Genomic DNA, 56945 nt, shown 5'->3' with positions numbered 1-56945 from the left:
AAAACAATCTCTCCAGAATGCTTCAGGGAAATTTCCTCCAATTCTGCACAAACCTTCAATTAAACTCAAGTATGAACTGAATAGATTTTGGTTGTCAAAGGTCAAAGTTCAAGGTTGCTGTGACCTTACAAGACACATTATTGCCTTGCGAATGCATCTCAGCACCGCCATGAGAAATGTCTTCAAACTCAGTACAAACATTCAGTTGGATCAAAAGACAAACTGATTATATGGTGGGGTTGAAAGAACAGCGATCAAGGTCACAGTGACCTCGAAACTTCTGAAGACTCTTAAACACGATAAGTCAAGTTATCACCAGTTGTCACTTGGACTCAAACAAGAACCAATTTTGATTTCAGTTGTCGAAGGTCACAGTGACCTCACATTGTTGTGAATGTATTATGGCAGGTACACATGAAGGGTCTGACACTGCACTGGTTAGCAGTAGCATACAACCACAGGGCAGTACTTCTGGAGATAAAGAGTGAATGAGATGAGAAGTTACTTTTCCTTGTATCACTATCTCCTTATCACTATTATCTAACCTCTTTTTACCAGTGTCTTAATGAAAACTATGAAAATAATAGACCCCTGACGTATCCTTTAAAAGCAACATCAACAGCAGTGATTAAAATATCTGCCTAGTTGCATGTTTGTGTGAAGGCTGTGCTGCTGTTTGTGGTATGTTTATGCTGGCTTAGAGGATTTAAGCTTTGTATTTGTGTGTTTGCGTCTGATTAAAGAGGGAGTTGTAAAAACACACCAGCCGTGTGCGTCGACACACTCATGCATGGAGTCATACGCTCTTCCTTTGCTCACTTTATCATGTTTGCGCACACACACACAATCTTTCAAACACACAGGCTAATCCTCTTTCCCTGTTTTTTACACAAGCTCTATATAAAGCGACTCCAGTGAGTGTAACTGCAGGATTTGTGAGTCTGTGTGTGTGTGTGTGGCCCTAGAGCTACTCAGGCTGCTTCGCCAACTGAACGTCAGCTCTGCAGCATCAGCATGCTGCACTGTCGGTCAGGACATGTGCTGAGTATCTTTAGCATCCTGCGCTCTGGTGTCGCACTTTCTTCAGCTTCCTTAGTCACTCCTCTCTACATCGAGGCCTAATATATGGATTTTCCCTTATTCACCCGACTAAGTCACTGACCCACTTGTACTCCCCCCCCTACTAGCAAAAGCAAAGCAACACGTTTCATCCCTTTATCTCTTCCCCCTCTCCCTCCCTTTTCTCTATATCTGTGTCCACTGTTTGCCGCGCCACGTGCAGGGCAGATGGTGCACTGCTCCTTCATCTGCTGCTGCTATTTTCAGCAACGTCTGAGGCTGTGATGGGGCCAGCTTGTGCGTACGCAGACTGTTTACCAACGCCCCGCCTGATGGGACACATCTCCACTCGCGTTGTGTCTGGGTATCTCGACACCTGGTCGGTAACTAGATAGATGACAGCTTGACTGCTCGGAACAGATGACTGAGTTTCTGGCTCCAGCCTCCATGTTTGCTCCACTGACACATATGGGGACAGTGACTCACACATTTGGTGCCTGAGTGAAAGAACAGACCAGCAGAAACCTGGGCCAACTGCAGGTGGCTGTTATTGTGTCATGGATCATCCCTTAAAACTGTAAACACCACAGATGCTGCTTGTTTTTATCTTTTCTTTTCTACCAAGTCATCGTGTCTGCATATCAGAATACATGTATATCCATATAACTGCTCCAAAAATACTTCTGCAAGCTGCATGGCTTAACCCCATGGTAAAATAATACTGCTTTGATGAATAGAGAGTTCAACATTTTATCAAAGCAGATAAAGCGTTTCATGCGTTCCACTTTAAAGAACATATGTAAGGCGGGCTATAGGGGAATTGTTTCAAATTTGGTAAGAAGGATCAGTTGGACTCAAAGATGAATTGATAAGATTGTGTTGGTCGAAGGTAAAAGACTTTCAATGAAGGTCACTGTGACTGGACACAACACTATTTTGCCCGTACCTCAAAATTCCTCACAACCTATGAGGTAGTTATTTTCGTTGTTCGATTGCTGTTTGGTTACTCCTAAGCAACACAAAAACCTTGTTAGGATTTGGAAAAATTCATATTTGTTGAAATAGTAAAAAAAGAGATAAGAATATTAAAAAGAGACTGGTGTTTAATTTCTGTTTACCTATTATTTTCACATTTGTAATTTTTTTGGCCCTTTTTTACTTTTTTTATGTTAAAGTAAAAAAAAGAGCAACTTGGTTAGCTTTAGTCAGAAAAAAAATGTAATAATAGATGCAGATTAAAGACAATAGACAACTGTACAATGTATCCCATTGCAATCTGTTGCAATCTGTCGACAGGAAATCAGAGTAAGTATAATTCCCTTTTACCTTTTTAAATGGATAGACTTACTAAAGACAGTGAATTAAGAGAGCAATAGAGGAGCTAATGGGATGTTATCTGGCATCTGCTAGTGGTTGGACACCATCTAAAACCCCAAACTGTGGAAGACCTTCAAACGTAGACCATCTTGTGCTATGTTTAAAAAATAAACACAACAAGGGTAGCTATTTCTCCATTTAATGCTAAACTGGCTGACTAAATTTCATGTTGAAAGCACATATACTCAATTAGAATAATGTTCATATTCTCATCTAGACAGAGAAATAAGTACATTTCCCAAAAGTCTTAAACTTTTGGTTGATGGTAGTCATAAGAGTGCCATCAAAAGGAAACTGATTTTGGTTGTTGGTCAAACGCAAGACAAAACAAATTTCAATCTCCGCTGTTAAAATCAGATGGTTTGAGAAACCAACAACCCCCTCCAACCTCTTTTACACCACCTTAACATCATCAAGCTTGTTGTGCTTTTTCTGCCTAACCAGAAACTACAAACATCTTTCTCACAGCTGCATCATGCTGCTTGATGATATTCATAAAAGTTGTTTTTTAGCCCTCAGGCATATATTCTATTCTCAGAGCCCACTAGTCTGTTTATTGATCGTTAGATTTAGTGTTTTGGTTCAGTCGTCCTCTCATCAACCCTGTTTTCTGCTCAACACATCACGGGGTAGACGGACCAAATTAAGAACTATAGGGGTGAAGATAGTGAAGCATTGAGAGATAAAAAATTCCAGACATTTCATTCAGCACTGAATCAATGGGTTTCCATTCATTGTGTTCTTTACTGCTTGTTATGCTGCCCTCAAGTGGCCAAATATATAATCTATTGCAATTTTACAGCATGTTTAAAAGTGACATCATTGCATTTCTGCCCCCTTTTAGTTGGACTTTAGAAAGTCAGGTTATAATGACTAGTGGTTAAAAATTGACCAGTTTGCCAGTTAAATTGAAATCCCAAATCCTGTTGTCTTGCTCACTTTTGAAATCATTGAAATGACAACAGTAGCATTTGACATTACAGTAAGTCAAAGGTCAGTTCATTGCATCTCTGTTGTTCATAAAAAAATCCTTCCAGGGATAAAAGTGAACTCCTTTCCACAGCGGAGGCATATAAGGTTGGCAGGCTGTTTGTGAAGCTATAACTTCTTAGAGCAAGGGATCAAAAAGACTTATTCAGAGAGTATGTTGAGCTTTATAACTGAGAACAGCAAAGAGCATTGAGAACACTGTGATGCTGACATTTGTGGGACACTGGTTAAAAACTGAGAATTTCAGAATTGAAAGCTGAATCTGATTATTTTGAAGAGGTCCTGCTTATTTGTGTGCATCAACCATAATCATCAATGCAAAAGGCTTAGACGGAGAAGGATGATTGCATGGAAACTCTTACTGGTCTATACACAAGCATAAATACAGTTTGATTTCCATTTACACAGTTAAATGACACAGAGCATGAAAACTACAAAGTGTGCAGGGGAGAGAAATAAATCCAAAGCTTGTTCATGACATCTAGCCCTACATATATGAACCCTAATATTCTACTTGGAGAGAACCCTGGCGAGCACAGGCCATATTGTAAAAACCCAGGCTACTTCAGATAATTTCAACAATTTATGACCTTTACTGATTTTATTAAATGATGCTCATGAACGTGATTTATACGTGTCCAGAGGATAGACTTCAGTTTATGGTTTGGTTATAAAACTCAGCTGTAATACAATGTACAATGGTTAGAAAGGGAAAACAGAATATATATATAATGGAGAAGATAACTTCTGGGGGTATAACTAATGCCATCCAAGGTGACTATCTGGTCAGACAGTGTTTCTCTGAGATGTCCAATTACAATTACCTCAGTTTTGTCTGAATTGAGAAGTTAGTAGTTCTGGGTCATCCAGGCCTTAATGTAATTGAGACATTCCTGAGGTTGAACAAAGTGATGAAATTCATCAGGCTTCATAGATATGCAGCTGGGTGTCATCCGCCTAACAATGGAAGTGGACACGGTGCTTTCTGATGAGGCTGCCTAAAGGAAGCATATATAAGGTGAAGAGTATCGGTCCAAGGAGAGAACCTTGCGGAAGTCCATGACAAACTGGTGTTTGCATGGAGGAGTCATTGTTTATCTATTTATCTATCTATCTATGTATCTATCTATGTATGTATCTATTTATCTATCTATGTATCTATCTATCTATCTATCTATCTGTCTATCTGTCCATCTAACGGTCTATCTTACTATATATCCATCCATCCATCCGCATTTATATCCATCTATCTATCTATTTGTCATCCATCCATACATTTGCATATGTACTTATCTTAAAAAATACTGATAATAGTAATAATAGGAAATACACTAAACCATGTCTAAAGTTGTAATTTCCCCCATTTTTCTTTGGTTATTTCGTATCTTTGTTTGATGTACATATACATGAAATAACTCAAGACCAAATAGGTCTCAATATGTGGACAACAATAAAACACAAGTTGCATACGCCACAGTCCATAAGACAAATGTCCCGCTATCTCTCTCTAGATGCAGCCGGGGTCCTACACACGTGCGTTGCTCTTCCCGGCGCCGCCATTGGCTGCGTCGCGTCACCAGCTCCCCCCGTCCCGGTCTATACGTCACCGCGGCTGTAGCGGTGAGCTCCGCAGAGCCGCACAGACACAGAGGAGGAAGCCGCGCAGCGCTGAGACCAGCCCGGACAGCGCAGGACAGGACGGGGCGAGGCGGTGGTCCCACAGTGGCCCTCATCCGTCAGTGCTATGGCGCACTCCGCGGCGCTCCGCGTGAACCAGGCCCTAGGGCGGGACTACCTGAGACCGATGCCCGCGCACCTGGCGCCGCAGACCGGTGTGAGACACTGCGGTAGAGCCTGACGCCGCATCAGCTGCTCTCCTCCAGCAAGCCGAGGAGGAGGAGGAAGGAGGAGGAGGAGGAGGAGGAGGAGGAGGAGGAGGAGGAGGATGAGGAGGAACATCTACTGATGAGAAGTGTTTCTCCAGCAGACAACTCCGACAAGGACCTCAGCATCCTCGTCTCTTAAACCAGGACCATGTCTGCCATGTGTGTGTCGGTGGTGGTGAGTAGCCCGCACCTCATTTCATTCACACTCTGTGGCTCTTCGTCTTTATTCTCATCCAGCAGGTTTTCCCTCTTTTAAAGGGCCAGTGCCTGTTTTTCTCGTCCTCCCCCGTCCCAGACTGAAGTTTTAATCAACTATCTTAAAAAACCTTTCCAAGTCTGACTGTATTATAAACCCCAGACCGGCAGATTTATTTATTCTCCTCATGATTCAACATCGCATCAGTGTAAATCATTCCTATATGTGGGTGAGCAGCACAAAAGAGTCTCCAGTGGAAGGATGGAGAAAGAGAGGGGACTCAGCAGCCTATTGTTTACCCTGTGAACAACTGGGAATGTCAGTCAATGCAGATTCTTATCTGGAGACTGTCACAACAAAGACATGGTTAGATTTCACAAGTAAACAAGCAAGGGAGAGAAAATAATTAAGCTTCATTTAGTTTAGTTAGATCAAAAAGAAATCAAATCCTGTTTTTGTTTTTTTTAAGGGAAAATGAATATTTTATTATTATACCATTAAATATTCCTGCATTGTTTTATATTTTATATATTACGTAATCATCATTTAATGTCAATGAGGGATGGATTTTTTTTCATGCCAGTATAGTCACTATGTTGTGATCTGTGCTGACATAGTGGTGCCAGTAGCTGCTGGAGATCAAAGTCTCACCATCCTCAGTGTGTCAGATGAGGCTCAGAAGCCTGTCCCTTTGTCTTCTCACAAAGCTTGTAGCCAAGTCGAGGTGTGACTTAAGTAAACACAGGGTCAAGTCTGCCTGTTGACGTCCAATCAAGATGCTCAGTGTCGAGCGGGCCTCTCATTCCCTTTCAAGGACTTTTTCATGGAGTTTTAAAGGTTTGAGTTTGTTTTGTTTTTGGCATTGAGAAAAGAAAAATTGGATGTCTTCAAAATGGATTTGAATTTGTTGTCGAACTGTCGCTGCATCAACAAAGCATTTCCTCAGGGTGATAACTATGCAGAGATCTTTGGCAGTTGGGGATTAATTTCACTTACATTTATAACAAGGTTTGTTTACGGCCACACATTTATTTTTACAACTGATCGCCCCCTGTTGTTTAGCTGCAGTATTGGTCATGAACCCGCCAACTGTCACTCACCCCCGATCACTACTGCACAGACTCTGGCTAAAAAGATGCCATCAGTGCATATAAGATAGCGACACCGGTTTCTCGGATATTTATGCTTCATTTCTGGATAGTGGAGACATGTCTTCCATCTTTATACACAGCCTATGCTGCTGACTGAGAACCACAGCGGATGGTTGAGGTTTAGGTGTAGGCTTCTTCTGCAGTTATTCAAAGGGTCAATGACTGATATCGATAGATATCACACTTTTTTGTGGCAAAACTAAAAAAAACTCCTTAAAGAATAGATTGTGATACTTGTGGATCACCTCCCGTCATAGTGCCACATCATATCTGAAATATGTTCATTCAAAGGAAAGTCAGTGAGGGCCATTTAAGTTATCAGATTGCTGCACTATTTAGTGCACAGCAACACAAAAAAAGTAACCAACTTAAACCCCTGGCTATGTTCAATCTGTTTCATCTGCAGTATCTAGGGATGCACCGATCCGATATTTGTATCGGTACCGATATTGAAGACATTTCTAGATCGGGTATCGGTGACAATGGGCCGATCCATATCGGCGGATCTATTCAGTGTAATTCTATGCTGTGCGCTGTGAGTGACGTCATACGCAAGCAACACGCCGTGTTTACAAAATGCAGCAAGCGAAAGGATCAGCTCCCCCGTGTCACTTATGAGTTTAACAGCACACTGGGGGGGGGGTCCGGTGGCGCCTCACGGCGTCGCTGGTGCGGGGGGCTTTTTCTCATTTTCTTGGGACAGCGGGGTGGTGTCCGCCGGAGGGGCCCCCAGCGGGCGACGTAGCTGAGGTGATCCCCAAGAAGGGCCCGACACGCGTCCAGAGTCGCCACCGCAGCCGACCGCCGTACCCGGTCCCCTCCGACGGCCCGCCTTCCGCACCGGCGACGACTCTGGACGCGTGTCGGGCCCTTCTCGGGGATCACCTCAGCTACGTCGCCCGCTGGGGGAACCCTCCGGTCCGGGGGGCCCCCTCCGGTCGCGCGGAGGGGCCCCTCCGGCGGTGCGCCTCGGCTGGCGCCTAGCAGCTGACTCAGAACTGGTGCGGACCAGGGGAATCCGACTGTTTAATAAGTATCGGTTTTGGATCGGTATCGGCCGATACTAAACCTCAGATATCGGTATCGGAGGTGAAAAAAGCGGATCGATGCATCCCTAGCAGTATCTGCTTAACACACTTTGAAGATACATAACCTGCTGTAATTTGAAATACACTCACTTTACAAATACACTGTATGGACATATTTCCAAACCGGGAGCCTAAAGGCTGTGGAGACCAGTGTGTACATGAGCTCAGGTCCTCCTGGTGCGTCCTGCCTCAGTCATTAACCTCTACACAAATAACCATCTCTGCCCATTGTCAGTGATAAATTCAGCGCGACTGAATCCAAACAGAGTCTCTCTCTGTGAGCTGAGATGAGGAAGAGGCAAGGACACACAGCAACAGGTGCTGCTGCGCTAACAGGCATGTGGGTGGTCATGTGTGTGTATTTGTGTAGGGGGAGGGGAAAAGTGCACATAGGAGGGCATGTCGTGATATTTCGTCTGCCAGTGTGTGCATGTCTGTGTCTGTGTGTGTGTTTATGGTGAGCCCTACTTTAATTGGATAGTAATTGCGGCTTAATGTCTTCTGCCACACACACGCATACACAAACATCCCACCCACAACCAAATGTTTGTATACACAAATCCCTTTATGTTACACATGGGTTTCAACACACATGCACTCCCAAACACATGCATGCGCACAGAACCATCTCAAACTCCTGTTAGGCCTCTGTCCCCTTCCTGCTCTGTGGTTCAGTTTGTTGCTAAGCATTGATCACATGTCTTGTCACAGGATGAGTTCATTTTGTTTTGCTGGTGCAGCTTCATGTCATAAGTCTGTCAGACAGATAGCTCTGGATGTTGACAGCTTATATGTGGTGGCAAGCAGCCTGTCTTGCCACGTGCTATGACCTGCTTATTTTAAGATGTGAAAACACTCAAATGTGCTTCTGGTAGTTATCTAAAGTTTCATTTGCCCTCTGTGGGGCAATCGCTACTGATACATTTTTTTGTGCTGATTAACCAATACTAATCTATCAAACTAATTACTTCATTCATTTTGAGATATTTGTATAAACTGTAATTATATAATACAATGATATAATATATAGCAACCGGTTGACAGCAGCAAATAATTAGTAAAGAACACCAATAAAACACAAGGATATTGCAGCTATTTAGAATTGCACCTTATCCAAATCTCAAATATTCTGCGGTTTAGGTCATATGGTTGATAATAAATTCTGGAATCTACATTTCCCCAAATCCAGTAGGTTGCTCTCCATGACAACAGAAATTGAGCTGGATGTTGTGGATCCCTCTTTAAACTGCAGTTCCTGTCATGGACACTAGACACTAGTTTCAACATTTGAAATAATGTGTGTTGCGAGATAAAAAACACATTTTTCTTTACTTTATATTTCTACCTTTGAGAGCCTATTTCTGCTAATGTGTAAGATTTTTTTTAAGTAATACTTTAAGCCTTGATGGCTTGATTGAAAGGTGTGTCAGTCGCCACGTTCGGTAACGGTGGTCGCTGCCTGATCACCCCACCTCAGCTCCATCCGGGGCTCAGCTCAAAATACGGAGAAATTTAAATATTGTAGTTCTAGGACTTAAAAAAGTATGAGTGAAGTCAAATATCATATGTTTTTTGTACGATCTACAAAAATGCTCAAAGTCAGAAAAGGAGGTTCAGGCACTGCTGTTTGTGACCTATAAATGCTGTGTCTCTGGACCGACCTTCTCGCTGCTGCTGGAGGTAGAATTACAGGCTGTTGAGGGGGGTGAGGTGTTTGTTTCATTGTGTGTGTGTTTGCGTGCGTGCATGCTATGGTTGGATAAGCTCCACAACAAGAACCTGCCCTGCAGTGGTGCCACTCTGTTGCCTGTGTGATGAAAACAAGAGCTGTCTGACCAACCAAGAAGAGATCTGAGGACTCCACCCTCAGATCTCTTCCTTTACCCTGTGATCTGTTTCTTTACTCCATCACACACACTCCTAAAATGCAAATTAATATTGTGTCTCCGCTAGGGGTGAAACGATTAGTCGACGTCGTCGACAAAAATCGATGACCAAAATAGTCGGCGACGAATTTACTCGTCGATGATTCGTTGGTGACGTCATAGCGCGTGTTTCTCGTGCCGCGCAGCGGAACTAAACGTCGTTTTACCGGAGGTGCTGATGAAAGTACCTGAGGAGTGAGCCATCTCGCTCCCTTCCTATCTCTGAAAGTCGCGCATGTGCAAGAGCGACGAAACATGGACCAATGTCGGCGTCCGCTGCCGCGCGCAGTCGCACACCTGGAAGTAAAAAGTTCGGGAGAACTTCACTCTTAACATGGCCCGAGAAAAACTACCTGCAGTATTTGTACAGCGGACCTGCTCTCCATGGAAGCAGGACACGCGCATTTGAGGAGGAGGCACGTTTGACATCGTAACGGAGACGATGCGGACTCGCCTCTGTCAGATGTTATATATACACGTATATACCTGCGCGCAGGATTCTAGATACAATTACAAAAATATGGTTTAAACTTTTTCGTAACGAGTTTAAAAGCGAAATGTTATCCTACTTGATTTTTAATTTATTTTTAGTACTAGCACTTGGCCTGTTCTTGGTCACAGTAAAAAGGGAAACTTAAATTTAAATTAATTTTTTTTATTAGCACTTTGCCTGTCCTTGGTTTTAAATGGACAAAAACTAGATTTTTCTTTGGTTTTGTGTAAACAGTACCCTTATATGCAGCAAAGTGTATTAAAAGAAATTTTTTGTAATGAAGTATCTATCTTTATTGTCTTTATTTTCAGTCATCACATGCCTTGAACAACCTCAAGCTAAATTTAAAAGCTGCTTGCTAAATAATAGCTATTGAGAATTTGTGTCATTCATAATCCGATTAGTCGATTAATCGTTTCAATAATCGGTGACTAATCGACTATCAGAATAGTCGTTAGTTGCAGCCCTAGTCTCCGCCCACGTAGAGCAATAATGCATCATGAATTGCCGTCACATTCAAGTAGGTACCCAGAACCTCATATCACTGTCCACACAAACAGGTGGCTTCGTTTCAAACACACAAAGTATCACAGGGGTTATACAGTGGTAAACTCGTTCAAGACAGATTATGTTTCAAACTCTACACCCCTAGATTGCTCTCTCCAAGCCCAATATAACCCACATGACATCAAGTTTATTTTCAATCTAGAAGGCATCATACAAACACTGATCTTCATTTGTAACAAAACACAACACACCTTTCACCATGTGTCTGCCAGGGGGGCACGGTGTTGGTTCTCATCCTTGTTGCTGCTACAATGTTTCAAAGTCACTGGTTCAGGAGCCTGCACAGTGGCTGGTGGAACTCAGGTTGGGCAGTGCGGCAAGATTGAGAGACAATGCTGGCATAATAAAGAGGAAAGCTGGCAGTACTTAGGCCGAAAATGGACTCATGCAGTGCTGATCTGAAGTGTCTCTGCGGTGGCTCCAGACAGTGTCTGTTATCCTAATGGCAAATGCAGGACACATGTGATTGTGTATTTGTTTTTGTTGGTACAACTACTGAAAGACACAAACTCTGACTGTGAACGTCTGTTTTCTTGCTGTTATCTTACCTCAGTCCCTCCCTGACATGCTGAATAGCGGCCGTTGCAGTAATTATCTTCATTGGCTTAAAACCATGCTGCAGACCGAGCCAGGTCATCTGAGATCAGTCTGCGCCCAGACTAGCTCCATCACAAGCTGAGATGAAAATAGCTCTTTTTCGCATGTTTATATTCTATGAGCTATAGCACATGTTAGCTTGGTGTATACAGCTCTTTATTTAGTGGAAAATATTACATCAAACATAACAACATGTATATTATTGGGAAATCATAACATTACATTAATAATGTTAAATCTATGAATCTGTTTAGTAACCAGAAGGATTTTCTTGGTCCACGTAATCTATACGTGACTTTAAACTCCAATGTCATTGAGACTATTGGCAAATAGCCAAAAAGTGTATTTATAAGTTTTTCATTTTCTTATCATCATTAGCATTTAATTTGCATGTAGATCATTAATTTGAACATTCTTTGGTATTAAATTAATAAGTGGAAGCTACTCTGACTTGCTTGGTAACTGATTCCCACTAGAGTAAATGTTTTATTAATGTCACACCAAGTCACTGGTGGAGTCTTGCCCTAAGCACTTAGTAGGATTATGGCAATCTACCACACAGAATATGAGTTGAATAAGATTAATATTAGGTTCATAACATAGGCTACCTAGCATCAACCTCCTGAAGATGCTGTATTTCATTTAGGTATAATTGTTTCCTCTTGTGTTAGTGTGGCTCTATTTTGAGGTGTCTGATTGAATGTAAATGCTAATATATTGGCTAACACTAATAGTACTGTCACAGACAGGTGAATGTGTCAAGCTGGAGAATGAGGGATCATTCTGTAAAACCCAAAGCATTCGTAATGAACGACATTTTTTGTTGACTATTAGCAGCTGGGTAGTATATTTTAATGAGCCTGTTTCTCCAGAAAAAACTATATCCGTGCCATGGGTAAATATACGAAAGGTTTCTTTTTTAATACAGCATACCCTCCCTCCCTGATCCTCACATTAAATTGTGAGCAATACACCTGGATTATGGGGTAGTTCAGGGCATAACATTTTACAAACAAGCAGAAGGAGCCACAGGGGCACAATCCATTGTCCCATAACAAGCAGAATGTTCCCATTTAGTGCTGTGGGCACCTCCCACCAACATTTTCACTTTGAACCTTGATGTGAATGAATGCATTGATAGTGACCGATTATGAATAGCACGTGAAGAACATTGTCTGATGTTTATGGATGAGGTTCTGAGAATGAACACAGAGAGACAAATTGGTGGTGTGGTGAAAGGACAATGGAGTGCAAGAAGAATGGGCAGCCTTATCCTTATTTGTAGAGTTATTCTTCCTTTCAATCTAAATACAGGTTTTGTATGTCATGCTTTCTCCAAAAACCTCAATGATCTTATTTTTTTGTATGCATTGGATTTCATTTAAACCAGGATTTACAAATAATTTAGAGACATTGTAACAAAGCAAACAGGATTTCATATGTGTGGCCACTTTATGCCCAATCCAATCTCGCCTCTCTTAGGAAACTGAATGCACTGGTATGAAGTGGGGATGACCCTGCATGTTTTGTGTTTTGTTCAGTAGAAAAATTATACTACAATTCCAAGTATCAGATTTCTCTGATACTTCTTCTGGGTGTCAAGATTCAAGACGCCTTCTGTGTCAGACTGGCAAACATGGAGCTTAATTCTTTCCTGTGACTTGGCTGAGAGACACAACAGAGTACCTACTCGACCCTGGAGTGCACAGGAGATCAGGAGGGAGTTTTCCTTGGTTTGACTTCACTGTTGCACCTGCAGTACGTAAACATATGAGCTGTGTCTCAATTTAGGGTCTACATCCTTCGTCGCCAAATGGGATCGACAAATGTGTCCTTCCACCGCTGAGCCACGGAGGCTCCACGGAGTGGATCCTTCCCGGCCTAACATATTTGATGATGTATTGCACTTCAGTGACAAATTGTTTTTTAGAGGGGAAATGGCAGCAGCAAGCAATAAGGAGGATGCAGACACTGGATTGAGACACAGCTATTTTGTCCATCTCAATTCAGGGGCTGCATTTGAAGATCATTTGCATCACAGCGGCAGGACAAGACCATCCCATTTCGAAGGCTGACCAAAAACCAAGGGGTATAAAACAAAACAAAAAAAACTCATCATGTCCAACTTCAACTCTCTTGCTATAGGTGATAGCAATACGAGTGAAACATGATTGTGACCCAGATCATAGAAATCCGCCATAAACTAGACCGTCTCATTTCGATTCAGCCTTTGTAGTCTACACATAGAATAACCCCCCCTTCATGGCCTGCATAGACCATGGCTCCTGCAATGGGACACAGCTACAGTTTTATGAATGAAACTGGACCTGCAGCCACATGGCCAGAGAAAACTGCTCTTAGAAAACTTTCCTGGCCAGTCCTCGATTTTTTTCATTGCATTCAGATCATTATAAATGACAATGTTGACAAGTGATGATATTTCCACCTAATTTCAACAATCTTGAAATTCAGAATTTGAGAATTCCAGGAAATAAATGAATAATTTATGTAATTTTTTTGTCTAATTTTGCAAGAGGCTGTTCCACATGTCTCATGATGAAAATATTTGAAATATTGTTTTAATTTTATCTTTTTGCAAAACCACTGTTTGTCCACAGTCGACAAACTAATTTCAAATTTCTCCAAACTAATTGTTAAACAGGAGGAATAAAGAAATAGAGACTTGCCATTATAATGAGTTAACTGCTGTCAGCCTTGTAGCATTATTGGAGACAGTCCTCCACCAGTCAGACCTTGTGATATCGTTTCCCTGACGTGATACACAGAGTGTGTGTGTGTGTGTGTGTGTGTGTGTGTGTGTGTGTGTGTGTGTGTGAAGTTAGGCATGTGTGGCCTATTCCCCTAAACCCAGTGAGATGTTGGCTTCCCAGCATAGGTGAGAGGGGGGCCTGAAAAAAAGTTATAGTAAGCCAACTTTATGTGTCTGTGTTAAATTCTTAGTTGTGGTTGTACAGTGAGTTAGACATTTAACCTTTATGGACAGGGTGAGTCAGACGATTGAGTAAATTAAATTATGTTGGGTTAACTGGGGTTCTGAATGAGGAAATTCTCCCATAAATCACATCAAAGCAGCTTCATACTAAACGACCACATGAGTTGTGTTGAAAATGTGACCTACCAGAACCATTGTAACATGACACACTGCACACCCGGCTGTGAATTTGGTGACTCCACATTGGCCTGGGTGTTTAAGGCTGACTCACTGTTGGTCAGGAAACCCTTTTGGATTTGATGATGTCATGCTGTAGTTTTGTGTGTGTGTGTGTGTTAAAGTGTGACTAGCAGTGTATAAACCCAACCTCAAACATGGCGCTCTTGGTCCCTCTGGCTGTGGTGGTGTCCAGGCAAGAGAAAGATACAGTAACTTAACAGCTACTGCCATTGTCTGGATAATTCACTTTAAAAGACTTACTGACTTTGGTTTTCTCTTGACTCTTTCTCCAGCACCACACTTTAGCTAAAATGACCTGATCCTATATTTTGTATGCTTAAGGTCTTAAAACTTGTAAATGATACTCAGAAGCATTTATGACCCTTAAAGATAGATCCATTCTTAAGATAATTTGCGAAATGTTGTTTTATTTGACCTGTTCTTTATCTTTGAATGAAATATCCTAATAAAAAGACAATGGGAAGTAATGAATGGCCTGCAGGCCAAATTTGACCATCCAACAGAAATACCTAGATCCCAGTGAAAATGTTTGTTTTCCCTTATATTATTTGCCTACAAACATCCACACGAGTTGCTATCAATCAGCAGAAATAAGATTACAAAACTTTTTCTTAATATTTTCTAACACGACAGGACTCAAACCATAAATGAAGCACACCAGGTGGCAGCCAGTCAGTAGTTTATTTGCCCAGTATATCATTAATACATTTCTAATGTTTCTTTCTCTTCTCCACTCAGCTCTTATATACAGTGGTGATTGACATCTCAGCCCGAGTTTTGACCACAACAAGCCCGGCTGACCAGCTCGTCCTATCTCCCCGTCACTACCAGCATACAGACCCTAGCTCAGGCACCCAGCTGGTCTGCGACAAGTGCCCGGCTGGTACCTACGTGTCCTTACACTGCTCCCCCACAGCTGTGAGGGAGTGCAGCCCGTGTCCTGACGGCACCTTCACACGGGGCGAGAATGGAGTCCAGCAATGCCATCGCTGTCGGGCTCCGTGCCCTACAGGCTTTTTTGAGAAAGCCAGCTGCACGACCACCCAGGACCGTATATGCATTTGTCCACCCAACAGCTACTTGTCGGTGGATAGTGCAGAGTGTAAACCACACTCACTATGCCCTGTGGGGACAAGAATAAAAAAACGAGGCAGCGCAACAGAGAATGTGGTCTGTAAACTATGTACCAAGGGCACTTTTTCAGATGTGCGTTCGAGTTTGGTGAAGTGCCGAGCCCACACAAACTGCCAAGCCCAGGGACTGGTGCTGCTCACCCCAGGGACTAGAGAGACAGATAATGTTTGTGGACCCTCCTCTTTATCTTCATCTGTTTCGACAACCACCTCACCTGGGCCTTCACAGGATGTGCTTGAACGCCAAACTTCTTCATTATCGTCACTGAATGGACCTGCACATGAAGGTGAGAGCAAGTAGCATATAGTTCTTTTTTTACCATTTAGTTAATGGTAGTTTGCAAGTATTTCCATATAGTAAATGTTTCATGTATTTTTAGAGACATTTTCAGACAGTGGCCTTGGAATTGGCTAGCCTCCGAAATGTAATGAATTTAGCTAACAGCTATTAGCCTTAGTATGATTTCTCATTCATTTCAACATTGTCTGCACCATAGGTCAACATTTTGGGTAGAAGGATTTTTCTCTGTTTTGTGTATGTGAGAATATGACGAGCGATTAGCCTAGATTAGCACAAAGAGTAGTAGCATTGGGAAAGGGCTAGCTCGGCTTTATTTGTGGCTCAAAATGTATTCAATTGCACTGATCTGTGCATTGCATCTTATTTGTTTAATATAGACAAATTTGTATTGTAGATGGACATTTAGAGCATATTTTATCCTTCTTCCTCCATTCTTCAATTTAAATTAGGTTAATTGGCTCCAGTAAGCTGAAGTAAAGACGTCTTGAACAGTGAATGAAGTCACACTACGTTTGTGTGTTATAATCCGAGCTTCTGTGTACTTTGTCATGGTAGCTGGTCAAGCTGCTCATGCATGTTAGTGCATGCGAGTTCCTCAATGGCAAGACCTCTGAAAAAAGCCCTTGTCACTAGACAAAAAACAACAGGAACACATGCTCACATATGGCTTTTGTCTTCAAGGTGAACAGGTCCGATAATTTTTTTATTCCCTGGTCAAATGACAGTGCAGTAGTCTCAATTATTGGTCCGATCAGCCGCTAAGTAAAATGGGACCCAGGCGGCAGCTCTAATTTTAGAGCTATGATGCCTCAAAGAGCACAGTTTTGTGGGTACTCAGAGTCACTTTATCTGTTGTGAACTGTAAGAATCACCTGGCTAAAAACTAAAAGGGAGCAGGAAGCATTTTCTTTGTTCTGAGATGCTGGTGCTAATGAAACAGCTAATGGCAGTCCATATTATATACAAGAGTTTAAAAGAAACAGCTTATAATATCTTTGAATTTTTTGGCCTCAGATCGTATTCAGACCAACTTCACTCTTTATACACAACATTGTAAGTTAAATTGTAAATGATCAAATGTCCATAAATCTTCACTCAGTTATCTATATTGACTAATTGAGAATACGTTTATAGATTGTTTTTGAAAACATACAAATTATGAAAACTTATTTCCCTTGTATACAAACGTACTGCTGCCAAGGGGCTTCTACTATGTATTGAATTAATTAGTGTAACTTAATGGATCAAAATTAAATTTGTATTCATTTTAAAATCAACAAACCATTAAGTATGCAAGGAATGCATCTGTCTGAATACTTTCTGAAGCCACATCATACATTTTAAATGACTTGTTGTTCACACAGATTGTTGTTGATGTCTTTATAGCTGTGTATTATCTCTAAAGTTGCTGTTGTAGCATTACCACATCAATGACACACAATTTCCCTCTGGTAATTCACAAAGTGAAGGGCATTTGTAGTCAGGGAAACAAAGTGGTTGCAGTTCCTTATCTCAGGAATGCTACTACTTGCACTTAGGAGGAGTTATGGGTATTTCTCTCTTCCTTTGTGACCCTTTTTTTCCACCGCCCCCTCCCTCCTTCCGAGAAAGTGACAAATACCTCCCTCTCCCCTTTGTCTTCTTGTTGTCTTCCCTCCTTCGTCATCTATTACAGTTTTTACGTCATTCTTGTCTCAGTCAGTCTGCTGGTCATTTCTCAGAATCAACGATCCATGTACCCCTCCTCCCATCACTAACACCTATAATACTGTCACTGCTGTTTGTGTTGGCAGGGGATCGATGGCTTCCCACACAGTCAGTTTGACCTCGTCTGTGCTGTAAGAGGGAAAGTGGGGGTAGGCGACTGGGGGTGTTACATACTCATTGCTTTTAATTTTCACCTGTTTTACTAGTGGAGAATGGGTAGGATCACCATATGAAGGGATGGAAAGGAGCAGGGAATAAGTTTTACTGTGTGCACAAATGTTATGGCAGCATGTAGACTGTTATTTAGTGATCCCACACCCCAAATATGCTGCCTCTGTTGTTGACAAAACAGCAATAAAACCAGGTGACCGTGGCTAACATTAACAATCCAGTTATGTCCACACAGCATTAAAACATGACAGATTTGGAATATTGAGAAGCTGCATGTCTCCTCACTTGGAAGAGGCTGACCTCCTCCCTCCACCTCCCATGCTAACATGTTACTGGACCAGTCTCACAGCTAAACACAGAGGTTATCGGCCAACAACCCTGCTGTCAGTAACATGGCAGACAAGCTGACGTGATATTAAAGTATCTAAGCTTTATTGAAATTAGTAACGGTAATGTAATCACTCAGTTTCAAACTGTAATCCCTTACAACCATTGTTACTAAAAAAAATTAATCACATTAATGTAACATTGTATAAAAAACGACGGTACTACGGTGTTCATGTCCCTGCAAATTAGAAAAGTGAAATTTTCACTTTCAAAGTTTCACAACTCACGCCCTCTCTCAGTCTGACGTTACATTGTTCAAGATATTTAGATAAAGGCAATTAAAGACTTAAATTTGGGGATTAGATTTAGTTTGTGTACCTGCCTGCTGATATGAGGATTATCCGGAGTAACACACATCCAGGTGAAAATCCTAAAAACATTCAGCAGATCATTCATGATCTAATGCCATTATACTACACCAGTACGAGCACACAGCCACATCTGTAATCAATACAGATTAATTATACTACTCATATTGACTGCTCATGAAATGTCAGCTAATGTTTATGTCAAACAGTCCTACGTGTTATTTTCCCAGAAACTTATTTGGCTGTAAATCGTTAGCCCAATTGACCTAACTCCCTCTCACCTCTATGTATTCTCCTCTTGAACTGCTAAGGGTCTGATGAAAAACATGAAAGTCAATTCTATTAATGTGGCCCTGTTCATACCTGGCAGTAACACGCATCATTGGTGATCTAATCACAAGCGGACAGCTCAAAGTACAGGTGTGAATGTACCCAAGATGCATATGGGACACATCGCTCAGACCTCACATGGAGGTGGTCGGGGCTGCATATGGCATTCCTTTAGCAGTCTCAGAACCCATCAATAACCAAATTTAAGGGATAATCTATCTGTATTAAGAATAATCTGATATTATTGAACTTCAGAATTGGACTGACTAGTTTGGAGAATACTGCCCAGCCAAGGATGGAGTGAGACAGCAAGCAAAGTAATTGATTTAGAGCACAAGACAAGGTTAATACTTCTTCAGTTTGTGGGCCAGATTATAGTGTTAGTATTCCCTCCCCTGATGCCTCCTGTTTTCATTGTCTGGGCTGGGTTGAGTGAATTGTATTCCCTCTCGCTCTGTCTGTGTGTCTCTCATCTCTTACCTGTGTACTATCTTATTTCTTCATGTTCTCTCATACCTACTCATCTTGTTTGTTCTATCTTTGTCTCCATCTATCTCCCCGTCTCTTTTATCACAGGCATCTACAGCCAGTCAGCACCCATGCCACTGAGGGAAAGCCCGGGATGGGAAAACCGGCGTACAGAGGAGCTGAGTCCCCCAGGCACTCCCATCCCACAAAGCCGTGATCCCCCAAGGACTCTACCACCCCCAGCTGAAAAGCAACCAATGAATAGTGAGCACCAGAGGGGGCAACCCAATTCTGACCCTGTGCCAGGGCCCAACAAGCAGGCAATGGAGGGTCTGGAGGTTGCTGAGGTACTCCAAGTTGGGACAGGTACCAGCAAGGTTGCAGAGCAGGGGAGTGGAGGTGGTATCTCCAGCTACTACAGGCCCACGCGGAGGGGGTCCCCAAGGCCAAGTACTCATAATCACTTTGACATCAATGAACACCTGCCCTGGATGATCGTGCTGCTCCTGCTGCTGGTTTTGGTTGTAATTGTAGTGTGTAGTGTGAAGCAGAGCTCTCGGGTGCTTAAGAAGGGCCCAGTGCAGGATCCAAGTAGCATCATTGAGAAGGCGATTCAGAAGAAACCATCTCAGCCTCCAATGCAGGTCAAGGAGAAGTGGATCTACTACTCCAACGGCCAGGGTGAGTCTGCTTTCTCTTTGACTTCTCAAAGAATGGTTCTACTAAAGGAGTGTGAGCTTCCTTTGATTCTCAGATTGGCAACAAATTGAATGAAAAAACAAAACCAAAAGGAATGTCAGTAAGGTGTTGGTCCATCACAAGCTACCAATAAAATATTTTCCAAGGCGGTGGAACTCTTCTGTGCTCTGATGATTGTAGGGCTGTACGATATATCGAAAATGTATCATCATCGCAATATCAACGTGTGCGATATACGTATCACGAAAGACGGATTAAACTGCATGCATTCCAATGCCTTCACACTCTGCATGTCAAAATATTTGGCCAATCAGATGGAGGCCTGCTGCTCTTGATGGTAACGTAACCATATTCATATCATTGACAGGTTTTTCCGCCAACGAATCATTGTCGGAAGAAGAGAATAGAGAGAGAACTGCGAGGCGGCTCCCTCAAATCTCACTCCTCCTCCTCCGACTAAATTCTATGTGGAATCTTTTTGTGATCACGTTTGCCCCCCAGTTATTGTTATTAGTTGTGAAGCTGTCATTGGTCTCTATCTGTAGCCAGAGACCGACTATTTAGTAAGTAAATGTAGCTAGCTTACTACGCAAGAAAGTGAGGCTGACATTCTTAGGCAAATACAGTACTTATAACATCAGGTCACAGGGCATTTTTACATAAACTGTGCCTCTTGTTCACACTGAACTTGTGTAAAGCGTATATACGTGAATTATCTGTGTTTATTTGTGTACATAGGTCAAAAGCCAGATCTCTGAACTATCATTTTTAAAAAAGGATATAACATAAACAAACACTGTTACATGCCCACAGAGAGAGTATCATATCTCAGCTTTTCCATTGTTTTTCTTATCTCAGAACTCATCTCATGTCCTGCATCTGCTACACAGGAGGTTGTGGATTCTTAGTTGCACACCGTGTCTCGTTCCGGTGTACTGACACGCATTAGACCGGCTCCTGAGGAGTGTAGAACCGTCTGCTGATCTGATCACACTAATGCAGGTTTCTGATCCAATCAATTCTGCCCCACATGCTGATGAGGGCAGTGGTTACACAATCAAGGTCATGACCCTGTTGTTGTACCACCCTGCAGTCCGGCCCTAACACACACTCAGGTTTCCACACTGCTCTCAGTTCTCCAATTTCATCTCAGGTTCTCCTTCCTATCCTCTTCTCCTGTTTACCACCAAGTCTTCAGGTTCCTCTTTTGTCATCCTTCTACATTCTGTCTCATCGTTTTCTCATATCTTTGTCTGGCTCTTTTGTCACCTTTTCTTTCATGCACTTTACCTTCCATTCAACTCCACCCGTCTGACTTCTCTTCTCATTCACAAGCCTCAGCCTTTTTTACTTTGAATATCTTTGACTTTATCTTATCTCTGTCTCTCTTTATATGCTCTTTTAAGGTCAGTCTCATTTTTCTTTTGGTTGTTTGTGTTACTATCTGCCCTCCTTTTTCATTCTCCATTTCCCCTCTTCACTTATCTTCTTCCTTGTTCACTCCATTATCACTGGCACCCCCTTCAACTTCTTTGTCCTGTTTGTTCACACTGTGGCTATCAACGAGTAGTGAACATTTAGCCCCACAGCTGAGCTCTCGATTTCACAGTGAAAGACAAAAAGAAACTCAGGGGACAACTCCCGCCTGACTCTCCACTTTGAAACTGTGTTCTGTGTGTAAGTGTGTATGTGTGGGTTTTTGTGTGAGAGAGAGTGTAAGTGTGTGTGTTTGTGTGAGAGAGAGGGTAAGTGTGTATGTGCTATGATAAGCTGAGCCACCCGCCACCCTCTCCCTGCTCCCTCCGTGACTGACCACAGAGAACTGGAATAATCTGGTTTTAGCTGCACTGGGGTTGTTGCTTGGTTGGCAAAGCACATTAGTGGGTCAATCGGATAGTAAAAAGAGCTATAAAGAGAAGGAAATACAGAGAGAGAGATAGTGGAGGAGTTGTGTATTGTTAGACTAGATACCTAAAGTATAAGTTAAGCTTTTACCATTGTCCATTGCAGTTATGTTGATTTCAAATCCCTAATCAAAAGAACTGTTGTTCTTAATGCTGCAGTAATGGATAGTCTGTGTATGAACAATTGATCAGTGGTAATGGGAAGGGCTTTACTTGAAGTGACGAACATGCAAAAAAGTAAAACACAACAGTGCAGTTCCTTTCAGCTTTATGGATAATTTTAGTGTCTCTATGCTCATTGTTTTGGATTCAAGTCTCAAAACTGGTTCTCTCTCAAAAGCTGGTATACTGACTTTGTGCTATCCACTCTGCACTAAGGTTTGCCGATTGGATGAAAAATATTATCTATTTGCGATGGTTTTCTGTCTGATTTTCTGGACTATTTATTATTTAATTTCGCTTATATGATGGTCTGCATCCTGGCTATTTATATATATATTCATTCGTTCAGGCCCTCCTGACTTGATCACCTTTTCTTTCTCTCTCACTCACGTAAACACACACAGACACATACACACATATGAACACAGCATCATCGCATGCATCTGTAAACTCTGACTTACTTAACCCTGTAAGACCCAAATATAGAAAAACCTAAAAAAAAAATTATTTGACCTTTCAGATCATGTTGTATGAGGCCTTTGATGCAGAAATGAAAGTTTTTAAAAAAAAAAAAAGTTTATGTACGTTTTTAGAGAAATGTTGTAATATTGCAACATTGGGCTTAGTTGGGAGCAGGATTTCTGTATTTGTACTCACGTTGTGTGAACAATTCAGAACAACTAAGGGTTCATTTGCAGGGTTGATTGCTTACTTAGCCCCATAACGGTATATAACATTAATAATAATCACACATTAGTCATATTTTTATTTTTAAGTCATTTATTAAAATTATTAAAAATATTAAACAAGATAAAACTCTTAAAAAGCGCGTTTTTTCCCTCTTTTTTTCTTTTTATGACATTGGTCATGAAGACTTTCATTGGTGGTGAAAGTCCCAAAAACAGTCCCTGTTGTCTAAAAAGCAAAGGCGAACATCACACTTTCTGCATTGCGTGTTGGTGTATCCTTTATTGCACTGTCTGCAGCGTCCTCTCCCTGTCTTCCTTGGGAAATGACCAACTAGGTCCTTGCGTACATCCAATGGGAGGTTTGCACATCTCTTGGATGGCCTCTTCTGAGCATTCAGAGGGCTTCCTGATGTCACTGACTGTGTTGCTGGGCTCCCTTTGCCTGAAGATGGCCGTCCTCTCTTTGGAGTTTGAAGTGTTGCGTTTACCAGGATAAGAGAGGATGCTAGCTGTGCCTGAAACTGTCTCCTGTTCATTGTCTCTTTGCTAGACACCTTGAGCTCTTTACAGTCCCGCTTGTAGAGCAGCCAGGCATTGATCACAGCGAGGATGATGGTGTGCCAGAAGATGTACATGTACCAGCGACGGGATTTGATGGGGAACTTATATTTGGCTGTAAATGAGTCCAACAAATCCACACCTCCCATGTACTTGTTGTAGGCACCAACAATGTAAGGCCTCTCAACTTCAATGAAGGTTTTGTTGGCTTTGTCCCAGCGTTGAATCTTCTGCACAGGTTCAGGTCCAGCAAAGAATGACACAAGTGTGACGGCCCTGCTGTCATACCAATTGACAGCACAGATGTTGTGATTCCCCTCCACTCTGACATCACGGGGCATGGTGTGTTTCCTTGTTTTTGGCTCGATGTCCACGTAATTATCAGCTGGACAGACCATGGGTGGTTGGTTTTCTTTGTCCACTTCTTTACAGACATCTTCATCTGAGTCTTCATCACTCTCATCTGTGTCACTGATTTCAATCTCAACCTCACTCTCTCCATTTTGGACCAGGTCAATAACATCCTGCACCGTGTATCGCGGCTCTCTCCTTGCTGGTGGCATTCTGAAAATAAAATATCAATTAATTAACATGAATATATGTTTTATATATTGTAGTACATAACCTGAAGGAATAGATAGGGTGGTGGACCAAGTGCTCAGGGTAGAAATGTTTTCCATGCAGACAATACTGTCTGCCTGGTAAGTTGCTTTGGACAAAAGCGTCTGCTAAATTCCCTAAATGTAAATGTAAATGTAAATGGTTTAATGGCTCTAATTATCATACTAAAAGGAAAACATGCATCCCCCCCCACTTACATCCACACCCCACATTCAGGAACATTCCTGTCCCCAGAACTGAATTGTTCCATGGACAAAGTCATGGAATTTTAGGTCAGGCTTATCAAATTAACTACATTTTTTAGAGATAAAACTTTTAAATCAGTCAAATTTGACCAGAACACAACACAAGGGTAGAATGTATACTATCCATGTATAAAGAAAATACTCTGTTTCAGGCAGTGGTGTAGTGGAGGGAACACAACCTGTTTGAGCCCACTGCAAAAAGCCAGCTATTTTGACTACCACATTCACCCAGTGTTGTATAATTGCAACAATTATATAATAAGCTCTAAAAGAAATTTGATGCATCTATTCCACACTAACTACATATGTACATGCTCTAGACATTATAATAACAACCAAAAAAAATATAAAAGACATTTTACTTACATGCATCTGATGAATCCAGTCCAATGAAACCAATAGATGTTGTTCGAAGGAAACCTTGAGAGGTTGTGTGAGTTCATGGCCAGAAGGCGTGACTTATAAACAAATGTATGATCCAATAACATTGTGAGACTGAACAATAGGACCCAATGACTATGTAAATGTGGTAAAAAAACAAGAAAAATAAAGCCAGATTGTTTTTTAGGATGGTTAAAGGTAACGTTGTAATTTTACAACAAGGGGTGCTACAGGGTTAAAAACAAGATGATTTGGTCTTCGCAAACACATTGGTGACGCATTTTAATACCACAAACTTAATGCTATCCACTTGTGGTCAGATCTCTAAAGACGGTTGTTGATACCAAGTCTGAACAGGGCCTTAGAGTTGGACAATATTATGTGTATTTTGTTGTACCTACCTATTTTTGATGGGCATGCCCATGTTCTCAATCTACAGTTGTTGGCCTGATTGTGGCTGAATGGAGAATTTCAGCATTTTGCCCAACCCAAATCCGCACCAAACAGGAGGCAGCTAAAGTTAGCATCTTGCTAGTTTATAAGTGGATATAAGTGGAAGTTGAGTTATTATTATAGTCTTTCTGCTGCCTTCAAGCGGTCAAAGAAAAAAGAAAAAAATTAAATTATTGGTGCTTTAATGTTATTCCAATAGTAATTAAAGTGAATCTCATATCAACTTTAATTTCCCGACAATGGCTATAACTTAAAACAATGCAAATAACTAAAGTAATTACATAATTAGTTAATATTGGCAACATTGAGCTGTCTCTTCCCTGCAGATTTGATTTTACAGGACGTCTGGATTATCTTGCAACAGTGCCTCTCACTCCTTGTCCTCACCTGCCGGCTTTTAAACTGGACACAAAACAAAGCTCCACGCGTCTGTTACAATACCAATTTACATGAGTGCTTAAGTTATTAAAACTATATTTTTATGGTTTCTGAAAGATGTTGTAGGAGACATGAACTTATCTAAAACGAAATCCCGATTATTCAAACGATTATTAATATGTGCCCTTATTTTTTTTTTTTTTTAAATGACTAACCGGAAGTACCAGTCACTTCCGGTTCCGGTAAACACCGATTACGGCTGCGTGTCTTATTCCTCCGTGAAACCATGCAGGATATCGGTGCCTAGTTATTCAAACCCTTAATGATGGCAACATTAACATTCTCCATAAAAACACTTTGTAACTGAGAACTTTGAAATTTCCTCTCAATATTAAATGTCCCCATCTGCCCCCCCACTACAAGCACACAGAGAGAGAGAGAGAGAGAAAGAGAGGGGTGGGGGGGGCTATGAGGACCATCATCATTTACCACCGAACCACGACATTGAACGGGTTCCATACAACAAAAAGGGGAGAATCGCAAGCTGACACGCGCGGGTCCGGTGTGAACAGCCGGGCGGCTGCGCGCTGGAGAATGGACGCGGCGCGGCCGCTACACTGTGTGGGGCTGCTGCTCGTCGGATTTGAAGAATCCGACGTGTTCCCATACAACATAACTTTTTCTACACTTTTTGTCGATCAGACGGGGCTGCCCTCCCTCTGCCATTTTCCACTCGCGCTGTTTTTTAAATACCTCCGGTCACCACACACACACAACTCACCTCCTTCACTTCACAGCTGCTTGAGAGTGAGGGCCAGTCAGCGGGGCCGCGCTGAATGCTTTGGGGGAGGGACTGAATTGCGAATCTGCGTCTCTTTAGAAAAAAATGCCAAATAATCGTTTCAACTCGATTATAGTAGTTTGGAGATCGTTTGACCCAATAATCGTAATGACGATTATATTTCGATTAATTGAGCAGCCCTAATTGGAACTGATTCTGATTTGTTTGAATTGATTAAAAAAATGTGTTCTGTCTTATACAGATATGTTCATGGATGATATTGCCTGTACTATTGTTGACAGCAGGACTAAAGTTTAAGCTACAAAATAATTTATATAATGATGCTCATTTTTGTCACCTATGCTGCCACCCTCACACATTACTTCCATTTTCCAACTTCTGTCTGTACGGGTAAATATTTGTGGAAACATAACTAGATAGAACTAGATGTGTGTGTCTCTGTGTAAGGTATGTGTGTTTTGATTTGGTGAGCAATTCTGTGCCCATGTGTATGCATTTATCTGGAGATGTACGTATGCACATGCAACACAAACAGCCAATTTACACTGTTTTTTAATCTCTGGAAAATAAAACAAAACAGCTTCTTAATTCTTCCAAGGTGCACAGCTGGCTCCCCTTGAAGGTTGTAATGCCCCTTTACTAGGGGCAATAAAGGAAAAAAAGAAAGGGAAATGTCAAAGCGCAGATCACACACATACAGTACTTGGCATTTTTGAAACCCGCCAGGAAGTAGTGAAAACTGCTACTCCTTCACAGCAGGACCGAATGGGGCATTCCAGGGCCACAGGCCAGATTTTTATTGCACAGGATCTGAAAGACTTATTTGTTTATCTGTAACGACGGTGCTGCAGTCAAATGATATGAAAGGGAATCACAACAAGGTTGTATAAAGGTTAGTTTAAGGCTACAATAAGCTGACCTTGCTGTTGTACCCACCTTTGCCCTAAAATGTTGTACTCAGCACAAACAACATCAGCATCGGACTTTTCATTTGTACGACTATGTGCGAGACCACAAATACCTCCACGCAGAGATAGTCCTAAAGTGTGCACCCTTATGTCCCAATTATCTCATCAAGACCACAAAGACACACAAAACGCAAACTAGAGCCATGACAGACGGTGCTAGATATTTCTGCCTGTAAACCAGACTGAATAAACAAAAGGCCAAGTAAGGATTCAGACTAAATGATGCACAAAATCCAGTTTGAGTAAAAGATCCATGAGTTTGAGATGTGGCTCAAGAGGTACCCTTTTTCAAAGGCTTATCACATACCAAAAAACACAAAGTGAGTAATTAATAATTTAATACTGTTATAGTCACTATGTCACTGAATTTGACAACCGTAATACATTTTTAAAATATCAAGTGTTTCATCTTTTAATCTCAGATTTCACCACCTTTTTGATGTTAAGGATGTGAATTGGTGTTTTGGTCCCCAGACTAAGACTGTATATACATGGATGACATGACTGACAGCTCCCCAAAAGTGAAGCCAAAATGTCTTGATTGCCCCCTTGTGGCTGGCTGCATGATAGGTCATAAACCCCACCTCCTCTATGTTAGTGAATTGGACATGGACCAAACTAAAAAGTCTAAAGGCTCCAGTATGCTTCTCCGTGTCCGTGGCGCGGAGAGAAGGACGGATCCCACGGACACTCCTTGATTTTGCTTTTCCGACGACTGTACGTCTGAAAACAATTTACCGCCAAACAGTAGGTGGCGCAACGGAAGACGAGCTTAGAGAAGCCTACCTCAATGTGCGAAGAAGCTTTCCACGTGCGTTTATTTTCCTGCTCCCGGCTTACCTCACACACACTGAAAGAAGGCAACTACCAGAACTCAATAAAGTGACACCCAGCAGGTCAAGATGCTGATGTTATCGTTTCTTAGCGCAGCGGTTCCCAGGTCTTGTTTCTGAACTGTGTTGCTAATTCCACAGCTTGAAGCTACACGGAGGCAGCTAGCTTCCCCCCCAGCTTCCACACACAGTCAGCAGGGACTCCCGATACTTACTTCTACCCAGTGTTTGCTTCTAACCTGACGGTGTTTGAGAAACAGTGTCATGATAGAAGTGGAATTAAAGTCGTGACAGCACTAATACCACTGCAGTTAGCATGGTGGCTAGCACGCTAGCGCCGTTATGACACGGCATTATAACCGTATGTGACCGTACACACAAGCCGTTAGTGCTCTAACCAGCCACCGTCAGCCGGCTTAACACACTTGTCACATTAATCGTAGTTGTGTTTGGGTTTATTGTGATTTAGGGGAAAAAAACAGGACGTTTGAGGTACGGAAATGATGTAGTTCCGAAATGCTGTCGTTAGCGGACCAATCACAGCCAAGGGCTGTCCCTAGGCTAGAAAAATCAGAGGTGCAAGAAAACCTCGGAGAGGGTGTTTCTCTGTCCCTTTCAGTCCGTGTCAGTAAAAACAGAGAAGCATATATCAGCCTTATGTTCCTAGCAAATAGATTTCTCTCCAAGTTGGTTGTGTTTTATCCAGGTAGTTCTTATGACACAAATGTATGTTTACGTCCAGGTTTTTTCAAGAAAGTTTTAATATGTTATTTGATACTATAAAAGGGGAAATGTCTCTACTGACTGCTGAGAATGACTCTCGATTGGGCAATTACATGTAACAGCGGGACCTCCATACCGCAGCTTGCAACTATACTGGCTGTGGCTCCAATTGAAGTGATCGCTGCAAGATTGGAGAATTGGTGTCAGGGATAACTTGGCTTCATTTTTTTATTGGTGGAGACGCAATCTTCTATCTTTATATAAAGTCGATGGTCTGGGATTAGCACATTCAACAAGCGTATCTTGACTAATTCTTAATAGTGTGGCAAGTGTTGCTGAAATAGTCCAAGGACTTGTGTCAAATACTGAATCACAAATTCCTAGTGAAAGACAGAAAGAGACACAAACTTAGGGGACACCTCTTCCTAACTTTCACCTCTGAAACTGTGTTTGCAAGTGTGTGTGTGTTTGTCTGTGTGCGACAGAGTGTGAGCAGGCATGTGTTTGTGTGAGAGAGTGTAAGTGCGTATGTGCTATGATAAGCTGAGCCACCGGCCACCACTCTCTGTGCTCCCTCAGTGACTGAACACACAGAGGTGGAATAATCAACACACTGACAATGACAAGCAGCAATCTGTAGTTAAAGACACAAAATGAAGATGACCTACAATATCACACATTGGCCCACCTGAGTTTAATGAAAAACACAGGCAGCCTAGTTAAATCAATCCAAACCTTTTATGCTACACTTCAGCAGTAATGTAAAGTGTGTGCAGTTTGCAGTTAATAGCCTCAAACATGGAAAACCACCACTAGATTCCTTTGAGAGTACATCAGATAGGGGTAGGTCGGGATTCCTGTGGTCTCAGCAATATTATTTACAACGTATATTTCCAAAGTAAGATGTAGATTGCAGAGGAAAACATGAAGGAAAACAACATTCTACCTGCCCACCATCATCTCTCGTTAAACATCCAATGCCAAGTTCCACATCCAAGCCCAGCAGGGAGCCACGTGTTAGAATATACTGCGCTGTGCAGTACCAGGGTGGGCCGGGATAGCCTGCTCTCGCTTCAGTCTGGGATTGATTGTGAAGAGCGGAGCTTGGGGGGGGGGGATAAAGCGCCTGTTGTGATCCCACACACATTTCACCAATTTAACATTGTGTTTTCCCAAATTAGAGCAAACCTGAGAGTACTATGTGATGTGATTAACAAAATGGAATTTGTTAAGATGCTGACGCACATGGCGCCCTGCTTCACATCATGTTACACACAATAACAGGGTTCAGAGGGGAGACCACTTGTTGAATCCAGAGGTAATGTTTCCCCTCATTTAACCTTTTGATTTGAACAAAACCTTATTATTCTTTAAATAAGAAGCAAGAGAGGGTTAAAGTAATGGGGCCTGTATGGCCATCATTAATTTGTTCTGTTCCTGAAACCCACATGTTTCAATTAATTTGATGTGTTGTATACGTTAAGGCTAAAAAGGTCACAGCTATTAATTCAGCTATCTCTTATGCCATGCTGATTTCCACAGCTCCACATTTCAACACTGTAGGAAAAAAATTAAAGGTCAAATTCCAAGGTCTTGTCGACAGTTTTCTATGCTTGGGGACCAATACATTATCTCTGGCCACAATTCATGTGTTAGAAGAGACGATAAAGGAGGGAAAGCATCAGCTAACCTTATCATTTCCACAGATGTCTGTTTTTTGTTCAGTTGGTACTGAGTTCTCCATGTAATCATGTCATTACAATTGAGAGCTCTATTTAATTTGAAAAAAGATTTGCTGACACCCATGTCGTTCCCTTACCGACAGAAAACCTAAAACCCTGTTCACCTCCTTTACCATTTTTTCGCTGAAACTATGGTCGGCTCCTTTTCTCATCATGCTCTGACTGTGATTTGACCACTTTCCATGTAGAGGTTCCTGCATGGCTCTATGAAAAACCTGAAGTCATTTACTGTGAGACAAAACAGGCAACAGCTGCAGGTCCTCACATTCAGATTCTTAATCAGTCATATGTTTGGCATCTTTAGCCAATCCAGCAGTTTGGCTCTGGAGATGGAAGCATTAGTTGGTTTGTAGGCAGCTCAACTATTATGGTCAGTTATGTAGAGACCTTCATAGTACCAAGAAGATGAATTCCCCTAACGTTTTCTCAACAATGAGTTTGACATTTCTATTTCTCCCATGCTTTGGTTTAAACTTGTAAAACCAAAGACATTCTCATGAGCTTTAGCATGGTAACACACACAACTCATATGGCAACTACACTAAACATATTCTAAACAGTAGAATGTTAAAAATTTTGGCTGAACCGGTCACGCGGTCGAGTGCTACATCCCAAAATGTCGTTGACTGAGTGAGTGACAGAGTTGGGTTTGTGATCAAATCACAACATTGCCCATTCAAGTGCCTCATGACTGTCTGCCACTATTTAGGTCTTACTGACGTAAGAACTACCTAAAATGACAGAAACTGTTTAATAAATTCAATTGAAAAAAAAAGTCAGTCAAATTATCCTGTCCATGCTCATAATAAGCTGCTGCACAATGTCTTTCACAAGAAGAGATTCTCCATAATGAGTGTAGGACTTGACACTTCAGTGTTACTTTCCAACAACACAAATATCAACCAAGAAAGGTCTAATTATTCACTCTTATACTTGCAAAGATGACACCGACATCAGTTTGTGCCTTCCAGCCAACTGTGTGATAGAATATCAAAGTTTGACATGTCAGTTTTCTATAAACACTGGCATCTGTACACCCTTTACACACAAACCACCCGGGGATGCAACTACTTCCCATGCAAACGCATATGCAGGCTGACATACTGAATCATCCCAAGACTTATATAGGTCATTTAAATGTGGTCATCTACCAGTGGCAGTGAGGCATGCAGAGCAGGGGGATTTCTCTTCTGTCTCCGTGTGTTATGGCCAGTGAGGTGGATCAGAGATGACATACTCTCAGGCCAGAAGGATGGCACGCGAGGTCCTAGGTCCCACGAGGATTCACTTAAGTATATTACTGTAGAGTAAGAGAACTGTGTTTGTGTTTGTGTATGGGTGTGGATGTGGGTGGGCTAATGGAGTGTGGACACTTTGGGGAATGAGGTCAAACATAGCTGGTTTTCACTTCTACAAAGACTCAGTTTAGGATTAGTGCTGTGGATTTGGTATAAGGTTCGGTTTATATATATGGATAGGATTAATTTATAAGTTAGTTTAGGTTGAAGATTAGGGATGGTGGTTAAATTAACAAGCTTTATGTTGAGTGAAGGTTAAGGGTTATGTGAGGGTTTTGAGGTGAATATTGAGAGTAAGGATGTTGCATGTAATGTCTGTGTAAGCATGTGTGCAGCCTTCACATGCATATTTATGTGTGCTGTACGTACGTGTGTGTGTGTGTGTGTGTGTGTGTGTGTGTGTGTGTGTGTGTGTTTCATGAGTGACATCATGAATGTCTACCACTGGCTTTCATCCAGTTAATCTCTCTCGTCCAGTCTCTCTGAATCATCCTGGATTTATGTACTTACCATGTTTGCTGCAGTAGACGTTAATCAGGCCTCAGCTTTATCAAAAGTAAGAGGAATTAATTTTGTGTTGTTGCTCTGGAAGTGTAACATCCACACATTACAAGAAAGTAAAATACAGTTTAATGAGTCATTCAGATCGCGCTACCATACCTGGGAACACAAGGTATGAAGACGTCAAAAAAAAATTGTCCATTCAATGCCACTTACTTTTAGCAAGCTCACTTAGATTAGCACAGGGACCAAGGTTGTTGACTATTTTTCTGTATATGTTTCCTATTCACAAAATCTGAGATAAAATTTACTTTAATCCCAGCCAGTTACCTCTCCTACACCTGCCATAAACTAACCAAGCCTTAATCTCAAATGCAGAGGGTGCCACTCCAGGGAGATACATTATTCAAAGTGTAGACTCATAAGTGTTTTTCTTCAAACGTATCAGAATCCACCTTGCAGCGCAGCTCTAAAGCTCACACTAAAAGCATGAGCTGTGTCCAAATTCAGGGGCGAAGGACGTGATCTGAAGCTGAAATGAGACCGACTGGTCTACCGAGGATTTGTTTGACCAGCTTGTCAATCACATGAATCAATCAAATTTTATTTGTGTAGCTCGTATTTTTGACATAATGGAAAGGTTTGATAGAAATAAAGGGAACAGCAATGACAATTGGTAGATTATGTCATTAAGAATATTGTAAATCAAGCAGTCTTGTTGTTATCATAGTCCATGATCATGACCTGCGCTTATATTACATTGTGAGCTACTGATAGCTAGCTCGTTAGCTTTGCAATGAATCTTGGGAAGAGTTTGCCCTGGAAATGTACCATCTGTTGGATCCTTCGTTGCTCAGGGGCGGAAGAACGCATTTTTCGCCATTTGGCAGGAGCCTTAAAAATTGGACAGCCACTAATATGCCGAAGGTACGGAATGATGCGTCCCCTGAATTGAGAAACAGCTATTAAATCTCAGTAGTGTTAAAATGCCAAACACCTCATAAAAACTGGTTACCTAGCTGTTTCTAGAATTCGTTTTTGGTCCTTCTTCAAGCATACATACAACAATAACTTACTATATTGCAATATAGATACAACTAGATACTGTAGATCATCTAATCAGAGATCAGAAAAAAGGTCATTTGATATGTGAACCACCTTGAGGAAACACACACACAAATAACAATTAGTTAATTAGGTAAAAAGACGCATCTTAACCTAATTTTTCATGTACTTCATCATGAGCCAAATTCCTTAATACTACACATCTTTTCTTTGATACTCACCCTCGCACACGCATGAGCACTAAATTTTTGACGTCGAACGAAACAAGGTAGCCTCTATATTTCTGCTTGTCCAACAGATGAGTCAGCGTTTAAATTTCCAGCCGAGTCACCGTCGAGTCCCATAACAGTCAGAGGGGAAGTGGAGCAGAGAGAACAGACAGCAGAATGTTGGAGAGGGAGAGCTGCTGTGAAAAATTATTATTCATGGTAAAAGACAAATTGACAAGAGGTGATATTCATGTGAAGAGAGATTGTGAGGAAAACAAAAAAAAGGGTTAAATGGAATTATAACGTCTCAAAGCCATTTTAATAACCAAAACATGAATGTAATTGTTCACATACTTGCCAGTATAGGTACTTCACATGTGGATGATATGTGATAGGGAGTGTCTAAGTAAGCACACACTGCCTGTAGCGGGGATCAGTGAAGACATAGGCAAACAAAATGTGTGATTTTACAGCAAATTTAGTGTGGTATAAAAAACAACAGAGGATCTGAAAAGGGAAAAAAACTGTGTGTTAAACATACATCAATGTAGTTAGTATATAACTACCACGGATTGAGAAGAAGTGAATTTAGAGCGAAATTTGACCTCTTGTACTGCTTGCACATGTCAACACTTGTCACTGAGTCCATGTGACTTCTGTTTTCGAGGCCTGGCCTTCCTTGAAAGTTGGTGGTAGGTCTGTTGCTCTGAACCAATGTTGGAGACATGATGTATTGACTTTTAGTCCCTAGTATGGGTTAAGCTCAACTATGTAGCTCATGTGGAGTCAGACACCAGTGATGTCGATTGAGTAATGTCGTCAGACTTGAGAAACCTTCAACAGATCCACCAAAGACATATAACATTAACTTTACCAGTGAAGCAAAGTGTGGTTACAGCCTAATGTCACATAGTGTTGTTCCAGCCACAAATATTCATATCTCATTTGAATATTTCTGGATGCCAGTTGAGGTCGATTTGCAGTTTTCCACCAAGAAATGAGAGACATTTTCTTACAAACACAATGTTTTTGTGCACACTGTGGATTGTTTGCCTACTCTCCAGCCTTGTTAATCATCTTGCTGCCACTCAGTGTATCCTGCAACCACTATAGGAGCAAATGGTCTAGATGATGTTCTACGACATGAGAGAAGAGATGAGAGAAACAAATGATATCCACAGGTTATATTGGAAGAAAAAGAGGGCAAAAAGGAGTAGTACATGACAGACCTACAAACTCAAACTGTATGTAATCACACATAATTTCAGAAACACAGTCATACACACATATGCAGATGGTCAGGGTAAATGACAGAAAGAGAACTATGGTTTATTGCTTGGAGCTTACTCAAGGCAGTTTGTTTGCTGTGGCATCCTGTTGGTTAACACAGTACACAGCTGCTGGCCTACATTCTTCAATAAGGCAGAAATCACAAGATTTTGTTTTCTTTTTAATGCAATAAATTACTTATCAGTGATTAAAGATTGATGACAAGCCCTCTTTCTTTACTTTTAAACCTTGATCCTCTAATCTATCTCTCTCTTTCTCTGCTTAGGGGTGGATATCCTGAAGCTGGTGGCGGCCCACGTGGGTACCCATTGGATCGAGATCTATCAGTCCCTGGCTAACGCCACGGAGCGTGAGGTAGCAGCCTTCTCCAATGGCTACTCATCAGATCACGAGAGGGCTTACGCAGCGCTGCAGCACTGGACCATCCGGGACAGTGACGCCAACTTGGCCAAGCTGATCAATGCCCTGCACCGACAGCGCCGCATCGATGTAGTTGAGAAAATCCGCTGTGTCATGGAGGACAACCCACAGGTAGGCTGGTTTGATTATGGTTTTGGACAAGATATCCTTCTGAACACGTTTATTCAGAAGAGTGTCAGGTAGTGTTGCAGTCGAGTACCTAAACTTGATTCTCCAAAGAAGTGTCCAAGTCAAGTCTGAAGAGTTTAGGTAGTGCGTCATCCTATCAAAATCGTCATGCACAGAAACCTTGCAAACTGAGTCTGATGCATTTCATTCTATTTGTTCCAAAGAAAACACACTGGAAAATAAAAATGGAAATGATTTTGTGCTCCTCTCACTTCTTGAAAAGAGGGGAAAAAATAGAAAACATCCAATCCAGAGAACTCGTGAGGAATAAAGCAAATTTTGAATAAAGCAGGAAATCGAACCTGCTCTGAAAACTTAAATTACGGACGGATGTTTTTGAGTTGGTGTGTCATTTTGATTGACACAATGTGAGATTTTAAATGTACCACAATTTTGGGTGTAAAACACATACAGACTTGGTGGGCAAAGATCTTGATGTCAAATCCATGAAAGCACAGCGCACAATTCAGGGCATCTGTTAATACATCATTAACTGATGTCATACATTGGAAACTACTTGTAGCCATGCGAGACATTAAATAATTATATCATTTTATTAAAGTTATCATCATTATCTTATGTGAAATTATTGAGACCTATTAGCTAAAACTATCAAAAAAGTCCTTTATCCATCATCCAAGTCCAAATGGAGTCAGTGTTGGACTCCATCGGTTCTCAAGTCCAAGTGGAGTCATGACTCCTGTACTCAAGTTCTACGACACTGGTGTCAGGAAAACAAGCGTGACCTTGGCTGTCTCCACATCTTTTCAATCTGCGGCTCCATCAACATCACTAGCACAAGCTTCAGTACACTGTGTTCCCTGCATCTCTCCCTCTGAAATTGAATCTGTGAGGAAAGCTTTCTGGTGTGTCCCGCTGAAGCCAGTCCCTGGGGTTCAGCTGCATTCCTCGCATTAAAGCAACAGCTGTCTTCCAGAGAATGATTTGTTGTTTAAACAGTAATTACAGTCACTGCTGCAGACTCTGCCCTCTAAAGAGTTTTGGGAAGTGCTTGTCGGGATTAGTGAGTTAGCGAGGGAGGAAGTTTCTGTCCTTTTGAGGTCATAGTATGTTTTCAGAGGTACCCCTGCCTGCCCAGCAAAGTCCTGCCATTGTCATTCTCAGGACATGGGAGCTGTTGGGATGGATGTTTCTGAGAAGTTAACCTTTTTCACATTTCACAAGATCATGCACACTTGTTGCTATAAATCTGTCTCCCTTTTTAACGACCATCTCGCCGGCTAGTTTTGTGTTAAGATTACATCCCCATTCTTGACCTCACCTTCTAATTTCTGATTAGTAGTCCTCCTACTGGTCGAAAATATTAAGGAACCTTTTGAATCGTGGAACAAACTAGAGCTGAAGGCACGCAGCGGTGGAGGTCTGGAACCAGCCCTGCACATTGATTTTCAACATTTCCCCTCTTACATTTTGCTCTGTGTTCAGATGTGTAATTGCATGTGAATGAAACGAATAGACACAAGTAGATGTCACCTAGCCCATGCCGTCAATGTCAATTTGCACATATCCCAGAAGTCATGATCAAAAGTGCAGAGACAAATGAAGTGGAGTCTTTTGTGAGACTACAACATGACACGCCATTACCTCATCAATCAGTTTTGCATGGACACTCAAAACAAACAGTGCCTCTGCCCTCGCTTGTCTCTGCTCTTCTATAAATTGCCTCTATAGCGGCCGAGCTCAGCCTCCATCACACATGCTGACATTAAAGCAGACTGGTTCATGCGTGCAGCCGGACGCCTGTAATTTAGTAAACGCCTCACATGACTAATCTCACTCATTGGCCCCTCATGCCCTGCCTGGTATCAGTATCGTATTGTAATTGCCTCACAACACGCACACACACACACACACACAGAGAAAACCACAAACACTGGGGACACACTGGATCCTTCATCACCATCCACTTTTCTCTCTTTTTTTTTTCTTCTAATTTCTTAGAGATTCGTATCAAGTGAGTGCTCTTGACCAACCTCTTCAAGGTCAATGCTGTCATAAAAATAAGGTTTATATATATAGCTCCTTGAATTAACTTTAACAAAGAGCTTTGTAAGATAAAGCAATAGGATAATAACATTTTGAATCACATCCATTAGAGCACAAATACAAAAAATTACATTACAGATGAAAAAAGGATAACAAATTTGAAAATTTATGAAATAGACAGCAAGATCAGAACTAGGCGAAAGTACACCTATAAAAATGTTCCTTTAAATCAGCTTTCAGACACGCAGTGAACTCTCCAGTTCCTCCATATTTTCTCTGGAGGAGGTGCACGTGTGAACAGACTTTCTCCTCCTGGACTCCTAATAAAATGCATTTAGAAATCCAGGAAGTCCATGTGTGAACACAGCAGGGGATCAACCGCTGGATTCATTACCAGCGAGTGGGGGGGTAGATGAAGAGGTGACACACACGTTATAAGAGCCGACACTGGTGTCTGTGTGTTGTCAAGAAAATCACGTGATCTCCTTAGCGATGTTAATATGTCACTTCCTGCCTCTGTCTGCTGCAGCAAGCTGCTTTACCTCTCACCTGAATAATGTGGAGAATTTGTTGCTGTTGTGAAGGCGTCTCTGCAGATAACCTCCTGCTGCGTTGTGCATGTGTGAAAGGCAAACTCTTGGGTAAACTCTGTAGCCAATGGAATGGCGAACAGGGCCTACGCTGAGGACCCCCTTATTAAAGACAGAAATACACTTGTTGTATTTGTAGATAGGAATGTGTAACATTAGGATTTTATTGTGTCTATATTGACACCACCTTCTGTGAGTTACTCAATATATGCACACAGTCCCAGCCTAAAAACAGGGAACACACAGATTGAAGTGCTTGATTTTGAGAGGACAGACCTAATTTCAAAGTTGGTGTTTAAGGTTTATTTGATAGTTACAGTGATGCACAGACAGGAAATGGGGAGCGAGAGTGTGACAGGAATAACATGCAGTAAATGGTCCAGCTGTCCCGGTGTGAGGCCAAACCATTCCCACAAGGGGTCACACAAGTTCATTTAAAATGTTATACCTCTGAAGGTGTTGTTTCTGAAAATGAGCATTGCGCTGACTGGAGGTTGGTGGCTCACAGGATTATTATGGGTAACTTAGTGTCAGTAGAGGCTAAACATAAAGGCAAGTGTGGAAATATAATTAAAGGTGGATCAGAATGGGGACAGCTGATTACAACTATAGTCAAAGACAAAAACAAAGTTGCTGTGACAGTCCTACAGGATATTGGCCATTCAAAAGGTCAGGGTCACTGACTCGTTTCACAGCACGTCAATGTGACTGAAAAATGTCGATCGGCTGTTACATAAGGCCACTATTTGTCATTGAGCATTGAAGAAAAAGAAAATCAGTGTCGCTGCTGGAACAACCGAGCGTCAGCTGTATGAGGGATGTTTTCAAATTTTGTGTCAGCTGCGGATGAGCCGGAAACAGAAAGAAGAGTGACAGTGATTCCCCTGACCTTCGCTATCATTTCTCCTCATCCTCACTGTGAGCTTAATCACCTCAAAGTACCTGTGTGGAGATTTCAACAAAATGTTTAGACTTAAATTCTGCCCACATATAAAGTATATCTATAGGTAAATCAAAACCTGGAGGAACAAGATCGTGTGCCTTCACTAAGGATATGAAGTTTAGAGCAACATTTTATCAGCACCACCATCATACAACACCAAATAATGGAAGAATGTCCCATCCCTCCACTTAACTGAGAAGACATCCAGACTACTAAGTTTTCGTTTAAAAATGCATCAACTCTGCTACAGATACGTGTGGCCCCTGTTTTAGTTTTAAAAACTCTGTATCAATGGATCAAATTTATTTCCAACTATTAGCAGCAATAAATCTTCCAAATTTTGAGAGGACACTAACAACTCTCATTGTCCATCTAAAAAACAATGACACTGCTGCACCAGGCTCAGGTCATCAGCATGCAGTGATAAAGAGCAACAATACTGTTTCATTTTGATAAACCCCCTATGTATTCTTGATAGATGCCTCATGTCAAATACTGCAGCAGATGGAGCTGCCTTCCTGAGGGAAGGGTCACAGACACAACAAATACGAGGGGAAAATGGTGATATCTTTTTTTACTGTTCTATTTTTAGTCCATATCAACTCAAAGCAGAGTCCAGATCAGGATGTCTGCAAAGTTGTTGAAAAGTCAGAGAGCGGGTTGACACTGCAGAAAGCACTTGTCTGATCAAACAGCAGTGTCCTGGATCATGTGACTCCAGGAGCAGATCTGAGGTCTGTTCACATGCACATTTGTAGTGCATCTATGTGCAGCACTTTATCACTTAGCGATCGATCAGATCACACACTAGCGACACAGCCATCAGGGGCACTTCGGCACGTTAAATGGGGGTGACTGGGATTGAACTACCAAACCTCTGCTAAGTGGACAACCCGCTCTACCCAGGTGATTGCTTATAGTCATACACAGGAGATCTCAACAAGGTCTTTGGTATTATAAAGTAATTTTGGCACTGATGCCTCTGTTGCTTTTCAAACAAAATTCCCACCGAGTATTTGTTGATGCAAAATTAGTTTTCCTGGCGATAGAGTTAAGGGGCTGTTGTGAAGTTGTAAAATACTGTAGATACAGTGTAGTATGTTGTATGTATTTTCATTTAATTTTAAATATCATGTACATTACAGTGAGCATAAGATGTGTAGAGTTGAAGGGCAGTTGCATTAGGACCTTGTTTTAACCTTGTGGATGTGTCAACAAGAATTCTGAGGCCTTTTTTAATCTCCTGGGATTCAATTTGAAAACTTGGCAGGAAAAGTACATGGGGAAAATTACAATAATCCTTTAATGATGGACACCTAGTGAAAGATGACGTGGTCTGCCACGTTAGAATAAGCTCAAGAATAAGCGTGTTATACAACTGAAATGGAATCTGTTTTTTAGTGACACACGCACACAGACATCTTTCATCTGCCCTCTGTGTTTGTCCTCTTCCCTCCTCTTTGCTTTTCCACGTCTTCTCCTCTAAAAAAGTGACTCCACAAAAACATACAGCCCACAGTAGTCATTTCCCCCATTGCTGCCACAATGATACACAATCAAATGCAATTTCTGCCCTAATTGGGTGTTAATGATTCAGGTCCCATTAGATGCCTTTCAGTGGCTTCCACAACATCCATTACTTTGTGTTTGTGTGTGTGTGTGGGGGGGGGGGGGGGGGGGGGGGAGATTTCCCAGAAACTGCGACTATTCTATTAAAGGTAATTCAGAGAGATGTGCATATGTTTGTGAGTGTATTTGACATTAGGGTATGCTTTAATGTCGTCTGGGCGACATCAGACTTATCCATTGAAGATCTACTTTAGTGGTGAGGGCTGAATGCACCATGACATCATAAAGTCTCTAACCGTTGGTCTGGGCTGAGGTTCTAACTTAGCGCAGGGTTTCCCCCAGAAAACTTGCTTAGCCTGGTGGTAGGGCTGCTAGAAGGCAGCCGCGGGGGGGTGAATCGGATTTTGACCTGGACACCACTGTTTCTTATACTCTAAACAGTATAAGAAACAGTAATGATAAGGGGTTAAATAGATACTTTGATATCTTTTTGAGTTGCACTGCTGACTTAACTTATAAGCCCTCTTTTTTATTTATTTTTATCACGTGGAGTTGCTAGTTTAAACCTACAGTTTTGCACTTTAATATTTGAGCCTTTGTTTACATTTTGTTTTGTGCTGCATTATATGGTGACATACAGTTTGTTGTTATCAAAATAAGATTAACTGAATTGAAATGGTCAATTTGATTTTTTTGGAGGAAAATTAATCGTTTACATTAATCGACTAATCGATAAAATAGTCGTCAGATTAATCGATAGAAAAATAGTCGTTAGTGGCAGCCCTACTTAATATTTAAAAAAAATCAAGTTTGCTGTGAACATAGCAGTCAGGCCTCTTATTTCAGAAACAATGTACCGTAACAGTTAGGTTACCAATAAAAGGTTAGCCTACTACTTCTTTGCTTTCAGCTAGCTACTCAAACAGACAAGCAACAAAATAACAAACAAACAAAATACACAGGCAAGTGTCGGCCTACTTTGAAATAAATTAAACACAGAACTTTGTAGGGCTATTTGAGTCCTCCTCATATTTGTGGAAAATGTATGAAATAAGAAGTACCCTATTTTTAAATAAATAAAACCAAATAGCTGCAGCCTAATCGTGTAACGGACTAGGTTTATGTTTATGTTTGGTTTTGACTTATGTTCAGTAAAACACTGTGTTGAAGGAGCGTTCTGATGTCCGACGGTCAGTGAAGTGGTCTGGGTGGGACATGTGACTGTTTGGACCAATATGATGGTTGCTTGGGGATCGGGGCTCAATGAGGAAGTGAGGTGTTGTTGATGTGCGCGAGTGACGGATTTATTTATTTTTTTAAATTAAAAAAACAAGCGACGCTTAGCCTGGCGGGGGGGGGAGTATAGCCTGGCGGCCCGCCAGGCCTATACAGCACTGGGGGAAACCCTGCTTAGCGGCAACTAAGTTAATAGCTCGTCTGTGTGGGGAGTCATTACAGCCAAGTGAGATACTTTGCTCTAACTGTTTTGATCTAACTAATCAAAGTTTGACCCTTGTGTGGTTCTGTCCCCTGTGCCCTTCACACTGCAGCAGTCTGCCTACTCTGCCAGTGAGGCTGGCTGACTGTATGTGTGTGGACATATGAGTGCTGGGCTGTGTGCCCAGTGTGTGTGTGTGTGTGTGTGTGTGTTTGTTTGTGTGTGCGTGTGTGTTTATTTGTGTGTGTGTGTGTGTGTGTGTGAGTGTCTAAGCCCCACGTCCCCTACAGACCCTTGTGCTGTGCTGACAGGGGTAGTCAGCAACTCAGCCTGATCCTTTTCTACCTCTCTCTCGCTCTTTCTCACACACACACACACACATACACTGCTGCACCTCCATCCTTAGCAGCCCATGCTGCCAGCATAAAGTAATCAGAGTCCGTGTGGCCTCAGACAAAGTGGCAGACGAGTACGCAGAGTGCTCACTCTGGGTGGTCAGTGAAGGGACAGGGCTTTTACGTGGCAGTGGGCCGGTAATGTTTGTCACATCCTGTATATCATGCAGAGAGAGGCTACTGCCTCACCCCATATAATGGCACCAACTAAGACAAAACACAAATCAAAGGTTATTTAGAGGAAAAATAGATGGTGCTAATTTTACCTCCTGGATTTTAAAAATTAGGACTAGAAGTGAATCTACCAAAAGACATTTCTATTAGAAACATGTAACCTCCGATGCTGGTTGGCCACTTTATTACCTTATCACAAATACATGTATTGAGATCAGATCATAGACGATGTACACAGACATTTTATGGAAACCTCTTACAATTTCACCTGTTTTTCACACACCTAAGTAAAAAAAAATTCTTTGATGTTTCTTGGTCTTTACCACACCTTCACATCTAGTTTGGGCATAAAGCGGCTAAGACAATACAACATGAACTTCTAGTTGGAGGAGGACCCATTTTTTTTCACCTGCAAAATGCTGATATTTGAGGCTGTAATGATTGTAGCTGATGATGGGCGGCTGTGGCTAAGGGGTTTTAGTGATTGTCCACTAACCAGAAGGACTTGTGCTCCATGTTATGTTAAGAAGAGAATTTGGAGAAATGTTCTTGACTGGGGAAAGTGAGTTTCACTCTCCCTTCCTTTTTGCTCTTTAGCAAGACACTGAAACCATAGAGTGGCACAAACTCTGTGTTTGTATTCAGCAGTGACGTCTCCTTGTTGCTCTCTTCTGGATTCGGACGATCGTTTTAAAGCTGCTGTGACTGGCTGAACTATCTAATACATCACAGGGTAATTAAAGGAAAGCCGCGTTCATTGCTTCGAACAGTGGGGGTTTTTTTTGGTCCGTGGTGTTTGGACACAGGCTATATATCGCAGTATGTGGTCCAGCTATAGTAAGAATGTGAAACAAGATGTTACCGAGGGATACAGTTGAATTCTGCTGAATTTGTCGCCTTCTCTGGGTCTGTGTTTTTATTTTTCTGCATTCTGCTCACTTAAAACAATTGTTCCAGTTGCATCTGCTACTCTGTGACAGTCCACGGCCTCTGTCACCGTGTGCACATGTGTCTGTGCACGCATGTATGCATTCCTTTGTGAGCGAGACAGAGCGTGTTTGTTCTGTCAGAATCACGCTCAGCCCGGTGACCCAGACATTACGGAACAGAGAAAGTAAACACGAGAGACGGAGAACAGCGCCGGCGATTCAGTGTCCTGTTGGAGCCCATTCAACAGACCTGATACTGAACTGAACAGGAAACAATCAGACAAAAAAAAATGTTTTCCCTCAACCGTTTTTTTCTCTTTTCATTTCTAGTGTGTGTGAGATGAGTGAAATAACATCTTCAGTGCTGTGACCTTCAGGCTAGAGTGGGTTCCTGTGGAGAAAAACAAGACGTGGTTTCATGATCTCATCCCCAAACCAGTCGCTACTGGTTCAAACCACAGGTTCATTACCACACCAAAGAGAGAGAAGAGAGCGAGAGGAGTTTGCAACAATATAGAGAAAGAGAGACAGGAGAAGATTGTGAGATGGGGGAGAAATAGAGAAAATGTGTCAGGAAGAGGAAGAGTGGACAGATGAGAAAATAAAGGAATATAGAAGAAACAATAAGTGATGGTGGTAGAGGGAAATGACAAGATATGAAGCCAAAAAGATTTTAAAAAAACATTTACAAATGGAAAACAAAGGTAAAGGAGTGACAGGGAAAAAAGAGAATTATAAGAAATACAGGCATCGTACCAACTTTATGCAAGTTATATTCATTCAATGAAATCACCACAACACTCTTCCTCAGACAGTATCAAGGAGGAAGAGGAGAGGAAGAGAGAGAAAAGAGTGATTGAATATTGAGAATAGGAGTCAAAGAAGGATAGAAAAATTAAATGTGGGTTGAAGAGTTGAGAGAATGAGTCTAAAGCCACAGAATTTCGTGTTTGCATTAAAATGCATCAACTCTGCTACGGATACGCCTGGCGTCCACAGTTGTCTGGCTACTAATGCTGGGCCGGTTTTACGTAGTTCGAGAACTCCGGGCAGCTATTTAGTCTGGACGGGCAGAAACAGAAACATTGCGAGACAATGACGCAGACACTCACAAGCGCTTGCCAATTGGGTCTTTTCAGTCTTGACGTGGCTTATAAATCAGGTGCCTATCACATGACCCCCTTTCAGAACAAAACAGCCAACATTAGCCTCAGCTACCAGTGCAGAATGTATTAATGCAACATGGATAATCAATTACGAGTGTTGCTGACCCTATTGTCTTTGCTGACAGCTGTTGTGCAGTTAAACTCTGTATTTTACAATGATACACCTTTTCATGAGTAGAAGATAAGCTGTTTTTCAAGCAAGTCCTGTAAACGGTCCTGTTGGGACTAGGATTAAAGCTCATACAGAGCCAAAACACTTGTGTGGGCAGAGTTAGTTTTAGTTTAAAATATACAGTAGTTTGTGTACGATGGATGTAGCCTGAGAGACAACAGAGATACAGTACAATGATGTTGCATTAAGTGTTTCATAAATGCAGGACAGAAGTTCACGTGCTCCATGAGCATGATCCATCTGTGGTAAATCATACGCTGATGTTTCTCCTCTTCCTTCTCCCCTTCTCCATCTTTCTTAACTGTCCACTCCTCCCCACTCTCTGTCTCCGCCTACAGTTTGACATCAACCAGCTGATGACCTCGGTGAATGTAACCAAAAGCCTCAGTCCGGTCCACAAGACGCTGGATTCTCCCAGCAGCGTTGGAGGCGGCAGCAACCGCAGCGGTGGCAGCGGCAGTAGTGGTAGCATGGGTGTGGAGCAGTCGCCGGTGGATCGCACCAAAGGCTTCTTCCCAGACGAATCGGAGCCTCTGCTGCGCTGTGACTCCACCTCCAGCAAAGACTCCGCCCTCAGCAGAAACGGCTCCTTTATTACCAAAGGTGAGAGACTAATCAACAGGAGTGGCTCATTGCTTCTGCGAGGCACCCAACCTTTATACATACACATTGGCCTCAACAGAAACAGTGCTCTTTAATTTTGAATGGGGTTACATCATGTGTTGCTGAACAAAGGCTCTGGCCAATCAAATGATGTTCAAACAAACACTCGAACGCAGTCACTAGCCAATCGAATCATGCTAATGCCTGTGCCTGGTATTTGTTCATCTAGTTGTGCATGTTACTTTTCGTATACTTCCCTTTAGTATTAGATGGACCTTTAGCATGGCATGTTAGCATGAGAGGCAGCTATGTTGTGTGTCCCGACCAGACAACTGTGATTGGTTGTTTTCATTTTCATCACGATGAGTGCTAAACAAACCCTCTGTCAAGCATTAAAGCAGCATGCACATGTGAATTCTCACTCACTTTTAGTGACATAGTTTTAGTCTTTATTTACAAACAAAAATACTGGCATCCGTCAGCTTTTATCAGTGGCTGAAATTGACTTCAAAGGTTCAGTTAGTAGAATTTAGTGGCATCTAGTGGTGGAGTTGCATATTGCAGCTGAATACCCCTCAAATATTAAAAACGTCAACCTTCAGTTGTAATAAAAAGGTGTTTAGTTTGTCCAGGACTTGCTCCCGAAGAAAATGTTATATATAAATATTTAAAGGACCCATCGGATGCCCATTTTACCACAGCTGATATGGTTCTTTGGGGTCTTAATGAAATGTCTGTAACATATTTTGGTCAAAATACCACAAGGATCATTTAAAACAGCAGATTGACCTGTTTTGAGTGCCCCCCTCACCCCTCCTCCTTCCTTCACGAGATACAAGGGCCCAGATTTTTAGCTATCCATTACCTTTGTAGAAATATGGATACTGGAGACGAAGATACAATCTTGCAACCATATCGTTTTGAACCAGAGTCAGGTGGGCCGAAGCCAGGCTCCGGGGAGAGACGGCCCGGCTCCACCGGCTTGGTAGCGAGCCTATGACGTCTATTCTGGTCGTACTCCCATTCAACGCCATCTAGCGTATCATTTCTGACATAGAGGAACCACAGCAAATCGCGGGAGTTGTTTTTTTACAGAGTTTTTGGGACGGTAGACATGCTAGATACCCAAATGAACGTGTAGAAGCACTACAAAAGTGGAATTTTCATAATATGTGTTCTTTAAATATAAAGGGCCATTCTATGGTAAAGAAAACAGCTCTTGGTACATTTTAGATGAAACACACTAGAGAAAACACCACTAGGGTCATTTTATATAATTTCGACCAATAGATCTCTTTCAACTAAATCTTACACACTGAACCTTTAAATGTTAAGTTGCAACCCAAACTATTTTAAGGGGTATAATCTAGTTAATAAAGTTTAAACTGAATGTGTTTCTTGTGTTAAGTCCATATAAGACTAGAAGGGTATCAACAGACCTTCATCAGAGATTATATCAAACAATATACACCAGACCTCATAGAAAAAAAAATATCTTCATCATAAATGATCCAGATCTACCTGAAAATGGAATGGATTCTTCCCTGGCACATGTATCACTCCTCTACCAAGTTCAATGTATATTAGGTCAGTACTTTTTTGTGTAAATACTGCTGATAAATAAATAGACATGGCTGAAAACATAATCTCTTTGGCAGAGGTCATTCTTTATAAAAGAAGACACAGTCAATTCTAAATGGTTTACAGACGATATAAATTACATAACACTACATTACATTTCATTGAGCTGACGCTATTATCCAATGCAACTTACAATAAGTGCATTCAACCACAAGGGTACAAACCTTGAACAACAAGAATCAAGAAAGTACAATTTTCGTTTTTTAAAAACGACATAACTGTCTAACAGCACACCTTATGATTTTTCTTGTTAGAGAAAAAAACACAAGATAAAACTCATCTGCAGTTAAAGGCGAAAAAAACGCTCTGAGTCATGAAAACCTGAATCAATAATCCTGTGAATAATTCAACATTTAGAAGGAGCATATTGACACAGAGAGAGTCACTCTGCTATTAATAGCATATTATAACATGGCAGTAGTGATATGACCTATGATGGGGACTGATGGTGAGTGTGTTTATACTCTCCCGTGTGAAATGTGTGTCTGATTGATATCATATTCATTTTGAGATATAAAATGTTTTTATGTCGGAGCAACATTCAGTATGTGATATCATATGTTGGAGCCCAAAAATGAAAAAGAAATATCTACAAACTGTTTCCCTTCATCTAGCATTAATAAGAGTCGGTGTTATTATACCTGAGGCAACTCAGATGATGACACAGGAAAAAATGTTTTTGTCATGCGATGCCAGAGTTTTCCCATGAAGAAAGATTTTATCGTGGCAGAGTTTCAGTTGACACACCCACTGTGTTTATAGAACAGTCTTCTCTAGTGCACCATGAGGGTTAAGGCTCGAATATGCTTCTACGTATCCGTTTCGCGGAGAGGGACGCACGGATATCAGAGAGTTTTTTTGATTTTTGCTTCTCCGACGACTGTACGTTTGAAAACAATTCACCGCCAAACCCATAGGTGGCGCAACGGAAGACGAGCTCAGAGAAGCCTACCCCATTTCTGGGAAGAAGAAGTCCACGTGTGTTTGTTTACCTCTGTCGGCTGGCCTCCCACACACTGAACCATGGCAACTAACAGAACTAAATAAAGTGACACCCAGCGGGTCAAAATGCTGATCTTATCGTTTCTTAGCGCAGCGGTTCTCCGGTCTTGTTTCCGAACTGTGTTGCTGATTCCACAGCTTGAATCTGCTTGAGGCTACACGGAGCTAGCTAGCTTCCCCCCAGCTAGCTCCCCCCCAGCTTCCACACACAGTCAGCAGGGACTCCCGACACTAACTACAACCCATTGTTTGCTTCTAACCTGACGGTATTATATAAACAGTGTCATGATAGCAGTGGAATTAAAGTCGTGACAGCGGGTTTTTGCACTGTTACCACCGCAGTTAGCATGGTTGCTAGCCTAGCCCGCTAGCGCCGTTTTGAAGGCTCGTTATAACCGTATGTGACCGTGCACACATGCCGTCAGTGCTCTAACGAGCCACCATCAGACGGACAACTCCGCTGGCTTAACGCACACGTCACATTAATCGTAGAATCGTAGTTGTGTTTGGGTTTGCTGTGAAGCAGGAAGTTTGAGGTCCGGAAATGTGAAATCCGGAAATGACGTCGTGCGAAAATGACGTCGTAGGGAAATGATGTCGTTCCGGACCAATCACAGCCAAGGGCTGTCCGTGGGGTCTCCGAATTAAACACGGACAGTTAGAAAAATCAGAGGTGCACGAAAAGCTGTCAGAGGCGCTCGGAGTGGGCGTTCCACGGCGGATAGGGCGGTCTTATCTGTCCGTTTTAGAAAAGACGGACAAGCATAAATTGGCCTTTAGTCACCCCTGAGGGACACTTTCAGTTTCCCGTCATTTCTCATCTGGGGCAACTTTTGGGCTGACAACTTTCAGTGTATCAACTGACCTGTATAGCTCATTTTGATAAGTTTTGAAATAATTATTTATCACCCACTGAATACTCCTGTTTGTGCAGATACCGATTTTATTAGCTTATTCACATTCTTAACACCTATGAATAATTATTCTGACGCTCACTGTGACTCAGATTTCATGAAAATGATGTGACAGCAGCTGCCTTCATTTCAAACATGGATGTGTTGGTGCCAATCGCCCTCATGTGGCCCTTCTGGGTATTGCTCTTGACTCAAACTGATAGATTTGCTCACATCAGATATTTTATAAGCAAAAATTAATGGGCACTATTCTTTCAACATTTTTGAATATTCCTGAAAAGTATAGAAAAGATTTGGACACAGCTTTTTGCTCAAAGGTTGCATTCTGCATATGTTTTCCTGTTTGTAAAAATATGTCATAAATTAAAATTATACAGAAATCTACGTTATTTAATGAAAACAGACTATTATAGAGTAATATTAAAAGAGTCATCCAGATTTCTTGTTAATGGCTTGAAGTGAGTAGAACTTCCACATGTTGACTTTACCTGTCATTCAGAGATAAGTATTTTTGACCTGTTCATGTTAGTTCTTAGGAACATACTTAGAACATACACTCTTTATGAAAGTCAAGTTACATAGTATGGGTTCTTAGAATTATCCCTTCACATCTACTTCACAGCAGGTCCTCCTCCATGGAGCCCGCCGTGTTCCTACAGTAGCCAAGAACTGACAAACCGAACACAGGCTTTAGAGATTTTTTTACATACTTTGACGGCCATTACAGTTTCTCCTAAACACTCCAAAAGGGATGTAAGGCAAGGGATACTCAGTTGGCTGCAATATATAACTTCCCCACTAGGTGCAACTAAATCCTACACACTGAATCTTTAATCTATTGTTGATGTAAAGACATTTATTATAGCAGCTATTTCAACAACTATTTCTCTGCTCCGTTTTCCCTCCAGAGAAGAAAGACACTGTGCTCCGGCAGGTGCGTCTGGACCCATGCGACCTACAGCCCATCTTTGACGACATGCTGCACATCCTGAACCCTGAGGAGCTGCACGTGATCGAGGAGATCCCGGACGCCGAGGACAAGCTGGATCGCCTTTTTGAGATTGCCGGAGTCAAGAGCCAGGAGGCCAGCCAGACGCTGCTGGACTCGGTCTATAGCCACCTACCAGACCTGTTATAGGGGAGGAAAGGAAGAAGGAAGCACTCAGATGTAATGAATCAGTGCAGGATTGATTCCGTGTGAGGGGATGAGTCAGATGTGGGGTTGTTCAGATCAGTTGTTTGATCTGACAGAGTCGGACTTGCCACGTCATTCTGTCGCATGATCTGTCCCTATTTACCTTCCAGTGTCCCTCCTCTGTTGTCTTGTTCGTACACAATATTATTCCTCCAAAACACCTCCACTGTGATACAGGGTCAATAATCAAGTTGTGTTTTTTGGACACTTCTTAAGTATGTCCAGCCTTGTTTAAGGTGTTATTACACAAGTTTTCTGACCTGAATAGAGTTTCAAGAGCCTCTGAATTTAGGTAAAGTTTGGTTAAAAAGGAGCTGAACATGTATCGACTCCATTGATCAAATTCTTTAAAAGCACTTTCTGAATCTTAATTGGCCAATGCCTTCATATTTAAAGATTAACATCATTGTGTTTTTGTTGGTTGTGCCAATCCTTCAATCAGGCTTCTCTTGCCTTTAACACAGATTTAAATAGCATGGCAGTCATCACCACAGTAAGTGATGGCAAGTAATATACCAACACAGACAATAGTAGATAAGCTACAACTCTAAATGACACTGGTATTACTCTTTGGTTTCAAAGTGTATTTAAGGTTCTAATAATACACATTCACAGATATTTTGGCGAGGTATGAACTGATCCACAAATCATGTGCCTGAGCTTGTTGCTGTCCCTCACCTCATCCCTCCTGCTCTGCTTGTACCTGGAACCGATCTTCTGTGGACATGCCTGGCGTCCACACCTACTATGCTAAAACGGAGAAGTTTGGAAATGCTGCTGGTCCAGTTGAAAATTCTGGGGCAAATTCTGCGGTTCTTTTCAGTCACAATGTAGTCCTCATCAAGTCGTCAGGCTCGTATAGCATGACCCTCTTTCAGAATAATGCCACCGTCATAAGCTTCAGATGCCAGTGTAGAACGCAACATGGATGTTCATTAAAAGTTCCACTTCATCATCAGTCCATGAAAAGAAACCCCTGCTCTTACTTTTCACCATTGTTGTTTATTGTTTATAACGTAGCTCTTTCTGCCACTAACAACCAAATGCTTCCTGTTTACACTGGTACACACAGTGTACATGAGTCGCCGTGTGATACATGCATTTGCAGGTGTGTTAGTGTGGACGGGGATTAAAACTGATACAGAGCCTGAGTGCTTGTGTGGACACAGATCATTTTAGTTTGAAAAACGCTGTTTTAAACGAAAACATTCTTTACAGTTTGGACGTAGCCTTAGCTGATAACCACTCTGCTTGATCAACAGGTAGCTGCGCTTAAGATTAGAGAGCTGACCTACAGCGCTGGAACAAAAGACATATATCAAAAACATATGACACAAATGTCAGATTAATTCAGTATTTCAATACTGGAGTGATATTTACGCTATTTAATATTGTGATATATGGCTTTGCCCTGAACTCTTTGCTTTTGGACAAAAAGGCTACAAAACATGCCTGTTTCTATGGAAACCACAGATATATGTGTAATCCCTCTTAGATATGTTGCTTTGGATGCTTCAACGCTGTCACAATCATGGACAGTGAATACAGATGGTTGAGCCCGCAAAGGAAAAAACAACATGAAGTGTCTTAGTGAGGTGTTTGTCTCTGGACTCTACTGGAGGGATGATCACCATCCTTCTAAATTATATTCCATCAGTGATGATGGTGGTGGAGGGCGCTGTCTAACATTGGTGTTTGCCTGTGATCCAGTTTCTCCACTTAATCTCCAGGTCTTTCCCTTATTCCTTCAGCCATCTGTACTTCCACCAGTACGCACATTCACGCCTGTGCTCGCCATCCCTGTGCACCTCAACAAACGTAGCGTTGATGAAGTGTTCTTGATCCATTTTGGGGCTTCAATCCAGCGTGGCTTTGGATCAGATGCGCGTGTCTGAGGGTTACAGTGCTATAGCAAGTTGTATGTTGCTATATGCTCTATGTAGTTCAAATGTAATGATGACACACTAACTATTTTCTATTGGAGACATGTATTTTCTGTGTCCTTCATTTTCTCTTTCTTTAGTTCTGAAATGCTGTTAACTAACTATGCTGTTAGCTATCAACTTTTCTGTTGTAACCTTTTTTTTTACATTTATTTTGATTCACTATGTTATTTGTTAGCGTTTTTGACTTGTAAGTCATGTTTTCAAGGGCATTCAGATGTTTTTCACCCTGCTTTGCATTAAGAGACAACCTGGCTGGGATGTAATGCATACTCCATACTCTACTTGAAGTCTACTCGTGGTACTTGATTTAAGCGAGAAGGAAGTGATGCTTCCTTCACTTGCTTCCATGTTCGCCATTCTTAAAGTAACGGTACAACTGAAAAGCTCCACCAAAAAGAAAAATAACTTATCAAGGTTTTTACAGGCGCCACAACGAGAGCAGCGAATTGATACGACTGTTTTCACTTAGTCAGTAGCAATCAAAAATACCGTGGTGCTTGATGTGAACTCTCACCGGTTAGCCTGACAACGTGGGGGAGTCAACCCCGGACTCACGACTATTTAAAGTATTCCAGACTGAATGAGAAAGAGTGAAGGCTGTGCTGCTGTGGACGATGATGATGAAGATGAGGATGTGTGAGCTTGCTCTCTCCACTGCGCTGTGGTGCAGTGTGAGCTTTTTGTTTTCTAAACAGGTCTGAGAGGATTAGGGGGATGATGTGAGATGGAGTGGATGATTGCATTAAAATTTCACGTGTATAACCAGTATGTTTACTACTATGTAACCTCTTAAAATCAAACTATTAAAACTCAAAAAACATTTGTTATAATGCTGTGTGCTGTTTTCACTTATTCAGATTCTTCTACATGATAAAAAATCGGATCTCATTTATGCTTATAAATTTAGGGAGCCCCTTAAATCCTGTCAGGTGATTTTAGTTTTTTCATCTTGAACGCACAAGATTATTTGCCTTGTTGGAACCAGTTCATGTTCATGCCGAAGATTCCTGTACTAGACATGTCTCCATACAATAGCAGCAAAAATGTCACGATCAGTGTGATGGCCTGGAGCCACGTGTCGGAATTCATTGTTTCCCTGTTTCTCCTTTCAAGGTTTCAAGAAGGCTCCCTCCTATGGCGGTAATGCATCTAGCTATGCTCTGTTTGGTTTTGATTTTTGATCGTGTTGAGTCAAGCCAGGTTTGCATTTGTTAAGTTGTCTTTATTAAATTCATGTTTATCTCAGCTGTGACTGTGCGGAGCTGACTTTTATATCTGCTACTAAACGAGCTGAATCAGTTCTCTCAATTTTGGCTGTGTGCATCTGAGGTCGTCACCTGTCAGGACTTTGTCTCTGTAGTATTTCAACAATCGGCAGGAACATTATTTCTATGTGTCTGTTATGTCCTGTCCAGCAGTGGCCGAGATAAAACATGATAACCCTGATCCTATTCCCAAGTAGCCTTCGAACAACTTTTTGACTTCTCAAATGATGTATTCATTATTACAATCACTTATAGACGAAGTGAAAATAACCTCTTTGCGTCAGAGTGGTCTAAATGTCAAAACATCTAACAAATAGAGCTACCTAGAAATCAAATACTGTATCACCATGATCTATCCAACTATCCATGAATCAAATACCAATAATGAAACTTCCTAATTAATCTCAAACGGAGGAAAACGTGATAGAATATAAACTGGCAGTCCAGTCCCATTGTCTGTCAATACAGGAGCATGCAAGCTCAGCGAGCCAAAGGCAGATGTGGCAGTTCGGGAGAGGGCGTGTCTCCCCCTTTTGCCAGTCTTCTTATAGTTCGCGGTGAACTAATCAGTTCATAGTCTCACGAGCCGCCTTCTGATCGGCCAATTTGCACCAGGAGAGACACAAGGCAAAAGGAAACACAGATACCACAGACAGACAATGCTGCAGTTGAAACAGAGAATAATTATGGCACTAAAACTATGATCGCCAATTTGTCTGTGGCTTGTCTTGCGCGTCTGGTCTCACGGCCGTTGAAGCGCAGTACTCTGGAGTACGTGTGAAAGACTTTTAGGGGCATCGTGGCACAAAATATAGACCGGCCGCTTTCGGCGTCCCACAGTCTGGCGGCGGCCTCGCCCCGAGACCTGTACACGTACACTGTGAAGATCAGCAGCCCTACGTAGGAGCGCAGGTCGGTCTCGTACATCCCTTTCCAGCCGTTGCCATATTTTCGACGACCTTACCGATTCGTCATCTCCAGGATGACATTCTCTACCGTCGGCGTGACAGACAGCTGGAACGTTGAGGCTAGGTCACCGGCGCGGGACGTCGCGTGCATCATGGGGCCCAGGGGAATCCCAATCACCGTAGCGGCAGCGCTTTGACCCGCAGCCGAGGAGGAGCAGGAGCAGCGGCCCTCCTCTCTGTCATACGCCTTCGAGGACCATGCTATTTCTCCATTTCTTAACAGGAAGGTCTCTCTTTCCACGAGTCCGGTGGGGGTGGTGGTGGTGCCGTGATCTTGTCCTTCTTTTTCTAGTTCTTCATCCTCCCAGGATGATGAATATGCAGCAGCATCAGTCACTGGGTTGTAGTCTTCGTTGCCGTCGCAGTTGCCGTCTCTGTCGTCTCAGTCTGCTTCTCCATCTGTTTCTCGGTCTTGCTCTTGCGAGTCCTCTTCGGGATCAGAGGAGTGTTGCTGGGAGAATAGCTGTTCGAGAACCTGTTCTCTGGTGTTGGGACATAGTTTTTGTGAAACCAAAGCGGGCTAGGCTAGCGGGCTAGCCACCATGCTAACTGCGGTGGTAACGGTGCAAAAACCCGCTGTCATGGGGGGAAGCTAGCTAGCTCCGTGTAGCCTCAAGCAGATTCAAACTGTGGAATCAGCAACACAGTTCGGAAACAAGACCGGGAAACCGCTGCGCTAAGAAACGATAACATCAGCATTTTGACCCACTGGGTGTCACTTTATTTAGTTCTGTTAGTTGCCATGGTTCAGTGTGTGGGAGGCATGCCGACAGAACAAACACACGTGGACTTCTTCCGCGAAATGGGGTAGGCTTCTCTGAGCTCGTCTTCCGTTGCGCCACCTACTGTTTGGCGGTGAATTGTTTTCAGACGGATGGTCGTCGGAGAAGCAAAAATCAAAAAGACTCTCTGATATCCGTGCGTCCCTCTCCGCGAAACGGATACGTAGAAGCATACTGGAGCCTTTACCAAGGAAACCTCCTTGCAACCCAAGTTCTACCAAACTCCTAGTAGCGACTGTAATAGTAATTTCAAGGACAAGGACAAAATTATACAATTATCTCTCTGTAAGTTTAATTCTACATCTGCAGATGGGCTCAAAGGTTACATCACGGAGAAAGATATAACACAATGGCCCCTGAGCTCAGGAAAACCAATTAATTTATACCTAACAAGCGCCTCCTTTCACAGGAGCAGAGGGTTATCCAATCAGCTACCTGGATGTCCTGATCAAAATGATCAGACATTCCATCACCATCTATGTCTCAGGCGTCTTCTTTGAAGTCTGGTCGAGATGGTCGACGCACCTTGTCCCAGACGCTTGGAGTGACCCCTGGGGAGAAAGATCTTTCTCTCAACTCCCTTGTCTCTGGCAAGCAACACCTACAGGCCGATTTATACTCGGCTTTTTACGCACGCACGCATGCACGCGAGAGACGCAACACGCCCCTCACGTACTTGCGGGGCCCCTCCTGCGGCTTGCGTGTGTCAGCCAATTTTTCTAACTATACGACAAAGCGACGCGAGCCTCACGCAGCCCGCAAGGCTTGTGATTGGTCTGCTTACTACATCCCGTCCGGAGTCTAGTTTCCGGTTTTAGAGCACAGCCGCGTCATTTTGAAGATGGATCAGCTCGAGGAACGTTTGGCTGAAGAAGTTCGTAAATATGACCATTTGTATAACCCGTCGTTGTCCGAATACAAGGACACACAGATGGCCCTTAACTCATGGTTCTTCTCACATCCTCCTTCGCAATATTATCATTTGCTGTTGAATGGTAATAATCTCCATCTCGTCCAACTCACTTTGACTCAAGTACTCCATCGTTCACGGAGTGTGTGGCTGCGAACACGACTGGTAGAAACACTTAACGACGAGTCCGTAGAAGCTGCGTGCGTGCGTGCGTAAAAAACGACTATAAATCAGCCTTAAAGCCCATCTGCTCACGCTCCTTGAGTGGCCCCTGCTGTGAACCTTTTGTTTAGATATATCTGAAGGCTTCCAGGAGGCAATGCACATAGAGTTTCCTGGAGCAACACTCTTGACTTAAAGTTAATTGAACCGAAAACACATCTGTTGATACATGCCTTTACATACATGTCTGTTCTTTCATTAAACATATCTAAATACAGAAATTCCCATCACACAACGCAATGTGCTACAGTAGAACTTCAACCAGCAACTGAGCTGCACAGCTCAACAGAACTACGAAGGCCATAGCCACACAACCAGCCAGACGACGTCCCAAAACTGCACACTGCACTGCAACCTCTTCTTCCTTTCCACGGACTGGTAACACAACTGGGCTTAATAATTATACTAGGCTGTTTATTAGATTCTGTGTGATGTTTTGTAAGTTTGATTGGTGTTGTGAAATTTTGGTTATAGGTTATTCAAAAGTAATGTTAGTTTGTTATGCTCTTCACAGTCTTTCTTTGCATATCTCTCTGACTCTTTCTCTGAGTTAGCATCAACACTCTCAGCTTTCCTCTTGTGTGTTTTGTCTTTGTTTTAGATCTCTCACTCTACAATGTGCAGCAGAGGAGTTTGTCGTGGCTCCAGTTACACTGACAGTAGACGCTTTTTAATATG

The 56945-nt window shown here is 42.1% G+C and overlaps 1 protein-coding gene across 1 annotated transcript; it reads left to right on the top strand.

Annotated features, from left to right (window-relative positions):
* Positions 1-5425: 5425 nt before the first annotated feature.
* Positions 5426-50142, top strand: tnfrsf21 (tumor necrosis factor receptor superfamily, member 21). The gene is made up of 6 exons (XM_061091841.1): positions 5426-5487; positions 15261-15942; positions 19436-20008; positions 35114-35379; positions 45158-45422; positions 49888-50142. Exons 1-6 carry the CDS (start codon positions 5461-5463, stop codon positions 50115-50117), a joined length of 2043 nt encoding a protein of 680 aa, XP_060947824.1. The 5' UTR covers positions 5426-5460; the 3' UTR covers positions 50118-50142.
* The last annotated feature ends 6803 nt before the right edge of the window (positions 50143-56945 follow it).

Source organism: Limanda limanda, chromosome 18 (assembly GCF_963576545.1).
Source record: "Limanda limanda chromosome 18, fLimLim1.1, whole genome shotgun sequence".
Classification (NCBI taxonomy): domain Eukaryota; kingdom Metazoa; phylum Chordata; class Actinopteri; order Pleuronectiformes; family Pleuronectidae; genus Limanda; species Limanda limanda.
This window is presented reverse-complemented; position numbering and strand designations above follow the sequence as displayed.

Bases quoted from the DNA above. Each gene is read 5' to 3' on its own strand.
- tnfrsf21 (XM_061091841.1), top strand. From the start codon at position 5,461: ATGTCTGCCATGTGTGTGTCGGTGGTG. The intron at 5,488-15,260 runs GTGAGTAGCCCG...TTCTCCACTCAG, and splicing joins CCATGTGTGTGTCGGTGGTG to CTCTTATATACAGTGGTGAT. The intron at 20,009-35,113 runs GTGAGTCTGCTT...TTCTCTGCTTAG, and splicing joins CTACTACTCCAACGGCCAGG to GGGTGGATATCCTGAAGCTG.